Genomic DNA, 72,089 nt, shown 5'->3' with positions numbered 1-72,089 from the left:
TTGAACATAATTTACTTAGAATCATAATAGTATAACTTATAAAATGCCTTGCAGTTCAAAAAGCTATATAGGGATGAAATGTGCCAGCTGTTTAATGGTATACAGCAACTATATGTTATAGTTAAGGTCAGAAAATTAAAAAAAAGGTACTGGGTCAAATGGGTCCTACAATACACCTGTTGAATGCCACTGCAGCTAGTTTGGATTTACACTGATACAAATGAGAGGTTCATGAAGCCCACTGTGTGCAACAGAGATACAGATGGAATTTTAGGCAGGAAGAATGCAAGTACTCATGCTAGAAAGTGGCCAGGCCACACTGGCTATCAACACTACTTTTGGGGAAAAAATGCCATGGATCCTTTATGACCAAACGTGATCAGAAAGGACTTGTTTTATATCTCATGCAAAGAACGTTACCAGCTGCTTCGTGACACCACACCAAGACACTGCCTCCAAGGGAAGATTGCACCAAAGCCATTTAAGAATCTTATTGCACCTACCAGCTCCTTTGAAGCCTCCCATCCAAGTCCTGACCCATTCCAAACATACTTGACTTGTGAGGTCTGTCAGTATCTTGTACAAAGATATGGAAGGCTGAACACAGCAGATACTGAATGATTTTTCAGTGTAAGCTTACATAAAATCCAATTTTACTGTCCATTTGGCACATCAGAATTTAACTCAGGAAAGCAAAACATAGATATAAACATTCCAGACATCTAGTTGTGGATCGAAGCCTAAACCCTGTTCCTACAAATACTTATGCACACGGGTGACTTTACTCATGTAAACAGCCCCATAAAATTTAATGAGGTTACTTGTATCAGTAGAGTTAGTCATCATGTGCTTAAACATTTGCACGATCAAGGCTTAAAACCATAATTAAACAAAAGTAGGATCAAATGGGTCAGGCCAGCTATTCTGAATAAAATAACATAGGCCAAGAAAAATACTCAGCACACTAAAAAGTTAAGAGCCGTTGAAACAAAGAGCAAAACATGTTCAGAGCTGAACGGCCTTATACAGAATCCTTAACAAGAATTCAATCTTTATGCATTCAAAATTTGATATATATTAATGAGTCTTCTGCAATTTCCACAATTGGTTTTTGTGTAAAATTTGCCAAGCTTGTCTTCTTCTTCTTTAATTTAGAGTAAGGCTGTGTATTTTACATGTTAAAATTAGAAATTCCTCCTTTGTGGCCTTTTCAACTTAATTATACCTCACAATTGTTGCTGATTTTAGAATTATCACTGATTTAACCTCAAAAATGGCTCTTTTTTTCGTCTTTTTTATTACCAGCTAACTCCTTAGTGCCTGGCATAATAATGAAAATGATCATGAATTAGGCAAAAGAACAGCGGAGCAAACTCCACACATTCCAAGTCAGAGGAGTTAATCTCTTCACCTTCTGAAATGCCTTAAAGGGATTAGCATTCTACATAAAGTTTTCACAGAGTTCTACTTTAAGTTCTGGATTTCAGAGTTCTTATTCCCCTTTCTGTGGCATAAACTAATCAGATCTCTTTAGGCCTGATTCTTATACCTGTGCACTGGTATAAATCATTACATAAGGTGCAACACAGTGAATAATCAGACCCACAGAGTCTCTAGGCCAAGTTTAGTGGTAATGTAAATAATGGTATAGTATATACATTGGATGTAAATTGGCCAGAAACCTAGACGGGGTGTGCCACAGGGAGATGGAAGAAGGCAGTGAGATAGCAGGAAAAGCGCCCAATGGGAGAACATAATTTAAAGCATGCATCTCCCCTATTTTACCATCCACTGTCTGTTGGTTGTTTTTCCTGCTCAATCACTCCTTTCCACCTTCTCACTGTGTAAATTACAAGCAAGTTTCTTCAGGCACTGAATGCCAAATCAGTGCCAACAGATTTGAAAAAAAGAACACTACCCAAATAGTAGCTGTCTGTTGGTGGTTCCCTTCTCTGACATCACAGTATGGATTTCCCACCCTCCAGTGTGCATCAGACCTGTTCTGGAAGGACCACTGTAAGGTAGAGAATGTACAGAAATTCAACCTCAGCTCTCTGGGGCATTGAATCTGGATATTAGATTGCCCTCTCTTAGCCCAGTTTCAGTTCTACAGGAAGGTAAGACTAAGGGCTTGTCTACATGGCCCTACAGTGCGGACTACGGGAGTGTGAGCTGCAGTATGCAATAAAGTGTTGTCCTATAACCGCCCTGTGAAGACCAAGCTAGTATGAACTAAAAGGTACCTAGGTTATATTAACATAGTCCTGTTTCATTTGCACTAGCAGGATCTACATGAGGTAGTTATAGCACAACACTTTAGTACAATGTGCAATTCACATTCCTGTAGCCCACACTATGGGCTGGTGTAGACAATTCCTGAATTACTTCCACCCCCTCTATTATTCTTGGCCCCCACTTATTCCTTTGCAGTCCCATTCCCTCCCCAATACATTGGCAGCTGCACAGAAGTACTACTCTTACACCTAAAAGGTCAGCCAGCCTTCTCTTCTTTGCAACTGTAATGCAGATCTCTCCTTGTCTGCTCGCTCATCCCTGAAGACTCACAGCAATACCTTCATGATCCTCTTTGCCTCTGCTGTAAATGTTGAGGTTGGCCCGTCCCTCTGCCCTGCAGCACACCATGCAACCAGCGGACAACAGGACAGGGCACTACCTTCCTAGAGCCAAGTGTGAGATGTCCCTCTAAGATAGGATAAGTTTTTGAAGTTGATAGGAAATGATCCACTGGCAATGGTCCATATCAGCATGAATGACACTGCATTATGGGATATCTCAGAAACAGTAAATGACTTTAAGGATCTCAGAAGCATGCTGAAGAATAAGAACGTCCAAGCTATCTTCTTTGAGATCCTTCTTCTCCCATGATCAAAGGAAGGCAAAAGGCAGAAGATTCTGGAAGGGATCCACTGTCTAGGTAAGTAGTGCAGGGTGGAGGATGTTGGTTTGGTGGAAGATTCGTCCAGCTTCTATAAGGAGAGGAGTTTGTGCAGGCTGGATAGCCTCTACCTGAGAAGGGGGGACCAATCTTTTCAGGGACAGGCTGACTAGAGTTAGGAGGGGGTTAAACTACTTAGAAAAGAGGAGGGTAAAAAGAAGGAAGAGATGAGCACTCTGCTAGCATAAGATTGTGATGTTGGGAACAAAACTGATCAAGGAATGAGAGGACATGAAGAGAAGAAATCTTTAATTGTCTATATACCAATGCTAGGAGCCAGGGTAACAAACAAGAGGAATTGGTATTGCTCATTTATGAACACAAATTTGATCTAGTTGGTATTACTGAAACCTGGTGGGATGATTCACACTATTAGAATGTTAAAATCAATGGCTATAACGTATTTAGGAAGGATTGAGTGGGCAAAGGGGGAGGGGGAAGGTACACGATGTCAAAAATGGCATTACGTGTTTCTGAGTCACTGACAACTTGGAAGAAAATGATCTTGAATGCTTATGGATCAATTTCCTAACAGATAAAGCACAAAATGGGGTATTAGTTGCTGTCTGCTACAGACCGTCAGATCACACTGGGGAACAGGATGAGCAATTCCTTGAGCACCTATCTATAATGTGTATGGGAGAAAGCTGTGTGATCCTGAGGGACTTCAAATTGAGTGACATATGCTGGAGGTCTCAAGCTGCCAGTACTAAAACATCCTTGAAATCTCTAAGTACTAAAGACGACAATTTCCTAACTCAAAAAGGTGTTGCTGTCAACATGGGAGAATTGTATATTAGACCTTGTCTTCACAGATAAAGTAACTGATCACAGAATTAAAAATTAATGGTAAAACTGAAGTACAAGTGATCATGACATTGGTATTGGTCCATTACTAGATGGGAATGGTAGAATTATCAATAGTAATGCAGAAAAGGCAGAAATGTTCAATACATATTTCTGTTCTGTATCTGGGGAAAAACAGATGACATCTAAGACTAACAACACTCTTTCTATTCCCTAGTATCCCTGGAGGATGTTAAACAGAAGCTACTAAAGTTAGACATTTTTAAATCAACAGGTCCAGATAACTGGAGTTTTAAAACAAGAGTTTTAAAAGAGCTGTCTGATGAGTTCACTGGACCATTAATGTTGATTTTCAATATGTCCTGGTGCATGGGGAAGTTCCAAAAGACTGGAAGAAATCTAATTTTGTGCCAGTAGTTAAAAAGGGTAAATGGGATGACCTGAGTAATTCTAGGCCTGTCAGTGTGGCTCACATTGAACCCAGGCTGGATAATGGAGCAGCTGATACAGGGCTCAATTAATAAAGAATTAAAATAGGGTAATATTATTAATGTCAATCAACATGGGTTTATGGAAAATAGATCCTGTCAAACTACTTTGGTATCTTTATTCAATGAGATTACAAATATTCTTGAAAAAGGTAATAGTGCTGATGTGATTTAACTAGACTTCTGTAAGGCCTTTGACTAGAAACCACATAATATTTTGATGTAAAAAAGACCCAGAAAGATATAAGATTAACATAGTACACATTAAATGGATTAAAAGCTATCAAAGTGATAGGTCTCAAAATCTAATTGTAAATGGGGAATCATCATTAAACAGGTGTGTTTTAGTGGAGTCCTGTAGGAATTGGTTCTTGGTCCGATACAATTTAATGCTTTTATTAATCACTTGGAAGAAAAGACTAAATCATCACTGATAAAATTAGCTAATGGCACAAAAATGGGGGAGCGATAAATAATGAAGAGGACAGATCACTGATATGGAGCAATTTGGATCGCTTGGTAAACTGTGCACACACAAAAATATGAATTTTAATATGGCTAAATGAAAGGTGTAAATTTATAGAAACAAAGCATGTAGGCCATACTTACAGGATGGAGGACTCTATCCTGGGAAGCAGTGATTCTGAAAAAGATTTTGGGTTTGTGGTGGATGATCAGCTGAACATGAGCTCCCATCACAATGCTGTGGCCAAAAGGCCTAATGTGATTCTTGGATGTATAAACAAAGGAATCTTGAATAGGAATAAAGATGTTATTTCACCTCTGTATTTGGCACTGGTGCAACTGCTGCTGGAATACTGTGTCCACTTCAGGTATCCACAATTCAAGAAGGATGTTGATAAATTGGAGAGGGCTCAAAGAAGAGCCACAAGGAAGATTAAAGGATTAGAAAACATGTCTTATAGAGTTAGATTCAAGGAGCTCAATATATTTTACTTAACAAAGAAATGATTAAGGGATGACTTGACTATAGTCTATAAGTACCTTCATGGGAAAAAAATATTTAATAACTGGCCCTTCAATCTAGCAAAGAAAGGTATAACATAATCCAAAGGCTGGCAGTTGAAACTAGACAAATTCAGACTGGAAATAAGGTGTACATTTTTAGCGGTGAGAGTAATTAGCCATTGGAACAATTTACCAGGGGTTGCGGTGGATTCTCCATCACTGACAATTTTAAAATCAAGATTAGATGTTCTAAAAGATCTGCTCTAGGAATTATTCTGGGGAACGTTCTATGGTCTGTGTTATACAGGAGGTCAGACAAGACGATCACAATGGTCCCTTCTGGGCTTGGAATCTATGAAGTCCTTTCTGGTGTGATTTTTTTCATCATTACCCATGGTGACCACAGCTGCTTTCAAGTCCCAAGCACTAAATGAAAGGAAGGAGTGTGGTATAATGTGTGGTACTGATCTATAAATGTCACTAATGTAGATGTGTGGTTGCCTGATTGATTACACAGGTAGTAATCTTGACAGTAGAATTAAATTGAACTAGCTCAGGTCAATCTTTTTTTATTTGCAGACCCTACAACATTTTGAATGAAGGTGCAGACCCCTTTGGCAATCTTAGGCTAGGTCTATACTACCCGCCTGAATCGGCGGGTAGAAATCGACCTCTCGGGGATCGATTTATCGCGTCCCGTCGGGATGCGACAATCGATCCCCGAATCGGCGCTCTTACTCCACCAGCAGAGATGGTAGTAAGCGCCACCGACAGAAAGCCGCAGAAGTCGATTTTGCCGCCGTCCTCACAACGGGGTAAGTCGGCTGCGATACGTCGAATTCAGCTACGCTATTCACGTAGCTGAATTTGCGTATCTTAAATCGACTCCCCCCTGTAGTGTAGATGTACCCTTAGATGTAGTCTGCAGACCGTCAGGTGTCCATAGACCACAAGTTGAAAATCACTGAACTAGGTAGGCCAAATGTATCCATTGTGTCTGCCTGAGAGACAATCCAATTGACAGAGATCCCACTGAATGGCGGAAGTTGCAGCCAAGGTTATAGTCTGGAGGAAACAGGTCTGGTAAGTGAACCAAAGAGAGTCTCCAATTTGAATGACACCTAATGACCAGGTGCCAAAATTCTCCCAGCTTGATATTCTAGAGCTTAGAATTGTTACCCGAAATTGGGCCAGCTAGTAAGCTTAGGGAGGACTAATGACCCTCCAGAGTTTGGCAGAAAGCAGCACATTTATTATATTGATAGCTAAGCTCAAAAGAATGTGGGGGGAGTGTGTCACACTCACACTTGCATATTCACACTCCCAGGACAGGCACGGCACTGGAGATGTCAGGATCCTTCAAGGTAAGTGTCCCACAGCACAGCGATGGACGGTGCGATGAAGGTAAGTCTTCCCGAGGCACGATGGAATGCAACACAGCGAACCACTGGCCAGGCGGTCTGGGCGAAGGGCCTTCACAGGAGGTACAAGTTTGTGAGTGCACTGCTGAGCACATGGCCCCTTCCCCTTTTAAGGACCTGCTCCTCATGGCCTGTGACTAGAGATGACTTGGCCACGTCTGGTTGGTCACACTCCACCTCAGGCAGTGTCCATGCATTGGGTGTGTGAGTGCTGCCTAATCAGAGTGTCATGGCCTGTGACTAGGGATGACTTGGCTGCGTTTGGTTGGGCACACTCCACCTCAGCCAGTGTCCATGCAGTGTCCATGCATTGGGTGTGTGAGTGCTGCCTAATTAGAGTCCCAGATACCTTGTCTATCTGGGAGCTTTTCTGATCTTCCAGCTGTTTAAGCAGCCCATTCATCCCACAAGCATTCCAGGAGGGAGGGGTGGGGGAAAGCCACTTCACAGGTATTCAAAGAGGGAGAGGAGATGGGAGGGGGAGGGGGGTGAAGTGTAACAGACCTTTTGAGCATACAGGTTATACAGAGCATACAGATCACTGCTGCTCCTACAACAAGAATAGCTTCAAAATAAGAACTCAAATGGCCTTCCAGACTGCCAGCAACGCACACTGCGATATGCTGGCTTGCAAGCCAAATTTTTCATTGGAGTAACGGCAAGTAAATATGGCAAGTACTGTATCATGAGTAAAGATGGATTTGAACCAAAAACATGCAGTTGATTTGAGTCTATTAAATAAATTAATTAAATACAATAAAAAAGATACACTTAAGTATGCATTTGTCACAAGAACTCCCTTGACTTTCTTAAAGCTCTCAGACCTTGTCTTAAGTCTTAGCCAAAATATAGTCATAATAAAGCATCATGGAGAGAAGATGAGGCTGTTTCACCAAATTAAGGTTTATAAATAACTGCTATACCTACAGCTCAATACATTGCATCAAGGGGTTGGGTTTTCATTTGTCATTTGGGGGTGGGGGAGTGTGTAAACTGAAGTCTGAAATACAGACGCTCCCCGGGTTATGCAAACACAATTTACGGAAATCCGGACTTACGGAAAAAGTTCCGTTAGTTCCGGAAGCCTTTTTGGGTTTGTTTTTGCGCGTAATTGTTGGAGATACGTTCCCGACTTACACAAAATTCGACTTACACAAAGCATTCCAGAACGGAATTCTTGCATAAGTCGGGGAGCTTCTGGACACTATTCATTCACAGAACACATACAGCAGAAGCCGTGAAGTGCATGCTTCCCTGAGCTGACCCTGCTTCGTACACCACCTTAAGTAAGAACAGAATGAGGCCAGATGTATCCAATTACTACCCAGACCCGGGTCAGATTGCCTTGTTTTTGTGCTTTTCAAAAAGTAAGCTGCCACTTGAACTCATGCTGTAACTTTCTATAGATTTAAACACCACATGTAGCCAGCTCTCATCATAACATCGTGCACAAGAGAAATGGAGTACAAAAAAGAGAACCTAATTTGGGGGGAAGGCAGCATAGTCTAGTGCAGTGGTTCTCAAAGCTGGTCCACCGCTTGTTCAGGGAAAGCCCCTGGCAGGCCGGGCTGGTTTGTTTACCTGCCACGTCCGCAGGTTCGGCCGATCGCGGCTACCACTGGCCGCAGTTTGCCATCCCAGGCCAATGGGGGCTGCAGGGGGCTGCGGCCGAACCTGCGGACACCGCAAGTAAACAAACCAGCCCAGCCCTCCATGGGCTTTCTCTGAACAAGCGGTGGACCAGCTTTGAGAACCACTGGTCTAGTAGTTAGGGCATTAGAGTTGGACTCAAAAGACCTGGCATCTAGTCTCAGCTTTGCCATTGACCTGCTGTGTGATAAACCACATTGTGCTTCAGTTTCCTCATCCACCCTTTGTCTTCTGTCTTTTGACTGTAAGCAGGTCCGAGCAGTGCCTGTCTCTCACTGTGCTTATAGAATGCCTAGCACAAAAGGGTCCCCAGTCTTGCCTGAGGCCCTAAATGCATTTCTTTACCCAACACTATCTGTAACACAAGCCTTTCCCTGCTTGACTTGCACTTATCTGATTGCATACTAGTTTTTTTAAAAATCTATTTGGTTATAATCATATAACTCATTCAGCCATAGCTGATGGCTTCAGGGTCACTTGAGCTAAGTCCCCTTGTTATGAAAGAGGGGGTGGCTGGCAATGCATTCTCTATGAGGGGTCTGAGATTTGCACCCTACCTTAGTCCAGAATAGCCCAAATCTGACTTTCCAGGCATGCTGAAAAAGACAGCTGTTTGAGAGGGTCTCTGGAGAAGACAGGGGGTGTGCTTCTTGGATTATAAAAAGGGTGGCCAGTCCAGCTCCGGTGGAGTGGATTTTAATACTGCTGCTGTTCAATTTCATTTTATTTAGTGCATGATTAATTATGCTAGGGCACCGAAAGCTTTGGAGAGGCATCTTTATTGTTTTAAATTAAATAAATATGAAATATGTTGTGCACTCTAACCTAAGTGAGATTTGAACCCAGGTCACCTCAGGCAAAAGAGCAAATAGAACTGGATACTCTCATAAGAAACCAACCTTCCACACAAACTTCCTCATGGATAGACTTTACAAAAACTAGACAAGCCATTTACAAGACAAACTTTGCCTCTCTACAAAGGAAAAAGGACACTAAACTATCTAAACTGCTACATGCCACAAGCAGCCACAACAGTAGTTCCCTTAACCCACCCAGCAATATTGTTAATCTTTCCAGCTATACTCTTAGCCCAGCAGAAGAGTCTGTCCTATCTCGGGGCCTCTCCTTTTGTCCCTCCAGACCCATGAATATGATACAGTTCTGCGGTGACCTAGAATCCTACTTTCGACGTCTCCGACTCAAAGAATATTTCCAACATACCTCTGAACAGCATACTAACCCACAGAATCCTCCCTACCAGCACTACAAAAAAAAGGATTCTGCATGGACTCCTCCAGACGGTCGAAACAACAGACTGGATTTCTACATAGATTGCTTCCGTCGACGTGCAAAGGCTGAAATTGTGGAAAAGCAACATCACTTGCCACATAACCTCAGCCATGCTGAACACAACGCCATCTACAGCCTCAGAAACAACCCTGACATCATAATCAAAAAGGCTGACAAAGGAGGTGCTGTCGTCATCATGAATAAATTGGAATATGACCAGGAGGCTGCTAGACAGCTCTCTAACACCACATTCTACAGGCCATTATCCTCTGATCCCACTGAGGATTACCTAAAGAAACTACACCATCTGCTAAAAAAACTCCCTGACAAAGCACAGGAACAAATCCGTACAGACACATGCCTAGAACCCCGACCAGGGGTATTCTATTTGCTACCCAAGATCCATAAACCTGGATATCCTGGACGCCCCATCATCTCAGGCATTGGCACCCTAACATCAGGCTTGTCTGGTTATGTAGACTCTGTCCTAAGACCCTACGCTACCAGCACTCCCAGCTATCTTCGAGACACCACTGACTTCCTGAGGAAACTACAATCCATCGGAGATCTTCCAGAAAACACCATCCTGGCCACTATGGACGTAGAAGCCCTCTACACCAATATTCCACACAAAGATGGACTACAAGCTATCAGGAACAGTATCCCTGATAATGTCACAGCTAACCTGGTGGCTGAACTTTGTGATTTTGTCCTCACCCACAACTATTTCACATTTGGGGACAATATATACCTTCAAGTCAGCGGCACTGCTATGGGTACCCGCATGGCCCCACAATATGCCAACATTTTTATGGCTGACTTAGAACAACGCTTCCTTAGCTCTCGTCCCCTAACGCCCCTACTCTACTTGCGCTACATTGATGACATCTTCATCATCTGGACCCATGGAAAAGAAGCCCTTGAGGAATTTCACCATGATTTCAATAATTTCCATCCCACCATCAACCTCAGCCTAGATCAATCCACACAAGCGGTCCATTTCCTGGACACTACTGTGCTAATAAGCGATGGTCACATCAATACCACCCTATACCGGAAACCTACTGACCGCTACACTTACCTACATGCCTCCAGCTTCCATCCAGGACACACCACACGATCCATTGTCTACAGCCAAGCTCTAAGATATAACCGCATTTGCTCCAATCCCTCGGATAGAGACAAGCACCTACAAGATCTCTATCAAGCATTCTTAAAACTACAATACCCACCTGCTGAAGTGAAAAAACAGATTGACAGAGCCAGACGAGTACCCAGAAGTCACCTCCTACAAGACAGGCCCAACAAAGAAAATAACAGAACACCACTAGCTGTCACCTTCAGCCCCCAACTAAAACCTCTCCAGCGCATCATCAGAGATCTACAACCTATCCTGAAAGATGATCCTTTACTCTCACAGATCTTGGGAGACAGACCTGTCCTCGCTTACAGACAACCCCCCAACCTAAAGCAAATACTCACCAGCAACCACACATCACTGAACAAAACCACTAACCCAGGAACCTATCCTTGTAACAAACCCCGATGCCAACTCTGTCCACATATCTATTCAAGTGACATCATCATAGGACCTAATCACATCAGCCATACCATCAGGGGCTCGTTCACCTGCACATCTACCAATGTGATCTATGCCATCATGTGCCAGCAATGCCCCTCTGCCATGTACATTGGCCAAACCGGACAGTCTCTACGCAAAAGAATTAATGGACACAAATCTGACATCAGGAATCAAAATACTCAAAAACCAGTGGGAGAACACTTTAACCTGTCTGGTCATTCAGTGACAGACCTGCGGGTGGCTATATTACAACAGAAAAACTTCAAAAACAGACTCCAAAGAGAGACTGCAGAGCTAGAATTGATATGCAAACTAGACACAATCAACTCCGGTTTGAATAAGGACTGGGAATGGCTGAGCCATTACAAACGTTGACTATCTCCCCTTGTAAGTACTCTCACACTTCTTATCACACTGTCTGTACTCGGCTAGCTTGATTATCACTTCAAAAGTTTTTTTTTTTTTTTTTTTTTTTTTTTTCTCTTAATTAATTGGCCTCTCAGAGTTAGTAAGACAACTCCCACCTGTTTATGCTCTCTGTATGTGTGTATATATATCTCCTCATTATATGTTCCATTCTATATGCATCCGAAGAAGTGGGCTGTAGTCCACGAAAGCTTATGCTCTAATAAATTTGTTAGTCTCTAAGGTGCCACAAGTACTCCTATAAATATTTCAAAAGAGCCTAACCGATACCCTGCTTTCTTGTCATATTTATTTACAATCATTAAGGAAGAACAGAGGATGCAGGTTTTTTTCCGACTAACACATTCTTCTTTGTGGACATTCGGCAACAATTTTCTTTATGCTTTAGTTATTCAAGATCCCATGGTACTTTTCATAAAAGAAGGTGTTCCCCAAAAACAATTTTGGTCAAAATTTCCCTCTGTTGATTGTTGTGCTATGTGTTGTTTGTTGCTAGCCTTCACCCTAGACTAACTGTATTTCACTTGTGCTAATAGTATAGAGGGATTTTTTGGCATAAAAGGCATTATACAAATATAAATTATCTTGTTTCCCTCCTGCTGTTTCAAAAGGACATGAAAGGGAAAATCCTGTGTCATGATTACACTATGTTGACGTAAGGGGTGTGTAAACCAGCTTTACACTTGCAAAAATTGCCCATTGTTGAGCAAGTCAGGTCCGGTTTGGAACAAATCTGAAGTAGATGCCCAGATGCTCTGAGGAATTGCTTGGTGTTGGGGATGTGTGTCAGGGAGTTCATACAAATGAGCTGCTCCTTTCCCCTACATAGCTTTCCATTCATCTTGCCTCTTTAGAAGGGGTTGCTGCAGCAAACCCACTGAGCCTTCACAGGTGAAAAAGAGGGGGAGAGGAATGGAGTCTGTGAAGTGATAGTCCATCCCTCTATCACCTGACAGGTGGAATGTAAAGGTGACTCCTTTAAGGACCTTCACAATTGGCTTTCAGTCCCTGGTATATATCATACGTGTAACCCTTCTGCCCATCTAAGTTGGCAGCAACAAGGGCCGGGTTCTGTATCTAGGGGTTCCGTTTCAATAACGCAATGCAAAACCGGCTCGAGCCCCCACCCAGTGACCTGGGACAATTACCTACCACCCCCTGGGCGCCTCTAAGAGGCAATACTTCCCCTCTCGCAAGCACAGAGTCTGAGTGTAACAGAAAATGTTTAATAACATGAGGTAAACGACATCAGTGTTAAATTGGAAAAACACCACAAACAGGCTTCATGAGCAAAAAAACTCACCCCAGCAAATTGGGCTGTGTCCTTTCCCTTTGGTTCTTGACACCAGCAACCCAAGGATCACCAAAGTCCCCAAAGTCCAACAACCCCCCAAAGTCTCTTGGGTCCAGCAACCCAAGGATCACCAAAGTCCCCAAAGTCCAACAACCCCCCAAAGTCTCTGTCCCTGGTCAGTGCAGCCCCAGAGTTCAAGCGGGGGGGGGGAGGCACGCAGGGTGTTAAGGGGCACCTTACGTGATCCAAGGCCGACCGGCTGCCTCTCCGTGGGGTTCCGCCGCAGCCTTCTCCACGAGCCGCTCCCGCCGTCCACGAACTGCTCTGGCAGCTGCTCCGCTCTGCTCACCGACCTGTGAGCCACTCAGCTCTGCTCCACTTCAGCCGTTCCTTGGGCCGCTCCCACAAGGCTCTGCTCTGCTCTGCTCTGCTCGCTGCTTCTCCAGCCGCTCCGCCCTGCTCACCGACCTGTGAGTCGCTCAGCTCCGCTCCGCTCCGCTCTGCTCACTGCTTCTCCAGCCGCTCCGCCCTGCTCACCGACCTGGGAGTCGCTCAGCTCTGCTCCGCTCCGCTCCAACCGTCCCCATGAGGCTCCACTCTGCTAGCTGCTTCGCCAGCCGCTTAGCAATATAGCTTCAGGCTCCCCCACTAGTTAACACAGCCTCAGTGATCTCAGCTCTTTTGTGATTTCAGCTCATAGTAGGGGAGCCCCAGTGCTAGTGCACCATTGGCCCAAAGTGAATTCAGCTCAGCAGTCTGTAATTAGACTTCTAATGGAATCAAAGTTAGCTCTGACATTCAACAGTGGAGAGAGGAGGTAGTGCAATTGGTGTTTCAACCCCTCAGGGAGGGGGCCATACCATCAGGTACAAATACCTGTCCCCATCCTCTCTCTCTTCACTGGGTTTTGTAACCCATGCCCCTTGTCAAGCAAGTGCTACTTAGGTAATGGTGATGGACTCACTCAGTCCTTCTGTCATACAACAGGTTCACTGCCCTTGATTCACAGAATCAGGGTAACAAAACTTTATTCTTCCTGCCCCAATAACAAAGAAACTGGAGATCCCACACCAGCCAAAGTAACCACTTTGAGTTGCTGTTGTTTCATGCCAGGCGAGTGGGTGTGCCTATGCAAACAAGATCAGCCCCTGGAGTTCTTTTCCACACTCGCCATAATTCACCACCAGATGTCAGGGTAGAGCTCATCCTGACTCTGCTTACATCCTCCCCCCAGCCAAAAATTTGTCGTCCCGACAAATCACACTCCCTATTATAACAACTCACAGGTTCCCTCCAAAGGGCCTTAGATAGCCCACTTTAGCTTCCACAAGCCTGTGTGCTAAACATGTTGGTTCCTCACTAGTCACCCCAGGTGCATCATAAGTCAACCGTTTTACTGGCCTTATTACCCTGTCTCGTCTATTGAGAATCTCTGTTGTCGTGGTAGAGGGGACAGCCTCTTGAACGACAGATGGGGAGGTTTCCTTTGAGGGCCCCTCGGCTACTGGCATAGGCCCCTGCAGTTCTAGTTCTAACAATGGAGGGTCCAAGGTGCCCAGGACATCCTCCACCTGTATGTCTTCACTGTCCAATAACCTGTGTGTGTCATCACATGGGGGTCCCACCAGTGGCCCAGGGTTGTCAGGAATGGGCCTAAATACTTCTGCCATGGGGTTTAGGGCGGAAGAGGAGGAGCTCTCTTTTGATGCTGATCGAGACTGAAATCTTGTCTCCATCCCAGGATACACCATGGCTGTGTCTTCCTCCTCAGACTCACTCTCGCATGTGCTGTATAGGGGTAGGTTAGCTGCAGGGGGCTGGCTGTCCACGTTGGAGGGCAGCTTTGGTCCAGCACCTTCGTTCCGCCCGGTTGCCCTGTTGTGGCCCATCTCATACGGGGTGTCTACCAGTTCTCCCACAGGGAGCAAAAGGTTTCTATGCACTGTCTTTATCTGCCCTGGACCCTCTTCAGGTTTAATCTTGTAGACCGGCAGGTCTCCTAGCTTTTCCATCACCAAATAAGGTATTGCCTTCCACCTGTCAGCTATCTTGTGTTTGCCAGCAATACCCAAATTTCGCAGCAGGACTCTGTCCCCCGGCTGGAGCTCTTGTAAACGTACCCTAGCATCATATCGCTGTTTGTTGCGGTCTGCGTTCTTCCGAGCAGCAGATGTAGCTAAGTGATAAGCATCCCGCAGCTTTTCTCTTAGTCGGGATACATATTGCTGATGAGTTTCATAGCTATCTCCATCCTCTGATACACCAAAGCACAGGTCTATGGGTAATCTTGGTTCTCGTCCAAACATTAAGAAATATGGGGTGACTCCTGTAGCATCATTCTTTGTGGCATTGTAGGCGTGCACCAGAAATGCAACATGTTGGCTCCAGGTTGCCTTCTGCTCTGGCCGCAAAGTCCCCAACATATCTAATAGGGTTCGGTTGAACCTCTCTGGCTGAGGATCACCTTGTGGGTGATAAGGCGTTGTCCTAGACTTTTTAATTCCCGCTATCCTCAGCACCTCCTTCAGAAGATGACTCTCAAAGTCCCGCCCCTGATCCAAGTGTATCCGGGCTGGAAATCCATAAACTGAGAAATATTTCTCCCACAGTACTCGAGCAACAGTGGTGGCCCTCTGATCACGTGTGGGATATGCCTGCGCATATCGCGTATAATGGTCAGTCACTACTAGAATGTTCCCAATATTCCTCTTGTCTACTTCTAAAGACAAGAAATCAATACATACCAGCTCCAGAGGTTTGTTGCTGGTGATGTTCTTCAGATATGCAGCCCTCGTGGGCAGAGTTTTCCTTTGAACACATCGAGCGCAGGTCTCACATTTCCTGCGAACATCTTCAGCCATCCGAGGCCAATAGAACCTACTACGAATAAGTTCCAGGGTCCTCTCCATCCCTAAATGTCCAAAGTCATCATGCAGGGCCCTCATGGCCAGGGCTCTGTACTCTTTTGGCAGTACTAGCTGTGCTCGTTGCTTTTGTAAAGGGTCTGTGGTCACTCGGTGTAGCACTCCCTGAATCAGTTTTAGTTTGGTCCATTCTCTCAATAGTAGTTTACCCTCTGGGTTAGGTGGGACAACCACAGCTGGGCTTCGCCCCTCCCTTTTTGCAAGTTGTGTATCACGAATGTCAATATCTTGCAGCTGGGCTTCCTGCCAGTCAGCTGCATTGAGCATGGGCAAAGGAGATTGGTCCAACGCAATATAGTTCACTGAAGCAGAAGGCACGCATTCAGGGGGCAGGCCCAAAGCTTCTGCAGCACATCCATGAAGATTCTCCTGGGACTCTGGTTCCCGGCGACTCACACTGCAAATAGCCCTCACTCCATCTGTGGGTATCACAGCAACTCCTGGTGCCTGTGGACGCCTGGACAATGCATCTGCATCTACATTGCTTCTCCCTGATCGGTATTGAATGCTGAAGTCATAGCTAGCCAAAGCGGCCACCCATCTTTGCCCTGTAGCATCCAGCTTAGCACTTGTTAACACATAGGTCAGTGGGTTGTTGTCCGTCCACACCTGGAACTGAGCACCATACAAGTAATCTCGAAATTTCTCAGTGATGGCCCATTTCAAGGCCAAGAACTCCAGCTTGTGGGTGGGATAGCGAGTTTCACTATCAGACAGTCCTCGGCTGGCAAAGGCTACAGGTTTACGTCTTCCTTCCACTTCCTGGTACAGTACTGCTCCCAGACCCTCCAAACTGGCATCAGTATGCAGGATAAATGGCTTGCTTGGGTCAGCAAAGACTAGGACCGGAGCATGAGTTAGGCATGTAATGATTTCTCGAAAAGCCCTTTCACATCTCTCATCCCACCGTGGCCCAAATGGTTCGAAGGGGCCATAGTGTCTCTGCACAGGAGGCTTTGGGGACCTCCCCTTATTCTTGGTCTTAGATTTGTTCCTGCTGGACTGGTATCCCCTGGTAAGATCATTCAGAGGTTTTACAATCGTAGCATAGTTCTTCACAAATCTGCGGTAGTAGCCACTAAACCCAAGAAAGGTCTTGAGTTCTCTGTAGTTACTTGGACATGGCCATGTAGTGAGGGCTTCTATTTTATCAGGATCAGTACTCACACCCTCTTGGGACACGATGTGACCCACATACTTCACTGAGGTCCTGCAGAACTGGCATTTGTCAATTGAAAGCTTCAAACCATAATCCTCTAACCTATCAAGCACTTTAAGAAGTCTTTCTTCATGCTCCTCCAAGGTTCTTCCAAACACAATCAGGTCATCCAAATAAACTAGCACTTGCAGTAAATTCATGTCTCCTACAACTTTCTCCATAAGACGTTGAAATGTGGCAGGTGCTCCAGAAATCCCTTGGGGCATGCGTTCAAACTGATAAAACCCTAATGGGCAGATGAAGGCTGTCTTCTCCTTATCTGCTTCACCCAGAGGGATCTGGTAGTATCCACTCCGAAGATCCAACACAGAGAACCACTGGCTTCCCAGCAAACAGTCTAAGGCATCTTGGACGCGGGGCATTGTGTACTGGTCAACCACAGTACGGCGGTTTAGGGTGCGGTAGTCAATACACATCCGGATTTTCCCATTCTTTTTACGGACCACCACAATGGGTGAGGCGTATGGACTGCGGGACTCTGTAATGATGCCATTCGCAGCCAGCTCCTGAAGATGTTGTCGCACATCTTCCATCTCGGAGAGGGTAATCCTCCTAGATCTCTCCCTGAAAGGTCGAGAGTCATGTAGTCTGATGTTGTGCTCTACTCCTTTTGCACATCCCACATCCCACTCATGCAATGAGAACACCTTGGATCTTTCACAAAGTTTCCTCCTCAGGCGATCTTTCCACTCCTCGGACAATGGTGAATCTCCAAAGTCAAACTTTGCAGGGTCTATTGTCGGAACTTGAGTCTCACACTGGGGTTTTACAATTGATTCAGGCTCGAAGAGATCTGCTATCTTTTGTCCTTGCTTCACAACAACATCTCGACTTGTTTCATTAGCAATCAGTATAGTCACCTTTTCTTGGGCTTCAGCAGGTAGGGTTATGACTCCACTGGGGACCAGCACTCCTTCCGGGAGCTCTCCTTCAGCTGGCTGCTCTACCATTGCTAATGCCCCTTTACTGCCTTTCAGCCGAGTACTCATGACAAGCACTTCTTGCTCCGTCCTTGCAGGCACTACTAAGGGGGTTGTGCCCATGTACTTCAGTGCCCCAATCGGTAGCTCAGATGTCTCCTTTTTAGCACCCTCAATCTTCCTATAGGCTTCAGCACAAAGCATATGGATCATCAGGGTATTCAGGTACTGGTCCCCAGCCCGTCGTCTGCAGTAATCCGCGAGCACCTTGAAGAGACTGGAGTTGGTCCCTATCAGCACAGACACATCAGAGGTCCCTTTAGGGTCAGGGCATATTAATGCAGCTGTGTCCACCTCTTCTCTTACCCCAGCAACCTCCTCTGGGAATTCCAGGTGCACTATGACATACCCTTGGTAGGGGTATTCATCCATGCTGAGGCCACACAGACCAACGCCAGTCAGTGGCTGTATAGGCAGGTGCCTAAGCATTTGTTGGTAGAATGACTGAAATATAATAGTCACTTGAGATCCAGTGTCAAGCACGGCTTTACACTCCTCCCCTTCAATCTTCACCATGACCTCTGCTCGAGGCCCTATCAGTCCTGCGGGGATCCCAGCTGGACGGTCGTTTCTGGGGGAATCTTCAAATCCTGCAGGCCTGGGTGGTACCCGTCCCCGGACTCTCTGGCAGCTACCGGATCTCTCCCAACTGATCCTCAGCTTTCCATACACTAAGGAGGGGTTTTCTTCATTATGGCACTTGGCAGCACTGTGTCCATCCTGACCACATCGGTAGCAGAAGAATTGTCCTTTCCCCCTTCGCCCAGATGGGATGGTGGCTCTAAATGCTGTCTTCTCCATCGCCAGGGTCAGAGGCTCCTTATTCCCGGAAGTCTTAGCTCGGTCAATGGTGCTTTGCAGTTCAGCTATCCGTTCTGTCAGGACCTGCACTTGTTGGGCAAGTTCCTCTGTGGTGCTCACCATCAGTACACTGGCCGTTTGCAGTGGTGTTGTGCCGGCTGGCTCCAATGTTTGGGCTTCCCAAAACTCGCTGGCAGCCTGCCTTTCTTCCTCTTCTCTGATCTCCTTTATCAGCTGGGAATAACTTGGGGGATGTTCCCGTCGTTCTCTTAGCCGGAGATGGAGTAGAATCGGGTTCTGATACTGAGCTCCTCTTACAATTTGAGCCAGTCTGGTCCGATCCATCTGTTCAGCAGCCACTGCACCCCTCATGACAGCTCTCTGAAGCAGTCTCTCCAGCCTCTGTATATAGGCTGAAATCTTCTCACCAATTTGCTGTCGGGAATTAAGGAACTTACAGTAACTGTCTTCAGGGCCCTCTACACTCCCAAAGGTATGATCAAGGGCCTCCAGGCAGTCCTTCACACTGACCCCAGGGTCAACGAGCTTCAGGGTGCGAATCACATCTAATGCTGGGACACTAAGGCTCTCTATTAGACATCTTCGCTTTTCTGTATCAGGTACGGTCCACTCCTGCAGCATTTCAGTGGTATGCTCCAACCAGGGTTCGAACTCCTCTGCCCCAGCAAATAACCTTAACTCACGACAAGAGTTTGACCTAGCATGGGACAACACAACCTTTTCCAATATTTGCCCCAGTGCTTTTGCCCAATCATTAGCTGAAGCTGCGGCCCCTGAGTTAGAGGCTGCAGGGCCGGGGCCCAACAAACCCGACATATTAGCCATTATACAAACAGTAATTTCCTCAAAATATAAACACAATTGTTTCCCAGTGCAGTGGGACACTCAACAGGTGCTTGCGAGGGGTACTGACCCAGGGCATCCCGGACGAGCCCCCAAAAATGTAACCCTTCTGCCCATCTAAGTTGGCAGCAACAAGGGCCGGGTTCTGTATCTAGGGGTTCCGTTTCAATAACGCAATGCAAAACCGGCTCGAGCCCCCACCCACTGACCTGGGACAATTACCTACCACCCCCTGGGCGCCTCTAAGAGGCAATACTTCCCCTCTCGCAAGCACAGAGTCTGAGTGTAACAGAAAATGTTTAATAACATGAGGTAAATGACATCAGTGTTAAATTGGAAAAACACCACAAACAGGCTTCATGAGCAAAAAAACTCACCCCAGCAAATTGGGCTGTGTCCTTTCCCTTTGGTTCTTGACACCAGCAACCCAAGGATCACCAAAGTCCCCAAAGTCCAACAACCCCCCAAAGTCTCTTGGGTCCAGCAACCCAAGGATCACCAAAGTCCCCAAAGTCCAACAATCCCCCAAAGTCTCTGTCCCTGGTCAGTGCAGCCCCAGAGTTCAAGCGGGGGGGGGGGAGGCACGCAGGGTGTTAAGGGGCACCTTACGTGATCCAAGGCCGACCGGCTGCCTCTCCGTGGGGTTCCGCCGCAGCCTTCTCCACGAGCCGCTCCCGCCGTCCACGAACTGCTCTGGCAGCTGCTCCGCTCTGCTCACCGACCTGTGAGCCACTCAGCTCTGCTCCACTTCAGCCGTTCCTTGGGCCGCTCCCACAAGGCTCCGCTCTGCTCTGCTCTGCTCGCTGCTTCTCCAGCCGCTCCGCCCTGCTCACCGACCTGTGAGTCGCTCAGCTCCGCTCCGCTCACTGCTTCTCCAGCCGCTCCGCCCTGCTCACCGACCTGGGAGTCGCTCAGCTTTGCTCCGCTCCAACCGTCCCCATGAGGCTCCACTCTGCTAGCTGCTTCGCCAGCCGCTTAGCAATATAGCTTCAGGCTCCCCCACTAGTTAACACAGCCTCAGTGATCTCAGCTCTTTTGTGATTTCAGCTCATAGTAGGGGAGCCCCAGTGCTAGTGCACCATTGGCCCAAAGTGAATTCAGCTCAGCAGTCTGTAATTAGACTTCTAATGGAATCAAAGTTAGCTCTGACATTCAACAGTGGAGAGAGGAGGTAGTGCAATTGGTGTTTCAACCCCTCAGGCAGGGGGCCATACCATCAGGTACAAATACCTGTCCCCATCCTCTCTCTCTTCACTGGGTTTTGTAACCCACGCCCCTTGTCAAGCAAGTTCTACTTAGGTAATGGTGATGGACTCACTCAGTCCTTCTGTCATACAACAGGTTCACTGCCCTTGATTCACAGAATCAGGGTAACAAAACTTTATTCTTCCTGCCCCAATAACAAAGAAACTGGGGATCCCACACCAGCCAAAGTAACCACTTTGAGTTGCTGTTGTTTCATGCCAGGCGAGTGGGTGTGCCTATGCAAACAAGATCAGCCCCTGGAGTTCTTTTCCACACTCGCCATAATTCACCACCAGATGTCAGGGTAGAGCTCATCCTGACTCTGCTTACATCCGTATATGCCCCTCATTCCTGTAGTATGCAAACACCTCACAAACATTAAGGTATTTATTGTCACCACACCCGTGGGAGGTAAAGAACCACTATTATTCCCATTATTAAGGTAGAGAACTGAGGCACAGAGAGGCTAAGTGACTTGCTCACAGCAAGCCTGTGAAGGAGCAGGTAATTAAACCCAAGTCTTCTGAGTCACAAGCTGGTATCCTAAACATGGGACCATTCTTCCTGCATTGTGGAGTTAGGAAGGCATTGCTCATGCATGCTACCTCAGGGGCTGGGTGTTGCTGTTTTATACAGGCAGGCTCCCCCTCACAATCCCAGCAACACTTAGGCTGGGCCAATCAGCTGTGTCTGGGTTCTGTGCCAGTCAAGGCAAGGTCAGGATCTGCAAAGAGCAGCACCATAAATGACCAAGTGTTTGTGGGGGTGAGTATAGATAGAAGTGTGTTTTCTCTGATTTGAATTTGTGTCATTATAAGGCTCACAGTCTCTCTCAACAAGACTGATAGATAGAACATTGCACCTTGAGCCACCAGGGGTTTATTTTTTCTGGCATCTATTACTGGAAAAGAGTGCATGATGGGAAAATCAGTTTGGCCCCCAAGGAGCTAGTTAATCTTAACTTTCTGAAACCTCCTTATTTTTTTCTATGCCGATTAAGGTTGTCATGGTTCACTCAGAGAATTGGAGTGTGTGATTCAAACTGTTATACCATGTCATGATGTAATATAACATAGGGTAACTGCCAAGACCCCCCTGGGATGCTGCACTCTGGGACACAACACTGGGAATACATGAATAAAACCATGTTTTTTTTAAATAGGAAAAAGGGTAAAATTACAAATATGCAATATAAAATAGAAACAACTCAGTTTAAAAATTAGAGGGAGGCAGTAAGAATAGACAAGATGACAGAGGAGAGAGAGAGTTTTAGCAGTTCTAAATATTAAGTTTTTTAGATTGGTGTTTCTTGAACTCCTCTGGTACAGTGGCTCGTGTACCTGACTCTAAAAAGACAATGAAAGTCTCTTTTCTCACCTAGTCTGTTATCTCTGCACCTGCTGTACCTAGCATCCAGTTGCATTGTCTGTAACATGGGCATAATAAGGCCGATGATTACAGGTGGGGGTGCCTATTCCCTACACATTTGGTGGTTGAACCTTTAAAATCTGCTTTTCACAAACTAGCTGCAACTTATTTTATGATACGTGTGTGTGTGTGTGTGTGTGTATATATATTTATATATTTATACATTATACATATATACATACATTTTATGTTCAAAATCTCAGGTAGTTTATAAATGTTTAAATATACGGTGATGTAAGAGATTTCGATATTGAACTGTATGAAAATGAAAGCCATTGCTAAAACATAATAATCAAAAACTCTACTGCAGTCACAGTGGGCTGCTGGCAATAAAGCCACTTAAAAATAGGGCTGACTAAAAAGGGATTCATGTTGGGCATTTTATATCCTTGCTTCCTGGGGGTAAATTGGTCAGTAAAATTACTGGTTAGATAGATAGCATGTGTTTCCCACTGCCCATGTAGCCAAGCATGCCATGGGTAATTGGGTTCTGTCACATTATTACTTTTTAGCTCAAAAAACCATGTTGTCCTAATGGGAATAAATGAATGGCCACTACTGAGAATAACACTGCCATTCACTAAGAAAATTGCTCAAAATTGGACCAGCCTGAATCAACAAATTTGGGGCGACACTGAGTTTTGGTCAGACTAATTTCTCTGTGTGGTTTAATTTAAGCTTGTCACCTACAGTACATTGAAAACATTGTATCTGTAGTTCTTACACAAGAAATTCTGGAATGTGTTACATCTCAGTGAGAGATGTGTCAGTCTCTCAGTGTCCAATTCAAGATGCAGGGAACATTAGTACATAGGGAAGGAAGGTATTTATTATCAGAGATGGGCTGCTGTGAGTATGTCCCAGTGTGCTCACAAGCACCCTCCCCTTTGCCAAAATACAGAGTGTGTGTGATTGTATTATATATATATATATATATATATATAATCTGAGAGAGAGAGAGCTTTGTTGATACTACTGATATTACTTTGTAAAGAAGGGATCATGTCTTCAACCACCACAGATCAGAAAGACAATAATGATAGAAAAGTCAGAAATAGTTTTGGACTAGTTACATTCCTACTGTGTACAATTCCCTGCCAGGATGCAGGGATGATTTTCAGATTATTGTGGTTGCAAGCGTCAGCGATATTGTTTTGGTCACATAATCACATCCTGCCAGGAGAATGGGGCATCCAGAAGTTGATCGAAGGTCAGTGGGAGTATTAATGTCTTCCATTCAGGGGTTATCCTTATGCCACTGTTCAGAGACAGGTCTCAAACATGTGCCACATTTCTCTCTCTGACATCTGGCTTGTGTGACAGTCTGACTCTAATGCCGCTAATTTGTCTTGTATTTGCATATCTTCTCTTTGTGAAATGTGTAAACACTGGCTTCTAACAACACTGTGATATACAGAATGAGTAAGTGCTAAAATGTAATCTTCCATGAAGGAACGCAGGGGAATAGAGTCAAGATCATGTGGATGAAATAACACATTACAATGACAGTCTAACATCAAACAATCCACTGTGAATTAAATGAATTTCTATCAAATGAAACTTGTTTAAGGTAGGAGTCTAATCCAGCTCCAGTGCCAAGATGGTGGCTTTCTTCATCTAAAGGCTGATTGACACAAGAATGCAAACACTGTGATCTGTTAGCCACTGAGATCTGTTAGCCATATTTCCATTGAGGAAATATAGGTAGGTAATATTTGGATGACAGACTACTTTTAGTTATGAAATGTAATGGAAGACGGGAGAGATTCCAGAAAACTAAAAAAAGGGCAAATACATCACCCATCTATAAAAAGGGAAATAAGGACAACCCAGGGAATTACAAACCAGTCACCTTAACTTCTGTACCAGGAAAGATAATGGAGCAAATAATTAAGCAATCAATTTGCAAACATCTAGAAGATAATAAGGTGATAAGTAACAGTCAGCGTGGATTTGTCAAAAACAAATCGTGTCAAAGCAACCTGATAGCTTTCTTTCACAGGGTAACAAACCTTGTGGATGGTGGCGGGGGAGAGGTAGACATGGTATATCTTGACTTTAGTAAAGCTTTTGATACTGTCTCACATGACCTTCTCATAACAAACGAGGGAGATGCAAACTAAATGGAGCTACTATAAGGTGGGTGCAAAATTGGTTGGAAAACCATTCCCAAAGAGTAGTTATCAGTGGATCACAATCATGCTGGAAGGGCATAATGAGTGGGGTACCACAGGGATAAGTCCTGGGTCCGGTTCTGTCCAATATCTTCATCAATGATTTAAATAATGGCATAGAGAGTACACTTATAAAGTTTGCAGATGATATCAAGCTGGGAGGGGTTGCAAGTGCTGTGGAGGATAGGATTAAAATTCAAAATGATCTGAACAAACTGGAGAAATGGTCTGAAGTAAATAGGATGAAATTCAAGAAGGACAAATGCAAAGTACTCCACTTAGGATGGAACAATCAGTTGCACATATACAAAATGGGAAATGACTGCCCAGGAAGGAGTACTGTGGAATGGGATCTGGGGATCATAGTGGACCACAAGCTAAATATGAGTCAACAGTGTAACGCCCTTGCAAAAAATGCAAACATCGTTCTGGGATGTATTAGCAGGAGTGTTGTAAGCAAGACATGAGAAGTAATTCTTCCACTCTACTCTGCGCTGATGAGGCCTCAACTGGAGTATTGTGTCCAGTTCTGGGCGCCACATTTCAGGAAGGATGTGGACAAATTAGAGAGAATCCAGAGAAGAGCGACAAAAATGATTAAAGGTCTAGAAAACATGACTTATGAGGGAAGATTGAAAAAATTGGGTTTGTTTAGTCTGGAAAAGAGAAGACTGAGAGGGGACATGATAACAGTTTTCAAGTACGTAAAAGGTTGTTACAAAGAGGAGGGAGAAAAAATGTTTTTCTTAACCTCTAAGAATAGGACAGGAAGCAATAGGCTTAAATTGCAGCAAGGGAGGTTTAGGCTGGACATTAGGAAAAACTTCCTAACTGTCACGGTGGTTAAGCACTGGAATAAATTGCACTGGGGGAGGTTGTGGAATCTCCATCATGGGAGATTTTCTACTCTGAACCATGTAAAAATAAATTATATTGCAAAATGTGGGGGACAGATAGCTCAGTGGTTTGAGCATTGGCCTGCTAAACCCAGGGTTATGAGTTCAATCCTTGAGAGGGCCACTTAGGGATCTGGGGCAAAATCACTACTTGGTCCTGCTAGTGAAGGCAGGGGGCTGGACTCAATGACCTTTCAAGGTCCTTTCTAGTTCTAGGAGATAGGATATTTCCTTTAATTTAAAAAAAAAACATTTACTACCTAGAAAGCAATAGAACCTCTAAGTGTCTTTGTATAATATCACCATCTGGATAAGGATTACAGGTCGTTGGAAGAAAGATAGGATTTTCCATAACTGATCAAACCACTGGTCCATCAAGTGCTATTTCCTGCCTTTGGAGTGGCCAATAAAAGGTGTTTAAGAGGCATCAAGCATCACAAGAAGAGAAGCATCATCAAGCAATTTTTTTCAGCAGAAAACAGGGAGTTGGAAATATTCCAATTCTAGTTCTGGCTGTGACACAGATCCTTCTGTGGCCTTGAGCAAGTCACTTAAACTCTTTGGCTTAAATTTCCCCATTTGTAAAATAGGAATAGTACAATACATATCTCCTTTACAGAGGTGTGGTAAGAATTACAAAATTCTAGTTATCTGTGCAACCTGCCCAAGTTCTGTTCTCACTTACAACATAACTGCCCACTGTCCTTCATTTTAGCCCTCAAGTTTCTTAGACTCCACCCAGATTTGGTACCCCTATATTTTTATTGTTGATCGTTATTTACATTTTAAAAAATCATGAATCGGAGGTTAAAGAATGAGTTATTTCCAATGAAGTAAGGAGCCGCACTGCATGAATAATTTTTTGTGCCCTTTTGGGGCTCTCTCCCACATTGTGTACCACAGATGGGCCCCAGCAAGCTGAGGCATACCAATCCAAAGAACTGAATGGAGTAACTTTGGTTTTCTCCTAGTGTAAGTGAGAGTAGAATTTGGCTCAGTATTTCTAAAGGATTTGGAATATGAAGAATGCTACATAAGTACTGAATATTATTCAATGTAAAAATAGTACTTAGGTGCAGATTCAGCAAAACACTTAAACACATGTTTAAAGTTAGGCATCTGCTTAAATGCTTTGTTGAATTGGGTGCCTAATCAGCTGTGCAATGCTGAGTATGTATATAGGTGAAATATCCTTCCTGGCCCCCTGCTGGCAATCAGCTTAGCTCCTGAAGCATGAAATTTGAGTGGCCTTATGTTAGCTTGCCTACTGTAACTACAAATGTTATTATCGATCATAAACTTAGCAAGCCCTATTTTAAAAATCCAGCCACAGCATTTTGCCTGGCTTTTACAGACAGTCCTTTTCAGGAACCAACTACTTTTTATTTTCCTATCTTTTAATTTTATTTGGTCAAATTAGGAAAGAGGGTCACAGTCAGATATGAACAGGTGAGTTAGCGTCATTTCAACTACATTAGAACAAACATTAACTACAAACTGCCACTTCCTGATGTGTAGCAATAACAACATTAGAATCAATACAGCCTGTACTTCCCTGGAGTTTTCATGAAGGCTTTAAACCTTTTTACCAGTGGCGCAGACAACTTCAGCTCTTCAGTTACAGAATTTTCTAGCCTAATTAGAGATGCCACCTGGCCAGTTTTATACTGTCTCAACCCACAACTTGTGTTTGTTTTTCTTTTTTACATGAAAGGCCACTGAAACTCAGCAGAAACCAGTTAATATTTTTTAAATGTCTTCAACAAATGCAAGTAAAGATAATTGGCCAAACTCAGAAACAGACCATTCAGTCAACACATAGTACATCAGTGTAACTTTCATAATGACTGGAGGAGAAGAGGGCATAGCAGGGAAAGCAACTAGCAGGAGGACGTAAGAAGGTGAAAGGCAATGTGGCCTGCCTGGCTATCCACATCCACTCACACACACCCCTACACCTGATATGTTTATCATACACAATGAGTGCCTTTATTTTCGGTCCAGGTGTATTTTTATTTTAATTTAGCTTAAGGAAAACAACAAAGCAAGCAGGAATATAAAATCTCCATAACTGGGGAAGCAGAGTGCATCTCTCACTGTAAAAACTTGGCCCTCCTTCAGAATCCTGCCCCCTGGCAGACAAGTTCCCAGTGGGACCCTATCCACAAACTAGATATGCCATCTTCCAGTTTTTACCCTGCATCCATTCAGTTCACAATATCCATGGTCTTTCTAACATTTGTTTAAATAAAGCTAATTTGATCTAAAGCCTTCCCAAGTGGCTGACAGAAGTGGTAGTCAACTTCTTCAGACCTGGGTGCTGATGGCCTGGCCTAACGGACGCTAAGAATGGAAGAATAGGCAGTACAGGAGCTACATATGTAGGACCCTCACAGAGATCTTATATGACAGTTGCCATTTTGACCAGAAAATTAACTGGGGGCTACTGGAGCTAAAACAGGAGCGTCTACAGCATGAACGAAAGAGCCAAGATTCTCTATCTGGAACTGTATCAGACTCATGACCTCTGCCAATTGGGCTCCAAAGGGGACCAGTAGCACATACTTAACATGTACAACTTATGAGTCACTCAGCCATGTTCTATGGAGGCTCCCATGCACCAGTATAAATGAGTGGACAAGTATATGGCTAAGGTTCATTGATCCTAGCTAGAGGAGGCTAATAAGGGTTATGTTGGGGAAGTCCAACTTGATAGACCTAGCTAATAAGTAGGGTTGTCAATTAATCACAGTTAACTCATGCGATTAACTCAAAAAGTTAATCGTGATTAAAAAAATTAATCGTGATTAATAGCACTTATAACAATAGAATACCAATTGAAATGTATTAAATATTTTTGGATGTTTTTCTACATTTTCAATATTGATTTCAATTACAACACAGAATAAAAAATGCAGTGCTCACTTTATATTATTATTTTTGATTACAAATATATGCACTGTAAAAAATGATAAACAAAAGAAATAGTATTTTTCAATTCACCTCATACAAGTACTGACGTGCAATCTCTTTTTTTATTGTGAAAATGTAACTTACAAATGCAGATTTTTTTTTGGTTACATAACTGCACTCAAAAACAAAACAGTGTAAAACTTTAGCACCTACAAGTCTACTCAGTCCTACTTCTTATTCTGCCAATCGCTAAGACAAACAAGTTTGTTTACATTGACGGGAGATACTGCTGCCTGCTTCTTATTTACGTCACCTGAAAATGAGAACAGGTGTTCGCATGTCACTTTTGTAGCTGGCATTGCAAGGTATATACATGCCAGATATGTTAAACATTCATATGCCCTTTCCATGCTCCGGCCACCATTCCAGAGGACATGCTTCCATGCTGATGATGCTCGTTAGAAAAATAATGTGTCAATTAAATTTGTGACTGTACTCCTTGGGGGGAGAATTGTATGTCTCCTGCTCTGTTTTACCCACATTCTGCATATATTTCATGTTATAGCAGTCTTGGATAATGGCCCAGCACATGTTCATTTTAAGAACACCTTCAGAGCAGTTTTGACAAAATGCAAAGAAGGTACTAATGTCAGATTTCTAAAAATAGCTACAGCACACAACCCACGGTTTAAGAATCTGAAGTGCCGTCCAAAATCTGAGGGGGACAAGGTGTGAAGAATGCTTTTAGATGTCTTAAAAGAGCAACACTCTGATGCGGAAACTACAGAACCCAAACCACCAAAAAAGAAAAGAAAATGCTTGCAGCATCTGACTCAGATGATGAAAATGAACATGCATCAGTCCGCACTGCTTTCGATTATTATCAAGCAGAACCCGTCATCAGCATGGACACATGTCCCCTGGAATGGGTGGTTGACGCATGAAGGGACATGAATCTTTAGCACATCTGGCACGTAAATATCTTGCAACACCAGCTACAACAGTGCTATGCAAATGCCTGTTCTCACTTTCAGGCAACATTGTAAACAAGAAGAAGGCAGCATTATCTCCTGCAAATTGTAACCAACCTTGTTTGTCTGTGTAATTGGCTGACCAAAAAATAGGACTGAGTGGACTTATAGACTCTAAAGTTTTACATTGTTTTATTCTTGAATGCAGTTTTTTTGTACATAATTCTACATTTGTAAATTCAACTTTCATGATAAAGAGATTACACTACAGTACTTGTATGAGGTAAATTGAAAAATACAATGTTTTTGTGTTTTACAGCACAAATATTTGTAATAAAAATAAATATAAAGTGAGCACTCTACACTTTGTATTCTGTGTCGTAATTGAAATTAATATATTTGAAAATGTAGTAAACATCCCAAAATATTTTCAATAAATGGTATTATATTGTTGTTTAACAGCGCGATTAATCGCGTGATTAATCACGATTAATTTTTTTAATTGCCTGATTGTGATTAATTTTTTTAATTGCTTGACAGCCCTAGTAATAAGGATTCCTAGCACATCTGTCCAACTCCCATGACATGAAAGTTTTTGGCTTAAAAAAGTAATAAAAGAAGGAAAATGTTTTGTCCTGAAATTTATGTTTGTACCTTTGACTTGAAAAATGCCACAAGGCTCTTAGGGGAGTTCAGTAGCATCTGAACTCAGAGAAGTGGAACAACTTTCGTGTGTTTGTTTTTGAATTTGGACTCTCAGATGTAAGGCTTCCCAGAACAATTAAGGGCAGTGCATACTAGCCTTCCTAGTTGGATGCTATTTTTAGTCATATATAAATACCATTTAGGTCTGATATCTGTTTTCTAAGGAATGAGGAGGAGTGGGGGAAAAGATATTGGAACTTTTTCCACTTACCCAACTCAGAGCATAAGTGAAACAAAGGAACCATGAGGTTTGATGTAATTTTGATGGTGAGAGCTGGGCTAGAAAACTAAAATTTTGAGGGAAATGATGATGGAGAAGAAAGGGAAGAAATAAAAGATGAAGAAAAAAAGGGTGAGACACAGGATGTCCTAATAAGCCTCTTCCTTCTCTAACCCCCTCACACTGTTCTGCCCCCTTCCCTGACGCCTCCTGTCCCCATGCCCCAGACTAGACTGGCAGGGGGTCAGCTGGTGGTGGCATTTGCAGGCAGCAATCCCCTGGGACAGTAACTGGACTTTTGGTGTCCAGTCAGTACTTCTGACCGGACACCCTCAGGTCCCCTTTCAACTGGACTTTCTGGTCAAAAACCAGGCAGCTGGCAACCCTATTATAGGTCTGTGTAGAGAATCCTGGAATACTTCTGTCCATGCTATACCCCTTCTGTGAATAGACTATGGTCTCCAGTGTTCAGCTCCTTTTACAAACACCTTGTTCACTTTTTAAAAATAATTATATAAAGAGATCTTTTTTCCCTGCCTCTTTTGAGAAGGGATGTGCCTCTGACAGGAAAAAACAGCAGTGCAAGAGTGGCTCTTAAGTATACTAAAAAGAAGTAGCTAGTTGGTAACTGGATAGCAGCTTTTTTTCAATTTTTGCTAGAGATTGTGAACATTATTCAGAAATTCATGTATTTCAAAGTGTGAGGATACAATTATGTGCAAAGTGATATTGCATCTGCTTTATTTATTTATTTGCTCCCGATAAGACCAGATGAATTTGTGCTCCAAGGCTTTTATGTTAATGACATCTCCTATTCAGCTGCATTCAAAATCCTCTTTAGAATGGGAACTGAAGGAGAGCACAATCGACTTTAACACTATCTGGATGATTTCTTTTATGCAGGCATTAATAAGTGTAAGAAATTGCTTCACACTTTTAAACACTTAGGAGGAGAATCTGGGGGTTGGGGTATCCATTTACTGAAGAAAAAGAGAGGGGAAATGCACCACTCCTAGGTAGGAAATAGGATGTTAAAGCAATGAACACCAGATTGGCAAGACGTTAAAAACTGACTGTGTTTTATTTGTTAGTGGATAAGTTTTCAAGCAAAAAGAAGTAACACTCAGAAAGCTGCTGCTCTGTTTTGATGACCTGATTCTCCCATTGGCTTCACTGAGTTTGGATCAGGTCCTGAGTTGGCTCGTGCTATTTATTTGCTCTCTCACAGGTGAGTGGGGAGGCAAGGTCCACCTCCCTGATGCCAAACAATCACATATACAGATGGGAAGGAAGTATCATAGGCACATTGTGTCCCACTCTGTTTTGCCCCAAAGGAATTCCTTTAATTGGATATTGGGGCTGACAATGTTAATAATGCACAGTCTGACAGGAGGTGATAGAGGCCCATCTGTAGCTGGCAGGCTGGACTGATCAGATCAGGAAGGCTGCTGGTCTGATCACTGGCAGAGGTTCAAAGCTGGAATTAGATTTTGAGACAACGCTTCCATCCTTGTATACTAAGGCTGGGAGGTGAAATCGTCCTTTTATTTGGAATGGAACTACCCACCTAGGCTATGCTCAGAGGTTGATATTTGGATTTTGGTCACTTATTCATATCCAGTTATCAGGCTGGATGGATAGATCAATAGATACATAATCTCCAAAAGCTGAATATGCCAAGAAGTCGGTATTTTTTTTCAATTTAAATGCTTTATTGAACTATATATCACTCAGTGATGCAATAATAAAACAATCCATGAAAAACAAGATAGCAAGATACAGAATGAATGAAGAATTACATCCATAGCATACAAGGTCCTAATGGAACATTTTTGGGGCCAAGGGGAGAGGAGTAAGCATTGTATGAAATAATTAACTCACTACTTGTTAAAATACAAGGCATAATATTTTGTGCGCCCTGTGGGCTGAATAAAGTGTTGGCTCCCAACATTTTTGTGTAGTTAAGGTTTCCTGGCAAGAGACCTTACAGATTCCATGGAGCATGTCAGAACCATTCCATGATGTGAAGCATCAGGGAATACAGTCACAACAAGGTACTTGGGTGAGCCTCATTTGAGCGATACATCCAATTGATCACTGCACATCAGACCGTGAAACTCTAAGGCTCCAGAATGCAAGGCTTGCATAGAAGCAAGTTACATGTTACATGTAACGGAGTGGCAGATTGGAGCTACTTTAGGAGGCCATGTATCCAATTTCAATGTGTGGCCAGAAAATTTCTTCCATAAATGTGCACGGACCAGAACTGGGGCTATTTCTCAGGCAGCATTATTTGAAATGAACAATTGGAGTTCATGCTTCAGCAGTCTGTGTAAAAATGGCATTTTTAACAGTCTAATCATGAGACTTTCCTTACTCTTTATTTGCACATGTATATAAATGTATGTTTTCATCATCAATGATCAAATTCTCGAGCCAAGAGTTTTTATTTACAACACATACTGAAGCAATAATAGCCAGCAGAGGTGGGAGTGAGACAGGGTTATCACTCAAGACATGTTTTCACTTAGATTGGAATGAGGGACTGACAACTCTAAAACTTCCATCCATTCACCACCTGTCTTCAAACTGAAAGTAATTGACCGCTTCCTGTGTTGAAGCAAGGCTGGATAGTTACAAAGCAGCTAGCATGCTTTGGATATACATAAGTGGGGAACTGCACTTTAGGACCCACTCTTAGCTAATGGAAAAAGCAAATGTAATTTAAAAGCGAGTTGGGGAGCTTCCCAAAACATTCTGCTTTCAGAGTGGAAATTTGGGTGGAAAAAACAAACCTATTATTTATGCTTCCAATATACAATAAATAAGAAAAGGTCACAGCTAGAGACAGGGCTCTGGCAAAATAGGAACCAACCCAACCCTTTGGTCTGAACATGAATCCAATATTATTTGAAGAACAGAGGAAAAGTTTTTACAGCATTGGTTTTTAAGCATTGGTTTACAGATCTGGGTTTCTGATGAGTAACATTGTTTACCTTAAATGCAAATGCAGGAGATCGGCAGATTAATTTAATTCGGGGCTAGATTGTGCTTGGCCTTTACACAGGTGCACTGTGTAAAGTGAGTGAGCTGCAGAATGGCCAAGTGCAAGTCCCTGTGCTTGCAGCAGGAAAGGGAGATGCTCCCTCCATACCCTCCTATGATTACACAGCACTCCAAAGGGGGCAGGACAGAAAGAAGATTCTGCTGTGACTCGTGTCTGTCTTGCAGAGTTAAACCAGCACACATGGGGAGAAGTTTGCGGCACTCCATAAAGGGGTATAGAAGTGGCTGTGCTCCCCCTTTGGCCAGAGCTTCCTGGAGAAGAATGTCTCTCTACCTCTAGTCGGGCTGTACTTTAAAGACATCATAGAGCCTTAAAACTTCTCCCAGCCTTCACAGGGCCAAGAGCAGCATCAGAGAAGGAGAACTCCTGCGATAGTCTCAAAACAGACTGTTGCTTTTAATTAGAATGCGCCCGATGTTGCCCTGGCTAGACCTCTCCTGTCCTTCAGCACAGAAATGGTTCTGTTCTGCTTTTCAGGTACTTGCCCTTTTCCATTGAGCTGCAGAGGAAAGCTGACTAGATTCCAAACGTGTCAGCCCACCAGCACACAGCAGGCTGGATGGGAGGGGGCGGGAGACATCCTTAGAAAATTTGTGTAGCTACATCTCCAGCTGATTCTTTTAAATGCTTCCTTGTTTAGCAAGAAACTAAAAAAGAAAAATAATAATACTCCTCCGGAGCTGTTTGTAGGAGCACCCTGTTGGGCTTTTATTTTGTTTTTGTTTGTTTGTTTGCAAGTGGTCAACGATTTTGGGAATGAGCACCATGACCGAGAGAGCAAGACAAAGTTGAACAGCATTCTGCGCTAAAACACACTGGTTAAGGAAGTGAGCTCCCACTGTGCTGTATTGAATTTTGATTAGGTATTCTGAAGAAAAGTAACACTGGCGAGCTGAGATTATTTAACCCCTTTGGCTCTAGCACATCAAGAGATGTCGAGTGAACCGTGCTGTTTTCTTTCATTCCAGGGCAGGAAAAGACAACATGTCTACAGCAGCAATACCAGATATTTCTAAGCTGGTTTCATGAGGGCCTTGTCTACACTGAGGGAAATTTCCCCACTGAACAGGCTGAATGGTGGGCATTGTGCAGACAAGGCTCTGAAGGCAAGCTCCATTTTACCACCATTTTGAATAGAATTGGTTATCAGCTGTTTTAAATCACCGGTGTTAGAAGAGGTGAACATTATTTTTACTGCATTTTCCCAATGTAGCAAAGGGAAAACAAATGAGAAATGTCTGGTATTGCTACTACAGAGAGATTTGGTCAGGGCCAGATCCACAGTCGGTGTTAACTGGTGTAGCTCCACTGAAGTCAGTGGAGCCATGTTGATTTACACCAGCTGAGGATGTCTGTGTGCATATACAGACACAAATGCACACATATTTATACCTGGGCCAAGGATTTATAGCGGTTTTATTTTCTCATTTTTCTGAGTAGGTGCCATTAGCCCAGTACATAGACTATGCTGCCTACATTATATCTCAGAAGAAACTGCTGGAATGTTTTCCTTCACCATGCTTCATTTTACTTCCTATGTGCCTGTTCTACTCTTTTCACTGCATTCTCTTCCCTTTGCCCTTTCTCAGCACTCACTGGCACACAGAGAGCGTCTAGGGTTGCAAACCATGGATACCAATTCTGTTCTGCACAAATAGGTATGTTGAATGAATTTTCTTACCTTGGAGCTTACCTGGGGTACCAGCTACTCATTCATGAGTATTGGACTCGAAGTCCCAGGGCATTTGCAAGTATTGCCCTTGCAGTCTGGGAACAGGGAGCTGCCACTTCATTTATCTCTATCTCTTTTTGTTGTTGGTAGTGGTGATCTGCTCAATCTGCTGCTTCATTCTGTTCTCAGTTGCACTGTTTTGATGATTCCTGAGTTATCCCACACTCCATACGCTGCATTTTAGAGTAGGTAACAAGAACGGCAGAGGCATTAGATGATTAGTGGAGCAGATGAATGGTGCAGCATATCACATGGTGCCTGAGAACTTCCAAAAACAAGTCACCTGGGAGGAAACAGATTCATTTCTCCACTGCATATTTATTCTTTTACTTGGACCTTACAAGTAACAGTGATAGGGAGACGAAACAATATTGCCCGCTGATAGATTGTGCCCATTTAACAAAATACATGCTGCTCCTGTTTGCTTTAAAGAGATTAATTCCATTTAAAGGTGTACATTAGAAGCAGGGCCGGCTCCAGGCACCAGCTTAACAAGCAGGTACTTGGGGCGGCCAAGGGAGAGGGGCGGCACGTGTGGCAATTCGGGGGTGGCAGGTCCCTCACTCCCTCTAGGAGCGAAGGACCTGCCGCCAAACTGCCGCCGCCGATTGCAGCTTTTTTTTTGCTTGGGGCAGCAGAAATGCTGGAGCCAGCCCTGATTAGAAGTACATTTTATAACTTATTCTGAACATCCTTAATTGGCTTAACTGCCAGGTGTTGCAGAGTTGAGGTAGGGTCATTCTGTACCGGGTGCTGCATGACACTGCAGATTATCAGCTATCCAAAACAAACTAGGGTTGCTTAGCATCTCTTTCTTGGTATAGTTTTTTTAATCTAATAGAGTCTCTTGCTCTTTGCTATATTCACTCCTTCGAGTTGAAGGATCCCACTAACATAATCAATATCAGGGAATGATTTTAAGGGTGACACACCTAGTTACAAGCGCATTTAAAAAATCAGAACCACAAAATATAATTTATTTCCACCAGTTATTGCAGGACCATTGTAAGATAGACTACTGTAAAGCAATAGATTATTATTATATATTAAAACAATATTAGTATAATACTATCCTTACCTACCATGAGGTACATCAACATTTTTTTCAGTTTTGCCTGTTGCCTCATTAACAGGATATTTCCCCATACTCTTACTCTAATCTTAAAATAGTCAATAGTATTATAGTAATCTTATTATCTATTAAGTTCTATACTATAAAGTGCAGTGGTTGCCATTTAAAATCTTTACAATTGCTATTTGCCAGCATTTAATGTTACAATGATATGCCTTGTGGTGATTTGGTTAGTTCACTTAACCTGTGCCTTGGTTTCCCCATCCATTAAATGGGAATTAGAATACTACGACAGCTATAAAATGAGGATATAACCTATCCTCACAACATCCATGTAATGTTATTTTCTTCACAGTGAAGCATGTTAGTTTATGAAATAATCTCCCAAGGGATGTGTTGGGAGCTCTAGCACTCGAGATTTTTAAAATTAGACTGGACAAAACAGCAGAAAATGTAGTGGCCTTGAGGAGAATGGTCTGGATGATTTAATAGGTCTTTCTCCTTTTCTAAATTCTATGAACATCAAGTAATCTTTGTGTCACGATTTTCCTGTGTCAAGTTCAATACACTGAAAAGATAGAAGTAAAAAAACCAACAACTCTATGTTAAAGTTAAGCTGATGCGAGAGTTTATTTAGCCTTTTAATTTTCACTAGTGTGAGCATTGCCTATGATTACGTTGGAATTCTGTAGATAAATAAAAGATTTTAAGGCTTCAGCAGCAGCCACCATCTTGGAGTCGGAATATTTCTGTACTAAAGGACATTTTGTTGGCACATTGTGAGGAGTGGGAGGTCTGTGGGACAATTAAAGAGATAGCCCTGTAAATGGCAAGGGTAAGCGTAAAATGTTTCATGGAGTTTTGCAACATTAAGTCCTAGTTCACATTTATGTTGGTGAATAGCTATATGCAATGCATAATATGTAGATAGCTATATGCTTTGGGCTTATACATTGCTTTTCAGCTCAAAACTTTACCTGTCCTCCCTTGAGAGTAAATAAGAAATCTAGGGTAGAGATCATTTCTAGCAATGGATTCAAATCAATCCTCCCAGATGTGAATTTTGGAGTAGGGTTAGGGGGAGTTTGTAAATCTGAATCTGGATCCAGATCTGAATGTACAGAATGCAGCAGACCCCCAACAGCCTGATCCCAAAACCGCAGAACTTTGCAGAGTCCAAAATCAGGATCCAGGTTTGGCAGTTTAGGTGCTCTCTAATTATTTCACCCAGAACTAGGATGGAACATGGGAGATCTTTAACAGTGAACTGCTGTAAAGACACTACATAACTATTTAAACAGCAGAGCAAGGGGAGTGAGATTTTCCAAAGCACGCAGTGTTAGGATAACTAAACTTCCGCTTAGGTCAGGGGAAGTTTTAACCTTGACTTCATTGGGAACAGAATTAGGTCAGTACTGTGTTGAAAATCCAACTTTAAGATGGTTATTTTCTGGGGTGCTCTGTAGCTCCCAGTTATTTCAAGTGGAGCTGGGGCTGTTCAGCACCTCTGAAAATCATGCCCAAAATATAATACATGAAATATGTGGCCATACAAGCCATGTTCATATTACTGCACACCTCACGAGGTTTGGGAGACATAATCCCAGAAGATTGACTCAAATGACCAAGAAATCCAGTCATTATAGCCATGTAATCCACTTTACCAAAATACATTATCATTTAACTTTTAATATTTTTAGAAACCTTGAGTTAAAAGAACACAGCCCTTTTTATAATTTATTTTTCACAACTGCATATAGATCCACAAGCAAAAGCAGCTTCCAATCTTTTACACATAAAAGGCATTACACAAAGAAGAGAAACATTCAAATTGAACATTGAACTTCCCAAGTCATATATTGCACAAGTTAATCTCTTCCTAGTCTATTCAATTGTTGCCACTAATGTTAGAAACCAGCCTGAGCACTTTTCCGATGTAAGGAATGTGCCTGCAGAGCTCTGCTGCAATTTGTTGATGACACTAAGGCTGATAGAGTCACCTCTTGCATTAGTGCGTGTTAAATTGGATGAGTAGCTACAATTATTGATAATACCATTTCCTCATTTCAAGCGACAGTTTTTATGAAAAACAAGACAACGCAAACCTATAATTATTAGCACAGAGATGATTGAAAAGGGCAGATGCCTGCTCTACCTGGCATAATGCTGGAAGCTTCATAGCCAGGACAGGTAGTAGGAGATTAATGAACCTAGAGAATGTGAACCCCTTTTCTTATGCACAAGACAGAACATTATATTCTGGCTGAGTATGTGGACCTCCAGATTTCAATATTCCTTCCTAAGAGCCAGACAGAGATCCATCCTTGCACTAGGGTTACCATATTTCAGCAAGCAAAAAAGAGGACGGGAGGAGCCCCGCCCTAGCCCCGCCCCTGCCCCTCCCACTTCCCGCCCCCCCAGAACCCCCAACCCTCCCCCCGTTCCTTGTCCCCTGACTGCCCCCTCCTGGGACCCCTGCCCCTAACTGCCCCCCAGGACTCCACTCCCTATCTAAGCCTCCCTGCCTCTTGTCCCCTGACTGCCCCAACCCTTATCCACACCCCCACCCCCAGACAGACCCCTGGGACTCCCACGCCCCATCCAACCACTCCCCACCCCCTGACAGCCCCCCCCCAGAACTCCCAACCCATCTAAACCCCTCTGCTCCCTGTCCCCTGACTGCTCCAATCCCTCTCCGCACTCCTGCCCCCTGACAGCCCCCCCGAGAACTCCCAACCCATCTAAACCCCTCTGCTCCCTGTCCCCTGACTGCTCCGATCCCTCTCCCCACTCCTGCCCCCTGACAGCCCCCCCCCAGAACTCCCAGCTCCCCACCCCCCCGCTCCTTGTCCCCTGACTGCCCCCTCCTGGGACCCCTGCTCCTAACTGCCCTCCAGAACCCCACCCCCTACCTAAGACTCCCTGTTCCTTGTCCCCTAACTGCCCCCTCCTAAGACCCCCCCCAACTGCCCCCCAGGACCCTACCCCCTACCTGTACCCTGACTGCCCAAAACTTTCTCCACTCCCCCCCAAAAGCCCCCCCCCGTTTCTTGACTGCCCCCTCCAGAACCTCCCTGGCCCTCTTACCCTGCTGCTCAGAACAGGGTGTTGGGCTCTGTGCGAGCTGAGCCGGACACATGGCTGCGCTCCCCAGCACAACAAAACCCAGTCCCTGGCCCTGCACAGTGCTGCTGGACCGGGCTGCAGGGGAGAGCTGCCGGCTCAGAATGCAGGGCGGATCCGGCTCCTCTACAGCTGCTCCAGAGTCCAGCCCGGGACTTTCCTGCAGCCCTCCCAGCTGCTCGCTCTGCTCTGCCGGGGGAGGGGGGGAATCCCGGACATTTTGAGTGTTTTACAAATTCCCCCCCGGACGCTATTTTTAGAACAAAAAGGAGGACATGTCCGGGTAAATCCGGACGAATGGTAACCCTACCTTGCACGAGAGTGCACACAGGAGGGGCCTGAAGCCTCTTTTCCCCTTGTGCCAATCCCTATTGCAATCCCTGCAAGCCGCGACGGCTCATCTTTTCCTTCTCACTGCGAGCAAATAAAGCAGAGAACAGGTGGAACCAGGCCCCCTACCTCATGGTACTTTGTGTGGTCAGTACACCAGGGATCCCAATCTGTACCATCCTAATGAGCAGCCATGTTTCTCCACGGGCATTGCAGCTTTGCACTGTCCTCTACACAGGGCTTTGTGCAAATCCCCCAAGTGATAGCCCAGAAAGACCAGAAAGGCAAACTGTTGGAAATAAGGCTTAGTGGCTGTTCACAGCAGACTTTGTTTCATTTTAGCTTGTGACATTCAACAAAAGAGATAGTGTTTACATGTGCATTCAAAGTTCTATTTGCAAAGGGCTCAGTCACATATCCTGCTCCTTTTACTTTGCTCAATTGCTTAAGCATCTGGCCAGAAGTTGCAAGATTACTGTCCTATTTCTGTATTGCATTTACTGGTCTCCAGTTTCTTTCCCCTGAAACACATATGATAACCTCCTCTTCTCCCTCATTCACAATCAAACTGTGTTGATTAATTTATCAATTTATTTTTAAAGAACATCTCTCACTTTATGTTTTTACCTCCTCTCACCCTCAATGCAGAAACCACCCTAATCACTCTCCAAATCTCCCTTACCGTGGCCACAGGAGCGCTCCAGGTGGGAGTGCCTGTTCTTGCACATAAGAGAATACATCCAAAAATGCTATCTTTCCCCTAAGGAGCCATGCAAACAAAACCTTACTCATGTGAGCATTTGTGGGAAGAAAAAAAATTAAATTTAGAAGGATTAACATGCTCAACAGCCAAATCATTTTAGCATTTGACAGAAAGATCCCAGAATTTTTGTCACAATTTTCCCAGCTTTAGTTAAGTGTATATTAATGTAATCAGGTCTCAATCCTGCATGTAGCCATACCAACAAGGGACATGGATTCCCACTGATAGCATGTATTTTACCTACATACCTATTTAGGACCTGGTTGAAGTCAATCTGACTAACCACAGGTGCAGGAGGCTGTGCTAACACATCCTGATGCCAGGTTGAGGTTTTAGAATGGAAATCATTTTGAAACCTTAAATTACACTAGTCCCAACCAGCAACACCATCATTCATGAATGCTTGCTGAGCTAGCCAGTAAAATCATTTTCTGACTAGTACTTACTGCTGCCTTCGAATGAGCTTTTAAAAATCAAAATCTATCTTTTTTGTATTGAAGCAATAATTTATCTGAACTTTCCATCCTCTCAACAGAAAAAATTCTTTTACAAATCCAAAACTCAGCAGACCACGCAATCAAAAGTCCAATTGTTGAGGATTTTATTATTTGTAAAGAACAATCTTCCAAACAATTCAATTTCTCACCATTCCATAAAACTCAGCAGCAAGTAGAGTTGAACCAGTCTAAAAGTTGCCTTATCAAGTACATTCTTTCTCACAGACAAGAATATGAAGAGCGCCAGAATTGAAAAGCCATAATTTTTTTTTTGTTTAAAAACCAATGAACATATCATCTTTTATATACTTATTATTTATAGATATGTGCAATAAGCATAGCATGTTGGGTAGAATACAAAATATGCCAAAGAATACCTATTGCATAAGGAACACTATTTACAAAGTTCTATTGGCTGTATAGCCTTTTCAACTGTGTGGATGTAATCTGTCTCTAGTTTTCCACCCAGCGAAATGCCTGTGTACTTCAAGATGGCTTCAGTTTTGTGCTGTTGGTGGTAAGATGGCTGAAATAAGCTAGTAGCCCAGAAGACATGCCTCCATACTCAAATGATTGGTTCTTTCTTTGGTAGGATTTTGACGTCACATCCAGGGCATTAAAGCTCCTTAACCAAATAATTCCTTATTTGATCATTTAGCTTAACACATCTTTAATTACTTTTCTATAAACACTCCTTGTGAATACGCTGTAGAAGCTCAGGTGCAACTGAAGCGCACTATCTGGCTCTTGTGGCCTTAGTGGCAGCACCTAGTAACCACATGGCTCCGCTTCTATCTCTCTATTGTTATGATTTCCATTTCATAACAGCACTGAGGCACTTCACTATATTCATAAGGGATTATTATTGCACTTCTTGGGTGGTTATATTTACTCAGCCTTTGTCTTTGTGCCTCATGTCATAACACCAACCAGCATTTGTGGTATCCTCTGTGGGGACCGGTGTAAAGGGATCAAGCTGCATGTTGTCAAGGATACCACAGGGCCCACAAAAAGTGTAAGATCTCCTCCTCTTGTTCCATCACTTTTATGCTATTCTCTCTTGTATCCTTAATGAAGGGATTTATTGGTCATACTTGATATGCCTTCCCCTTCTGTCAAGGTTCCTTCCCCACTCTGAACTTTAGAGTACAGATGTGGGGGACCTGCATGAGAAGCTCTAAGCTCAATTAATAGCTTAGATCTGGTCTGGCTGCCACCACTCCCAAGCACTAATTCACTTCCCTGGGTAGCCTGGAGAGACTCTTCACCAATTCCCTGGTGAACACAGATCCAACCCCTTGGATCTTAAAACAAGGAGAAATTAACCATCCCCCCTCCTTTCTCCCACCAACTCCTGGTGGATCCAGATCCAACCCCCTTGGATCTAAAAACAAGGAAAAAATCAATCAGGTATAAAAAAAAGGTTTTTAATTAAAGAAAAGAAAGGTAAAAGAAAACCCTCTGGGAGAGATTAGCATACCAGCTACTCTCACAGACAACAGATTCCAAACACAGAGGATGCTCCCCTGGGCCAACCCTTAGTTACACACACAAAAAATACCCAAATACCCAATTTGACTATTCCTCTAATTGCACAAGACAGGTTACAAAGAAATAAACATAAACCTATTTATTTCCTTCACTAATACTCACTACTTAATAAGAGGCTTCTGGAGCTTTCCCACTCCGGTCCAAAGTGAAAACTCAACAGACAAAGGGAACTTCCCTCCTTCCCTTTGAACCATCTTGTCCTCCCATTGGTTCCTCTGGTCAGGTGTCAGCTAAGCTAGGTGAACTTCTTAACCCTTTACAGGTAAAAGAGGCATTAACCCTTAACTATCTGTTTATGACACCATCTATCCTGATGCCAGAGAACATCAACCTATATGTTGCAGGTCCCCCCAAAATAGCCACTTGTCTTTCTTGTGCTTAAAGCTGGCCTTAGAAATATACATATATGTACAATGCATACGTATCTACAGTATCTATACATATTAGTGTAGTGGGTACACACTATGTGTCTCCTTCAATATAGAGCAAATTATTTACAACAGAGGTTTTCATGCAAAGCTCCATTTTGGATGATGGTAAGAGATGAACTATTCCCAATTGCCATGACTACCATTACCCGAACTGTGGCAAAATCAGCAATTCCCTTTCATGAGCTGGGAGAAGGCAAGGGAGGGTGTGTGTCTTGAAAATCCTTTCCTGCTTTCAATATACATGCATTCACATCCCCCTCAAAGTGAAAGTCTGCTTAAATTTAGTACTCAAGTTTAGCCTGATTTATGGTCAAAGCAGTGTGAAATCATTGGGTAGGTCTACACTGCAATTAACCACCCATGACAGGTCCATGTCAGCTGACTCAGGCTCAGGCTGTGGGGCTATAAAACTGCAGTATAGATGCCCAGGCTTGGGCTGGAGCCTGGGCTCTGGGATGCCACGAGGGGGGAGGTGTTGGAGGATGGGCGCCAGACCAAGCCCAAATGTCTACACCCCAATTTACAGCCCCATAGCCCAAGCCCCGCGAGCCTGAGTCAGCTGCCATGGGTCAGACTTGAGTGTTTAAAAACAGTGTAGACCTACCCATTGAGTCTTGCACAAACTCTATTTCAAACAACTCAGGTTTGCTTGAAATTTGGTCCCTGTAGGCTAGAATTTCAACACACAGCCCATGTTTTCTGAAAGATTTGTGAACCTTGCTAAATCTGCAGGAATTATGGGGTTGAAATCAAACTCAAATCTGGTTCAGAGTCAGGTTTTCTTATGAAAGTGTCATACAAATTGCCATCATTCTCTTGTTTGTGTGGTTCCCCCCTGCCCACTAATCCCCAGGTCTGGTTCTTGTATTTTGCAAGTAACCCTCCCTCCCCCAACAAGTTTAGCTTTGGAGGCCCCTTAGCGAATTTCCATTCACTATGATCATACCTGTGAGAAAGAGTAATTGCATCACATTGCCAAGAACCACATGAGTAACCTAAAGTCTTATTCAACTGACCATGCATCAAGACAACCATCTTTCCAGCCAGGGCTTCTGGAGACATTATAGCCATAGATGAAATTTAAAGGTATATTTGTTTATAACTGTGATTTGCCTAAGCTTTGATAAAGTGATTACAAGCTCTTACCCATGACTGCTGCAGCCATCTGGGTTGATTTTCTCCTTTCACTCAACTTGACTCTCCCTAAGAGAGAGAATATCTGTCTTGCATTCTCTTATCTTTGACCTTACCCTAAGTAATCAGAGATGTTTCTCTGACAGCAGAAATAAGCATTAAATATTTTTCTTCTTTTGCAACATTTGAGGAGATATGTGGCTAGGCTGGGGTGATGCCCTTTTGACTAGTCACTCACTCAAATGGAAAATTCCCTGTTTATATCTTAGACTCATTCCTTTGTGGCTAAATTTGTCCCATTTTCCTTTTTTCTAACATGGCTTTGTCTTTGTACTGAGTGTCTATGAGCAGTGCATTCCTGTCATACCTCCAAAGGTTCCAAGACTCCAAACAGAATAAAAAATGATCATGTTGGCACCAAGAAATGCTTTGCATTCTGTGTCTTTCTTTCCCTTAACTTTTCTAACTTAATTCCATTGGTCAACATTGATGCATAGATATTCTAGTGATTAGGGCCTAAAATACAATAAAGACATACAGACAGGTGCTATCAAATGTGGTGACAAGAGTTCTTTCAAAAGTGTTAGAGTTCAGGATCAGCATATGTGCTTATCAGATGCTGTGCAAATATCTGAACCAGTGGGGTTTTCAAAACTGTTCTGAATCTCATACCGAAACTGGCTAACTTGTGAGATTTTTAGTACCTCCAGGAGAAGCTGAAAATAAGGAGAGAAAGAAGCTTTCTTGGAATATATTGGCACCCCGAAAAAGGCAAAAAGGCAGAAGCTAATGAAAAATAGTGCAAATATAAAAGCTCTTTAAACCTCAAAGACATTTGGTTTTTGTTCTGGGAGCAAGTGGTACTAATGTTGCCATGGGAGAGCTTTCCGGGTAATCACATCATTGCCAATTGCCAAAGTCTTAGGGCAAGGGAAATCACCAAACTGACAGTGGAAACCAGGTAACAGAAAGAAAGCAGAGAGGGTTTTCTTTATGCAAAGCCTGTTGAGGCGTTCCTCCTTACTATACAGAATTTCTGCAGGGGGTGGAGGAGAGGCAGTGGTGAGCGTATTTCTTTCGTTCTTCATTCTACTTAATTTTCCACAAATACCCAATATCGATATAAGATGCGAAGAGGTTGGCTTAACTACATGTGCAACTGTTTGTTGCTTGCCTGTATGGAAAACCCATCAAACCTCACCAGACACACTGCACTAATCTAACATTACTAAATACTATTGTAAGCACCACTCTTACTCTTCCCTTATTAAGGAGAAGGCAGAATGTTGACAGTTATCTGAAAAACTGAAAGAATATTATATTGGATATTTGACTATTTGCCCATGAAAAACATAGGTCTCTTTTGCTAGAGAACGTCCACCCAAATAAATACTCTCTTAGGAATCAATAGGTATATCTAATAAAATTGGACAAAATCACTAGGGGTGAAATCCATAACTGGTGCTGAGGGCCACCACTGGCCCCCTTGTAAGTGTAAAGCCTATAGGTGACCTGCTGAGCTGCCACACAGAGATGTCTGTGCATTCCCTCCATGCAATGGAAAGGATTTCCATATGTAGGTGGAAGCAGAAGATCAATATGAGGACAGCACAAAAATGGTCCTGGGTCAGGTTCCACAGTTACATATTAAGTGACCCCAATTCTGCCACACACACCCAGCAAGTTGGGGCTGCATCTGCTATGACAACCCATAGACTGGAGTAGCAGCTGCAAAGAAAGCTACACAGCACCCCTTCCCCTGAGTTGGGGGTGAAATTTATCTCCCGACATTTCACACTTATTCGGGCCATATGTGGGTGAAGTGAAGAGAATTTTACCTTAGATTTCTACTTCTGACATAACAATCAGAAGTGAATTGGTCAACCATGCAAGCATTTAAATAATCATACATAAGGCCCTACTTAACTTGCGATATTGTGAAAATTGTGGATTCTGCAATATTAGGCTTCCACTGCAATTTTGACAGCGGGAGTCCTCACTCTCAGCCCTGGGTGGTTGACAGTGGAAAATCACGGTAAAGTAATAATAGACTTTGTTACTGCAAATAATAGGGTCCATTAGTACTTTTCCACAATTTTCCATGACTTGTCCGCAACTCAGCTGCAATTTTTTGACAATCATCCTGCAATTCAAGCAGGGCCTTAGTCATGTGTTTTAAGTAAGCAGCCTCTTAGGATGAATTGGAGAAGTTTGTGGAGACTCTCTCCTTTACACTACTGGTTCAGACTATCTGTTGCAGAAGACAGATTCAACAAGAAAATCATGCATCACTTTGCAATATGAAGATTGCTTTTTGCATGCAGGAGGATTGGAAAAAAAATAATTTGCATTCATTTCTAAAATATCATAATATATTAGGCATCAGGAATGATCAGATTTTGTCACACCAGTTTAAAGAAAGTCTTCAAAGAATTGGCCAAAAAATTTAATATGAAGTTAAAAATGTATGAACTCAATGAACTTTCCAGTGAACAATCCACCATTTGGGCTAAGAGGCTCTGCCAGATTAATAGAAAAGGTTGTGTTGGCCCCTGTATTTTAGTTTGACATGAAAACACTTGGGCAGACTCAGCCAAGAGAGTGAATGAACAAGGGACACTATCCTCCTTTTTGTAAAGCTGTATGTGTAATGTAGCCTGTTTTATGTGGATTTAAATCTAATCTACAAGTGTACAGGACATATAAAAGAATAACTTGAACTAGAACACAGAAAACAATAGCAGTGCAATAATACACCTCAGCCAACTTCATTTTCTCAGGCCTTCGTTTCTGACAGAGTCCCTGAGGTGCTTTGCCGAATTCACTTTTGTTAGAAGTTGTTTCACTGGGTCAGGCTGCCGGAAAATGAAAATGATTATTCTCAGGTAGCATTCCCAGCATTGCTGGGTAAAAAGCACTGATGCATGTATAGCTGTGATTCACAAAGGGCCTGATCCTAAAGTTTTGGAACAGGCATAACTCCTTGTGAAGGTAGCACAGGATGAGTGAGTAAGGAAGGAGGCAGGACAAGATACAAAATAGTTCCACACAAGACCTCCAAAGCACTTAACCCAGCAGCCAGAGACAAAAGCCAGCAGGAGCAGTGGGATAGTAATTATGTCATCAGGCTGCCTTCTATCATTTTGTTTCTGAACATCCTCTCCCCTGCGCTGATTGTTTGCTCCAACCCCCTCTCACTGTTCCCTCACAGTCTCTTGAACTCAGCCTCACTGTACCTGCCCTCTAGGCTCCACTCTTCCCTCCCCTTCCTCTTCTCCTCAGCCTTCTCCCCTTTGCACCATCCCTCTAATGTTCAATCTCCCTTCTTTTGTCTTTCCATCTAGCTAATTTCCTCATAGCAACACCCCACCCCAAAATATATCAAACCTACATCCCCCAAAATTGTTGGGACTAACATGACCTTTGCAGATCATCACTGTTTGTATGTTACATTCCTATTCTCTACTTCATGCCTGTCTTGTTGATATGATTGTTAATCACAGACTCATAGAACTGTAGCACCTTGAGAGACCAAGCATTTGTACAGTGCCTATAACAATGGGCAAAGTTAGCTCCGAGGCACTAATATTATACAAATAAATAACATCACTTTGAGGTTCAATCCTGGAAATAAAACCAGCCAAGTTTTGTACAAGCCATTTTTGACCTCATGAAGGAATGAATAAAACCACAACAGCTATTTTATTTGTTAGGAGGCACACTTCCCCTTGTCTCTTTCTCTCATGGTACTGTAAATATCAAAAACAATTTAAAATACCACAGTTGAACTACTATAAATGGTCCACTTAAAATTCAAACCAATAAAAGCAAACAAGAGAGCCCAATACAAAATAAGGGGAAAAGGAATGAGAGAGAAAGATGATACATGTGAGGTTAATCTAAACACATATTTGGAAAAAGAATTTTTTCAGATGCTTTTCAAAACAGAAGTGAGATGACCTGAGACAGAGTTCAGCAGCAAGAGTAGATTCCACATCTACCAGCACAAGTTCATGAGGGTACTTTTCAACCTTCAGTATGATAGTAAGACAGCTAAATGACAGGTGGCATACAGTCACATATATCCAGCTATGACAAGGGTTAAAGAGGGAGCCTGGTATATAGCTAATGCCTACACCATACAGGTTTAAAAACCATCATGAGCAATTTATAGTAAATCTGACACTTCATAAACAGTGAATTTAAAAAATACAGGGCAGGCATAATATGGTCACATGATATTACATCAATGAACAAATGCTGCTGTGTAATGATCTTTCACATGTGGTGCCCCATCCATCTGCAACATCCTATGAGCATGTGAACGTAACTCTCTGACATCCTGAAGTGTCCATGCTCCAGTTTCCCTACCAACAACAGTCTTCCACAAGCTCATAGGTTGCTTCAACCTTCCAGTCAAAGCACAAGGCTTTCTCTTGTGGGATCCAAAAAACAAAAAAAAGTCTTATACAAAGTAAATCCTTCTGCACCACTTCTGCCAGTGTTCCAGCCAGGCTCTTACTCTTTCATTCCTTTTTCCCCCCAAGGATTTCTACTCTCCATCTCCAGGTGGAGCAGCTGAGGTGTAGGAGTGCCCAGTCCCTCTCTCTATCCCGAGTCCCACTCACATGCTGTCTAGGAGAGGCCATCCACTCTGGTCTCACTATTCCACTTCATGTCTCATCAGAGACCAAGACCCAGGTGAGTTTAATCTCTTTGGAGAATATTTGGTCTTTATATAAATGCACAGATTACAAAAGGAGTCTTGTGAAGCAATTGAGTTGTGCATGTAAGTGTTCTGATTGCTTCACAGTTACATTGTACTGTGACTTTGTAATGCATGTCTCATATTTCAGAGCACTGGCAAATGTTTTGATTGCTTTTTTGTTGCCATCTCAGTGGGGGGTTGATTGTTTTCTTTATCTATCCTATTTATTAATACTTTTAGTTCGCTCAAAGGCATCTACTGGAAGCATTAAAAAGTTAGGACAAGGGTATCCATCCACATATTAGTTGGTGAGTGAGAATTTTAACTTGAGCAGAAACATTTTTGAAATCGGTACAATTTCTAATCATCAGTTGGAATAAGAAACGGCAGGCAGCACAAGCTAATTATGTGCTCAGAATTGTCTGCAGTGAAGTTACAAACACTAATAAAGATGAAGCTACACCATAAAATTATATTACATAAAAATAAATAATGCTTTGGTGCCTTTAAGGGATGAAGAAGTAGATTTATTTAAAATAAACTTAAATGCCATTATCAGCTTTCAGCAAATCCTTGCAGCAGCACAACCAATCCGGAAATATGCATGGTAAACTAAGAACGCTTTATAAAGAGGAGGACTGGATGGCTCAGGAGATTTGTAATGGATTATAGACTGCTACCCTGCTAGGTCACAAATTTAAAGCCTATCCAGGCCAGAAATGACTAAAATTGGGAGAACTATCTACAGGGAACAATTTATACAGCAAATGTTGCCCCTTTTGCTTGTTTGTGAATTGCCCATGAATCATTATTCATAATTATGTATCAGAGGGGTAGCCATGTTAGTCTGAAACTGTAAAAAGCAACAGAGGGTCCTGTGGCACCTTTGAGACTAACAGAAGTATTGGGAGCATAAGCTTTCGTGGGTAAGATGCATCTGAAGAAGTGACAAGTATCAGAGGGGTAGCCGTGTTAGTCTGAATCTGTAAAAAGCAACAGAGGGTCCTGTGGCACCTTTGAGACTAACAGAAGTACTGGGAGCATAAGCTTGCATCTGAAGAAGTGAGGTTCTTACCCACGAAAGCTTATGCTCCCAGTACTTCTGTTAGTCTCAAAGGTGCCACAGGACCCTCTGTTGCTTTCTGAAGAAGTGAGGTTCTTACCCACGAAAGCTTATGCTCCCAATACTTCTGTTAGTCTCAAAGATGCCACAGGACCCTCTGTTGCTTTATTCATAATTATGCAACTAATGATTTATGCATTATTTCAGCCTATGGAATGCTTCTGAACTATTTGCTGTTCATAATTTGCTATTTGAATTCCCATAGGAAAGCATTACAGAATGTAATCATACATTTTCTATAGACTTTTCTGGAGCATCCTCTAGAATTAAATAGAAACGTGTATCTCTGTTATCAAAACACCCTCGGAAAACAATATGTTATGTTGGAAGTCATTCAAAGCTGCCCTTAAGAAACAATTTGATCCAAAGATAATCACAGACCTGGTTAAAGCCTATGGGTTTGCTGATCACCCTCTTGTCGGGCTAATTAGTAGGAGCGATCAAATCCCTCCGTATAGTGAGATAGCTGGAAACAAAAAAAGCTACTGGCCAATGCAATGAGCTGTATGTCAAGGCCTAAGCAAAAACTAACCAAGATAGATTAACAAGGGGGAGGGATAGCTCAGTGGTTTGAGCATTGGCCTGCTAAACCCAGGGTTGTGAGTTCAATCCTTGACGGGGCCATTTAGGGATTTGGGGCAAAATCAGTATTTGGTCCTGCTCGTGAAGGCAGGGGGCTGGACTCCATGACCTTGCAAGGTCCCTTCCAGTTCTAGGAGATAGGATATCTCCATTTAATAATAATAAATAAAAAAAGGGCTGCCTGATTGCAGGGGAAGGGGCTAGGAGTTTAGGTTCGCAGTCTGGGGTTAGAGACAAAAAATCCAGGAGAAAGTCAGCAGAAAGTGAGAGACGCCGTGGTGACCATGACTCCAAGCAGAAAGACAAAGCTTCTTGGGCACAGATATCACTGGAGAGGCAAGCCTGGGGATTTTTTGAGCAAGGAAAGTCCCTTCATGTAGTTAACAATAGAGGCTACTGACCAAGAACTAGGCTGCATGGCAAGTCAGAGCTAAGATGTGTGGACTGAAATATTTCCCTGGTTGCAAGTGCAAAGAAGACTAGGATATTTGTTTGTAACCTGTGAAGTTGGAGGCAGAAAGCCTGGGGAAGAAGTTGTCAAGAATTGTCCACCTGATCCTCACAGGAAGCAGAATGTTTCTTGGTGATAGAGTTCAGTGGAGAGAGAGACTTGGGGATGTCTCAGCAGAGAAACTGCCTGCTGCTGTTTGTTGCTACTGTGTTCAGGGAACAGGACTTGGCTCATTCATTGTAAAACGTACCAAAGAAATACCTGACTTGTATCATCAATTTCTCCTCTTAACAGAAACAACCCAGTAAGGCCCTGAATAGTGGCTAACCATTCTGGCCAACAGGGCCAACAGTATCATCTTCTGTTAAATTCTATAGGCTTGACGAATAATTTCTATTAAACTCTATTGGTTTTATCCCTATTACATTGAATTGGTCTTTTCCATAAGGGACTGATCATCTAACTCACATGGGGTGAACATATCCCTCTGTAAGGGTTATGCACTTCTTGAATCTCATCCAAGTCCTATACTGAAGGACTAAGGGGTTGAATCTCTGTATGGGGGCTGAGTTCCATCTACAGTTTAATTTCTACTCAATGACTGACTTCCAAATCTACAAATAGCTTTCAAGATGGCCATGAAAGCACTCATAATATGAATACTCGTGCAAAAGCACATTCACACAATTATTTGTGATACTCCGTCAATCCCTGGACATACTTATAACCATAATTCACTTATTTGCATGAATGTTAATGGAAAACCAAAGGGGTCACTGGTAACTTCAAAGAGAATTCACAGTTTTTAGCCAAACTAATGTCTGGAAGAAGAAGTTGTCAAGAATATTCCCCTGCTCCTCCTGCATATCATAAGAGGTGAATAAAAGGGGGCTGCCTGGAGAGGGATGGGTTCCGTCAGGTTAGAAATTTGCCAGAGACACACCATATGATGAGCAAGTCAACCATGTCCATACCAGATTGGTCACAGCCCCGGTTAATAATGACCGCGCCATACATCTCCCACCAGGGCGGACACGACAAGTATACTACTGGTGTAATCCCAACAAAGAGGATCCGTGGAAGGGATAACATCATCATAGCCACATGGAATGTAAGGACATTGAGACAAATAGGGAGGTTGAAAGAACTCATGTACGAAATGAAACAATACACCTGCACCTCCTAGGAATTTCTGATGTCAGATGGAAGAACTTTGGAGAGGCACTAACAGAAGAAGGGCATGTACTCTATTACAGTAGAGAGGACAACAGCATAGGATTTCTTGTGCATAAAGATATCAAGAATTCAGTATTAGGATGCCACCCAGTATCCAGCAGGCTTATTTCCATCTGCCTAAAGGCAGTACCATTTAATATCACAGTGGTACAAGTTTACGCCCCCACAACAGATTATGAGGATGAGCAAATTGAAGATTTTTACCATCAGCTCGAAAACACTATTGATAATGTACACAAGAAAGATATTGTGATTGTACAGGGAGATGGGAATGCTAAAGTGGGTACTGACACACAGGCAGATTGGTGAGATTATTGTGGCCCTTTCTGAAATGCAGTAACCAATGAGAGAGGATTGAGACTTTTGGAATTTGTCACCTATAACAATCTGGTTCTTGCAAACACATTAAGAGCACATAAAGCATCCAGACAATCAATGTGGCAAGTACCTGATGGTCTGCATCACAGCCAGATTGACTACATCATGGTGCAAACCCAATTTTGTTCTGGGATTAACAGAGCTAAAACAAGGAGCTTCTCCGGTGCGGATATTGAAAGTGATCATGACCTTGTGATTCTAAACTTTTGGCTGCGGCTAAGGAAAATCATCAGACCAAAGTTCACCAGAACCAAGTTTCACTTAGAAAGACTCCGAGACTGAAACATTGTAGAGTCATTCCAAGCAATGATGAGTGGAAAATTTGCCTTGCTGCTTGCTCTAGAGGAAGATGTAGAAACAATGACCAACAATTTCAATGCTGTAATGAATGAGACAGCAATGGACATCCTTGGGAAATACCATAAGATGACAAAACCATGAGTCACAAATGAAATACTACAAATGTGTGACATTAGAAGAGAACTCAGTAGAGACAAGAACAGCACGGAGGGAGCTGATGAATACAAAAAGATCAAGAAAGGAATGATGGAGGCCAAGGAGATATGGATTGAAAAGCAATGCTCTAAAATTGAAGAGTGTATCAATAATAAAAATAGCAAATGAGCCTTCCAGGTTGTAAAAGATCTGACAAAGGAAATATGGACCAAAGCTAATGCAATTCAAGACATAGTAGGGAACTGTCTTACAGAAGAAAGGGACATCATCAATAGGTGGACAAACTACTGCTCTAATCTATACAACCAATAGACAAATGGCGATCCTAGTGTCCTAGACAGCCCAGACTCAACAGAGGAGGATGACTTTCCAATACTGCGCAAAGAATAGAGACAGCGGTGAAATGACTCAAGAATAGAAAGGCTACAGGAATTGACAACATCCCAACCGAATTGATGACATTCAGAGGAGAAATAGTAATAGATGTACTCACCAAGATTTTCACCAAGATCTGCAACAATATCTGGCAGACCCGTGAGTGGCCCTCCATGTGGACTCAGACACTAAACGTCACTCTGCCAAAGAAAGGCAACCTGCAATTGTGTCAAAATTACCGGACCATAAGCTTAATTAGCCATCCCAGCAAAGTGATATTGAAAGTCATATTGAATAGATTGAAGCCACAAGCACAGAATATCATCGCTGAAGAACAGGCTGTTTTTTGTGCTGGAAGAAGTACCACAGAACAGATTTTCAACCATCATGTTCTATGTGAGAAATACTTACCACACCAGCAGGACATCTACCACCTCTTTTTGACTTCAAGAAGGCATTTGACAGAGTATGTTACAAAGCTCTCTGGGCAACCATGATGAAGTACAATGTTGGTCATAAGCTTATTCTTACCATTAAACAACCGTATGCCAAGGCCAGCAGTGCAGTTCTCATCAATGGCACAATAGGAGAGTGGTTTCGCACCACTGTTGGGAGTCCAGCAAGGCTGCCTTCTTTCACCCACACTGCTCAACATCTATTTGGAGCACATAATGACTGAGGCCTTAGAAGTTCACATATGCACAGTCAGCATTTGGGGGCAAACAATCTCAAATCTTCGGTTCGCTGATGACATTGATGGCCTGGCAGGCAGCAAAGATGAACTTGCCAATCTTGTGAAACGATTGGATGAAATCTCTGCAAAATATGGCATGGAAATCAGTGCAGAGAAAACCAAGCTGTGGCAAAGCTAAAGCCAATTTGGAGGAATAAGAACATCTCCCTGGAATCCAAAATGAAACTGCTGTATGCATTGGTCATCTTCATTTTTCTGTATATGTGCGAGACATGGACCCTTACGGCAGAACTTGAATGGAAAATACAGGTAGTAGAGATGAGATTCTTCCGTAAAATCCTGGGCATCTCCTACTTGGACCACGTCACTAATGAAGAGGTCCACAACATCATCACCCAATGCGCTGGGTCACATGAAGACCTCCTGATGACTGTGAAGAAGAGCAAGCTGAAGTGGTTTGGCCATGTAACAAGATCATCTGGCCTATCCAAGATCATCCTCCAAGGGACAGTACAGGGGAAGAGAAGAAGAGGTAGATAGAAGACAAGATGGACTGATAACATAAAAGAGTGGACAAGAATGAACTTTATGGAGATTCAAGCACTGACACACAATCGTCATAGAATCACAGAATCATAGAATATCAAGGTTGGAAGGGACCTCAGGAGGTCATCTAGTCCAACCCCCTGCTCAAAGCAAGACCAATTCAAACTAAATCATCCCAGCCAGGGCTTTGTCAAGCCGGGCCTTAAAAACCTCCAAGGAAGGAGATTCCACCACCTCCCTAGGTAAAGCATTCCAGTGCTTCACCACCCTCCTAGTGAAATAGTGTTTCCTAATATCCAACCTAGACCTCCCCCACTGCAACTTGAGACCATTGCTCCTTGTTCTGTCATCTGCCACCACTGAGAACAGCTGAGCTCCATCCTCTTTGGAACCCCCCCTCAGGTAGTTGAAAGCATCTATCATATCCCCCCTCATTCTTCTCTTCTGGAGACTAAACAATCCCAGTTCCCTGAGCCTCTCCTCATAAGTCATGTGCTCCAGCCCCCTAATCATTTTTGTTGCCCTCTGCTGGACTCTTTCCAATATTTCCACATCCTTCTTGTAGTGTGGGGCCCAAAACTGGACACAGTACTCCAGATGAGGCCTCACCAATGTCGCATAAAGGGAAATGATCACGTCCCTCGATCTGCTGGCCCTACTTATACAGCCCAAAATTCCATTAGCCTTCTTGGCAACAAGAGTACACTGTTGACTCATATCCAGCTTCTCGTCCACTGTAACCCCTAGATCCTTTTCTGCAGAACTGCTACCTAGCCATTCGGTCCCTAGTCTGTAGCAGTGCATAGGATTCTTCCGTCCTAAGTGCAGGACTCTGCACTTGTCCTTGTTGAACCTCCTCAGGTTTCTTTTGGCCCAATCCTCTAATTTGTCTAGGTCCCTCTGTATCTGATCCCTACCATTCAGCGTATCTACCACGCCTCCCAGTTTAGTATCATCTGCAAACTTGCTGAGAGTGCAGTCCACACCATCCTCCAGATCATTAATAAAGATATTAAACAAAACCGGCCCTTGGGGCACTCTGCTTGAAACCGGCTGCCAACTAGGCAGGGAGCCATTGATCACTACCCGTTGAGCCCAACAATCTAGCCAGCTTTCTATCCACCTTACAGTCCATTCATCCAGCCCATACTTCTTTAACTTGGCGGCAAGAATACTGTGGGAGACCATGTCAAAAGCTTTGCTAAAGTCAAGGAATAACACATCCACTGCTTTCCCCTCATCCATGGAGCCAGTTATCTCATCATAGAAGGCAATTAGGTTAGTCAGGCACGACTTCCCCTTGGTGAATCCATGCTGACTGTTTCTGATCACTTTCCTCTCCTCTAAGTGTTTCATAATTGATTCCTTGAGGACCTGCTCCATGATTTTTCCAGGGACTGAGGTGAGGCTGACTGGCCTGTAGTTCCCCGGATCCTCCTTCTTCCCTTTTTTAAAGATGGGCACTACATTAGCCTTTTTCCAGGCATCTGGGACCTCCCCCGATCGCCATGAGTTTTCAATGATGATGGCCAATGGCGCCGCAATCACCTCCGCCAACTCCTTTAGCACCTTCGGATGCAGCGCATCCGGCCCCATGGATTTGTGCTCATCCAGTTTTTCTAAATAGTCCCGAACCACTTCTTTCTCCACGGAGGGCTGGTCACCTCCTCCCCATACTGTGCTGCTCAGTCCAGCAGTCTGGGAGCTGACCTTGTTTGTGAAGACAGAGGTGAAAAAATCATTGAGTACATTAGCTTTTTCCACATCCTCTGTCACTAGGTTGCCTCCCTCATTCAGTAAGGGGCCCACACTTTCCTTGACTTTCTTCTTGTTGCTAACATATCTGAAGAAACCCTTCTTGTTACTCTTAACATCTCTTGCTAGCTGCAACTCCAAGTGTGATTTGGCCTTCCTGATTTCACTCTTGCATGTCTGAGCAATATTTTTATACTCCTCCCTGGTCATTTGTCCAATCTTCCACTTCTTGTAAGTTTCTTTTTGGCGTTTAAGGTCAGCAAGGATTTCACTGTTAAGCCAAGCTGGTCGCCTGCCATATTTACTATTCTTTCTACACGTTGGGATGGTTTGTTCCTGCAACTGCAATAAAGATTCTTTAAAATACAGCCAGCTCTCCTGGACCCCTTTTCCCTTCATGTTGTTCTCCCAGGGGATCCTGCCCATCTGTTCCCTGAGGGAGCCAAAGTCTGCTTTTCTGATGTCCAGGGTTCGTATTCTGCTGCTCTCCTTTCTTCCTTGTGTCAGGATCCTGAACTCGACCATCTCATGGTCACTGCCTCCCAGGTTCCCATCCACTTTTGCTTTCCCTACTAATTCTTCCCTGTTTGTGAGCAGCAGGTCAAGAAAAGCTCTGCCCCTAGTTGGTTCCTCCAGCATTTGCACCAGGAAATTGTCCCCTACACTTTCCAAAAACTTCTTGGATTTTCTGTGCACCGCTGTATTGCTCTCCCAGCAGATATCAGGGTGATTAAAATCTCCCATGAGAACCATGGCCTGCGATCTAGCAACTTCTGTTAGTTGCCGGAAGAACGCCTCATCCACCTCATCCCCCTGGTCTGGTGGTCTATAGCAGACTCCGACTACGACATCACCCTTGTTGCTCACACTTCTCAACTTTATCCAGAGACTCTCAGGTTTTTCTGCAGTTTCATACCGGAGCTCTGAGGAGTCATACTTCTCTCTTACATACAACGCAACTCCCCCACCTTTTCTGCCCTGCCTGTCCTTCCTGAACAGTTTATATCCATCCATGACAGTACTCCAGTCATGTGAGTTATCCCACCAAGTCTCTGTTATTCCAATCACATCATAGTTCCCTGACTGTGCCAGGACTTCCAGTTCTCCCTGCTTGTTTCCCAGGCTTCTTGCATTTGTGTATAGGCACTTAAGATAACTCATCGATTGTCCCTCTTTCTCAGTATGAGACAGGAGTCCTCCCCTCTTGTGCTCTCCTGCTCTTGCTTCCTCCCAGGATCCCATTTCCCCACTTACCTCAGGGCTTTGGTCTCCTTCCCCCAGTGAACCTAGTTTAAAGCCCTCCTCACTAGGTTAGCCAGCCTGCTTGCGAAGATGCTCTTCCCTCTATTCGTTAGGTGGAGCCCGTCTCTGCCTAGCACTCCTCCTTCTTGGAACACCATCCCATGGTCGACGAATCCAAAGCCTTCTCTCCGACACCACCTGCGTAGCCATTTGCTGACTTCCATGATTCGACGGTCTCTACCCAGGCCTTTTCCTTGCACAGGGAGGATGGACGAGAACACCACTTGCGCCTCAAACTCCTTTATCCTTCTTCCCAGAGCCACGTAGTCTGCAGTGATCCTCTCAAGGTCATTCTTGGCAGTATCATTGGTTCCCACGTGAAGAAGCAGGAAGGGGTAGCGATCCGAGGCCTTGAGGAGTCTCGGCAGTCTCTCCATCACATCGTGTATCCTAGCTCCTGGCAAGCAGCAGACCTCTCGGTTTTCCCGGTCAGGGTGGCAGATAGATGACTCAGTCCCCCTGAGGAGGGAGTCCCCGACCACCACCACCCTCCTCCTCCTCCTCTTGGAAGTGGTGGTTGTGGAACTCTCATCCTTAGGACAGTGCATCTTTTGCCTTCCAATCGGTGGAGTCTTCTTCTGCTCCCTTCCTTCAGATGTGTCATCTAGTCCACTCTCCGCATTAGTACCTGTAGAGAAAACATGGAAACGATTGCTCACCTGTATCTCCATTGCTGGTACATGGACGCTCCTCTTTCTCCTTCTGGAGGTCACATGCTGCCAAACTTCTTCACCATCCTTCTGTCCCTGCTGCGCCTGCTCTGAATCTTCAGAACATTGTGGCTGTAGAAGCATCTCCTGACGTCTGTCCAGGAAATCTTCATTTTCCCTTATGCAATGCAGAGTCGATACTCATTTCTGCAGACCTTGAACCTTCTCTTCCAATATGGATACAGCTTGCACTTTGTACAGACAAAGTCGCTTCTGTCCTGTGGAAGAAAGACAAACATGGCACAACCTGTGCAGGTTACAACAGCTGATCGCTCACCTTCCATATCACCGTCCTCTTAAGAGCTTCCTCAGCTGTTGCAGGAACTACTCGGAGAAACCCACAGATGTAAGCCTCAGTGCGTGGAGACAATTGATTGATTGCTCATCGGTGATGGTGCGCCAATGACCAATGTGGTTATGGAAGTGATGATGATTAATATTTAGAAAAAAATTCATATTTTCCTAGCTGTAATAGTGATGAAGGGTGATATCCCACAAATTTCAATTTGGCCAGGATTTTACCCCAAAGGACTAGTGGCTTGCCATTGGCCTATGTGAAATGAATTTGTTATCTCAGTCCAGTTCCCAGTGGATGGGTGACACAAATGGAAATGTGTGAAATACTCATAACAAAAGCCAGCCTGAAATTCAAGGTTTTCCACATTTCATTAGAAATTACAAATGGGCCTATTTTTTCCTGAAAATGTTTTATGTACATATTTTCTAAAAGCCTATTTTCTAGCAGCAATGGGAAGTTTTCAACTAGCAGTAAACCTTGTTTTTGAGCAAAGATGGACTTTGCATCAACACCATGCTGCAATTTCCCTTTAAGCAGTTTTTCATTGTGAAAAATAGCCATTTCACTGAAACAGTGAAGGAAATGGGATTTGGGAGTAGGGTGACCAGATGTCCCAATTTTATAGGGACAGTCCCGATTTTTGGGTCTTTTTCTTATATAGGCTCCTATTACTCCCCTCCCCCGTCCCGATTTTTCACACATGCTGTCTGGTCACCCTATTTGGAAGAAGAGGGGGAAATGAAAAAGCAAAATAAAAAACAAACGAAAAAAAGCTGCTGTTGAAGTCCATGAATCGCATACATTTTGCACAGGATTAGCGCATGTAACCACAGAGTATGAGAACTGTAACTATTTGGCACTTTTGCTGGCAGTTTTCAGAGTAGGTAGATCAAGGCATCATTGGATATATTTCAATTGACTTCAATGGGCTTTAGATCAGGTTCACTTCCGTGGAAAGTGGATTAGCATTTTATTTAAGAACATAAGAACATAAGAAAGGCCGTACCGGGTCAGACCAAAGGTCCATCTAGCCCAGTATCCTGTCTACCGACAGTGGCCACTGCCAGATGCCCCAGAGGGAGTGAACCTAACAGGCAATGATCAAGTGATCTCTCTTCTGCCATCCATCTCCACCCTCTGACAGACAGAGGCTACGGACACCATTCCTTACCCGTCCTGGCTAATAGCCATTAATGGACTTAACCACCATGAATTTATCCAGTTCTCTTTTAAACTCTGTTATAGTCCTAGCCTTCACAACCTTCTCAGGTAAGGAGTTCCACAAGTTGACTGTGCGCTGCGTGAAGAAGAACTTCCTTTTATTTGTTTTAAACCTGCTGCCTATTAATTTCATTTGGTGACCCCTAGTTCTTGTATTTTGGGAATAAGTAAATAACTTTTCCTTATCCATTTTCTCCACATCACTCATGATTTTATATACCTCTATCATATCCCCCCTAAGGCCTGGTCTACACTACGACTTTAATTCGGATTTATCAGCTTTAATTCGAATTAACCCTGTAACCGTCCACACAACGACGCCATTTAATTCGATGTAAAGGGCCCTTTAAATCGATTTCTGTACTCCACCCCAACGAGCGGAGTAGCGCCAAAATCGATTTTAGCAATTCGAATTAGGGTTAGTGTGGCCGCAATTCGATGGTATTGGCCTCCGGGAGCTATCCCACAGTGCATCATTGTGACCGCTCTGGACAGCAATCCGAACTCGGATGCACTGGCCAGGTAGACAGGAAAAGCCCCGCGAACATTTGAACTTCATTTCCTGTTTGCCCAGCATGGAGAGCACAGGTGACCACAGATACCTCATCAGCACAGGTAACCATGCAGGCTGATAATCGAAAAAGAGCACCAGCATGGACCGTGAGGGAGGTACTGGATCTGATCGCTGTATGGGGAGAGGATTCAGTGCTTGCAGAACTTCGTTCTAAAAGACGAAATGCAAAAACTTTTGAAAAAATTTCCAAGGGCATGATGGAGAGAGGCCACAATAGGGACTCTGAGCAGTGCCGCGTGAAGGTCAAGGAGCTCAGACAAGCCTATCAAAAAACAAAGGAGGCAAACGGTCGCTCCGGGTCAGAGCCGCGGACATGCCGCTACTACGCCGAGCTGCATGCAATTCTAGGGGGGGCTGCCACCACTACCCCACCTTTGTTCGTGGATTCTGGGTCGGGGATAGTCTCGACGCCTGAGGATTCTGCCGATGGGGTAGAGGAGGAGGAGGAGGAGGATGAGCTTGCAGAGAGCACACAGCACTCCATTCTCCCCAACAGCCAGGATCTTTTTCTCACCCTGACTGAAGTACCCTCCCAAGCCTCCCAAGCCAGTACCCAAGACTCTGACCCCATGGAAGGGACCTCAGGTGAGTTTACCTTTTAAAATATAAAACTTGTTTTAAAAGCAAACGGTTTTTAATGATTACTTTGCCTGACTTTGCATTCGCGGTCAGTTCAGCTACTGGAAAAGTCTGTAGCTACTGGAAAAGTCTGTTAACGTGTCTGGGGATGGAGCGGAAATCCTCCAGGGACATCTCCATGAAGCTCTCCTGGAGGTACTCCGAAAGCCTTGCCAGAAGGTTTCTGGGCAGTGCATCCTTATTCCCTCCTCCATGGTAGGACACTTGACCACGCCATGCTTGCAGCAAGTAATCTGGTATCATTGCCTGACAAAGCCTAGCAGCGTATGGTCCCGGTGTTTGCTGGCATTCAAGCAACATCCGTTCTTTATCTTGTTGTGTAATCCTCAGGAGAGTGATATCACTCCTGGTAACCTGGTTGAAATACGGGAACTTAATTAAGGGGACAGAGGTGGCCGTTCCTACTGGGCTGTTTGCCTGTGGCGGAAAATAAATCCTTCCCTGCAGTTAGCCAAGCGCAGATGGGAAATTGGCCCTGAAGTTTTCCGCGTTTGGCTAGCAGGGTTCTTCCCTGTTACCAGCCACGCGGTGGGGGGAGGGTACCGTGATCATCCCAGAGAATTCATGGCGAGGGGGGGGGTCGGCGGCGGGGGGGGGTAGTTTGGTGCCTGCAGGGATCTTCCCTGATACCAGCCATGCGGTGGGGGGAGGGGTACCGTGATCATCCCAGAGAATTCATGGCGGGGGGGGGGTTAGTGTGTTTTCTGGTGCTGCTGAATGTTAACAGAAAAACCGCAGCACTCTACTTGCCTGAAGGGGCCCAGACAAGCCCCCCCACACTGCCCCCCCCCCAACTGGCTGAGATTGGCCAGGCTTCTGCAGCACTCTACAGGCTATGCTTGGTATGTGGGAAAGGAGGGTGCAGAAGCTGTAAAACAATGGCTTACCATGGCCGCATGCAAGCCGAATTCTGTTGCCCAGACCTGTGATCTCTAGCAGCAAAGCCACAAGCACTCAGCATTAAGAGGCAAAATGCGACCTTGCACAGAAATCACATGTGCTATGTAATGTGAACAGTGTTGGTCACCGTGAAAGAGTATAAGCATTGTTCTGCAAAATGTAGCTTTTAAAACAATTCTCTCTTTTTTCCCCTCCCTACAGCAGCTGCAAATTCCTCAAGCCTCCCTCCTCCATCCCGAAGGTTATCACAGATAAGGCGTCGTAAGAAGAAGACGCGGGAGGACATGTTTTCTGAAATTATGCAATCCAGCAGGAGTGACAGAGCTCATCTGAATGAGTGGAAGGAAACAGTTTCAAAGTATAGGAAAGAAGTCAGTGAACGTGAGGAGAGGAGGGACCAACGTGAGGAGAGGAGGGACCAACGTGAGGAGAGGAGAGACGATCGAGATGAGAGATGGCGGCAGGAAGACCAGAGGATGAAGGATGCAACGCTGGGGCTGCTCTGGCGTCTGGTGGAGGTTCAGGAACGGCTGCTGGAAAACAGACTGCCGCTTCAGCCCCTGTTCCACCCTCCCCCCTCCCCATGTTCCGTATCCTCCTCACCCAGACGTGTAAGAACGCGGGGGGGGAGGCTCCGTACACCTTCCCATTCCACCCCAGTAGACAGCCCAAGCAAAAGGCTGTCATTTTTTTAACCTTTTCTTTGTGGCTTTTTCCTTCCCAGCAATCCTCCTCCCAAATACCACCCGGGTTCCCTCCCTCTTTTTCTAATCTATTAATAAAGAATAAATGATTTTTAAATGATAGTGACTTTATTTGGTTTGAAAGAAAGCTGGGGGAAGGGGCAGGGTGGGTTCCTTACAGAAAATCAGTCAGTAAAGGGGGAGGGTTTTCATGAAGGAGAAACAAACAGATATTTCACACGGTAGCCTGGCCAGCCATGAAACTGGTTTTCAAAGCTTCTCTGATGCACAGCGCTTCATGGTGTGATCTTCTAATCGCCCTGGTGTCTGGCTGCGCGTAATCAGCAGCCAGGCGATTTGCCTCAGCCTCCCACCCCGCCATAAAGGTCTCCCCCTTACTTTCACAGAGATTGTGGAGCACACAGCAAGCAGAAATAACAATGGGGAGATTTCTTTGGCTGAGGTCAGAGCGAGTCAATAATGAACGCCAGCGACCTTTTAAACGGCCAAATGCACATTCTACCACCATTCTGCACTTGCTTAGCCTGTAGTTAAACAGCTCCTGACTCCTGTCCAGGCTGCCTGTGTATGGCTTCATAAGCCATGGCATTAAGGGGTAGGCTGGGTCCCCAAGAATAACTATGGGCATTTCAACATCCCCAACGGTTATTTTCTGGTCCGGAAAGTAAGTCCCTTGCTGCAGCCCTTTAAACAGAGTAGTGTTCCTGAAGACGCGAGCGTCATGAACCCTTCCCGCCCAGCCCGCGTTGATGTTGGTGAAACGTCCCTTGTGATCCACAAGTGCTTGCAGCACCATTGAAAAGTACCCCTTGCGGTTTATGTACTCGGTGGCTTGGTGCTCCGGTGCCAAGATAGGGATATGGGTTCCGTCTATTGCCCCACCACAGTTAGGGAATCCCATTGCAGCAAAACCATCCACTATAGCCTGCACATTTCCCAGAGTCACTAACTTTCGTAGCAGCACCTGAGTGATTGCTTTGGCTACTTGCATCACAGCAGCCCCCACCGTAGATTTGCCCACTCCAAATTGATTCCCGACTGACCGGTAGCTGTCTGGCGTTGCAAGCTTCCACAGGGCTATCGCCACGCGCTTCTCAACTGTGAGGGCTGCTCTCATCTTGGTATTCTGGCGTTTCAGGGCAGGAGACAGCAAGTCACAAAGTTCCATGAAAGTGCCCTTACGCATGCGAAAGTTCCGCAGCCACTGGGAATCGTCCCAGACCTGCAACACTATGCGGTCCCACCAGTCTGTGCTTGTTTCCCTTGCCCAGAATCGGCGTTCCATGGATAGAATCTGCCCCATTAACAACATGATCTCCAAAGCACCGGGGCCTGTGGTTTCACTGAATTCTGTGTCCGTGTCCGTGTCCATGTCCTCATCATGCTTGTCGCTGCGCTGCCGCCGCCGCTGCCTCCTCGCCTCGTTTTTCTGGTCCTGGCTGAGCATAAACTCCACAAGAACGCGCGAGGTGTTTGCAATATTCATGAGTGCTGTCTTGACCTCAGCGGGCTCCATGCTTGCCGTGGTATGGAGTCTGCAGTGTTCACCCACCCAGGAAAAAAGGCGCGAAAATGGTTGTCTGCCGTCCATTGCTTTCATGCAGGGAGGGAGGGAGGGAGGGAGTGAGGCTGTACCCAGAACCACCTGCGACGATGTTTTTTGTCCCATCAGGCACTGGGATCTTAACCCACAATCCCAATGGGCGCAGGAGACTGCGGGAACTATGGGATAGCTATGGAATTGCTACCCACAGTGCAACGGTGCAGAAATCGACGCTAGCCCCGGTACTTGGACGCACACCACCGAATTACTGTGCTAGTGTGGCCGCACTCATTTCGACTTTATACAACCTGTTTCTCAAATCCGAATTATCTAAATTCGGATTAATCCCGTAGTGTAGACATACCCTTAGTCTCCTCTTTTCCAACCTGAAGAGTCCTAGCCTCTTTAATCTCTTCTCATATGGGACTCGTTCCAAACCCTTAATCATTTTAGTTGCCCTTTTCTGAACCTTTTCTAGTGCCAGTATATCTTTTTTGAGATGAGGAGACCACATCTGTACGCAGTATTCGAGATGAGGGCGTACCATCGATTTATATAAGGGCAATAATATATTCTCAATCTTATTCTCTATCCCCTTTTTAATGATTCCTAACATCCTGTTTGCTTTTTTGACCACCTCTGCGCGGACATTTTCAGAGAACTATCCACGATGACTCCAAGATCTTTTTCCTGACTTGTTGTAGCTAAATTACCCCCATCATGTTGTATGTATAGTTGGGGTTATTTTTTCCAATGTGCATTACTTTACATTTATCCACATTACATTTCATTTGCCATTTTGTTGCCCAATCACTTAGTTTTGTGAGATCTTTTTGAAGTTCTTCACAGTCTGCTTTGGTCTTAACTATCTTGAGCAGTTTAGTATCATCTGCAAACTTTGCCACCTTACTGTTTACCCCTTTCTCCAGATCATTTATGAATAAGTTGAATAGGATCGGTCCGAGGACTGACCCTTGGGGAACACCACTAGTTACCCTTCTCCATTCTGAGAATTTACCATTTATTCCTACCCTTTGTTCCCTCTCTTTTAACCAGTTCTCAATGCATGAAAGGACCTTCCCTTTTATCCCATGGCAGCTTAATTTACATAAGAGCCTTTGGTGAGAGACCTTGTCAAAGGCTTTCTGGAAATCTAAGTACACTATGTCCACTGGATCCCCCTTGTCCACATGTTTGTTGACCCCTTCAAAGAATTCTAATAGATTAGTAAGACACGATTTCCCTTTATAGAAACCATGTTGACTATTGCTCAACAGTTTATGTTTTTCTATCTGTCGGACAATTTTATTCTTAACTATTGTTTCAACTAATTTGCCCGGTACAGACGTTAGACTTACCGGTCTGTAATTGCCGGGATCACCTCTAGAGTCCTTTTTAAATATTGGCGTTACATTAGTTAACTTCCAGTCATTGGATACAGAAGCCGATTTAAAGGATAGGTTACAAACCTTAGTTAACAGTTCCGCAACTTCACATTTGAGTTCTTTCAGAACTCTTGGGTGAATGCCATCTGGTCCCGGTGACTTGTTAATGTTAAGTTTATCAATTAATTCCAAAACCTCCTCTCGTGACACTTCAATCCGTGACAGTTCCTCAGATTTGTCACCTACAAAAGCCAGCTCAGGTTTGGGAATCTCCCTAACATCCTCAGCCGTGAAGACTGAAGCAAAGAATCCATTTAGTTTCTCCGCAATGACTTTATCATCTTTAAGCGCTCCTTTTGTAACTCGATCATCAAGGGGCCCCACTGGTTGTTTAGCAGGCTTCCTGCTTCTGATGTACTTAAAAAACATTTTGTTATTACCTTTGGAGTTTTTGGCTAGCCGTTCTTCAAACTCCTCTTTGGCTTTTCTTATTACATTCTTGCACTTAATTTGGCAGCGTTTATGCTCCTTTCTATTTGTCTCACTAGGATTTGACTTCCACTTTTTAAAGGAAGTCAAATCTTAATTTTTCTAGAGGCAGCTCCTCGTCTCACACCTGAGGCATATTGGTGGGGCAGGGTGAGGAGGCTTTCACTGCCACTGCATGGGTTGTATTGGTTCCGTGGGTGAAATGAGATCATTTTTTTTTTAGGGATGGCAACATGGCACCTTTTTGAGCAACGTCTGCGGCTCTGCACTTAAAACTAAAGTTTCTATAACAATGAATATTAAAACACAGCACTCTAAAGTATATTTTAATATATCATACTCCAGCCTCAGTATCAAAAAAATTCTTTTGAGAGCTGATTATAAAAATCAAAAGAAAAGGAGAGCTTAAGGCTAGATTTAAGAAGGGAAAGTGACTTGCTGTCTTGAAAGGTGAAAGAAAACTCCAAATTAGAACTAGTCAAATAGTACAAAAAGTCATTCATTAATATAGTCACACAAAAATGGTGCCAAGTTCTCTCTGCTGTTATTCATGAAGGTCAAACTTTGATTTTAGGGAGGTTTCAGATTGGCGCCAGCTTATTTGTCATAATGTTTGTGAATCCTAAAAATTGCCAATATTTTAGCACAAATGATTCCCCTGTAAAACTGTACCAGAAATGCATTTGTTATTCACTATTCATCACTCACTATTTTCTTATGTTAAAAAGAAATTTCAGTCTTCTGAAAAGGAAACAAATGCTATCATATGACGACCAAGGTCACCAATCACACAACAGAAGAGATGAATAGCAACTAATTGTAGACATGGGTGAAATCCTGGTCCCACTGAAGTCAATGGCAAAAACCTCCACTGACTTCAGTGGGGCCAGGATTTCACACAGATTTTAAACCATTAATTCACAAGTAACCACAGACTAACATGTACTTGTTCAAGCTATTCAGCGAATACCTGTGAATAGGACATAAGAGTTACCATATTGGCTCAGACCAGTGGTGGCCCTAGTATGATATCCTGACTCTGAAAGTGCCCATCATCTGATGCTTCAGAGGAAGCGGCATAAATAAACCAATAGATAACATTCCCATCGGTGACATTTTGCTGCTAGTGGTTGGCATATGCCCTGAAGCAAGAATGTTAGGTGTGCTCACTGGGTGGAAGAAGGCAGTAAGCTGACACGTTATGGGTTTAATCAGGCCACAACTTAATTAGTCAAATTGTATCCAAGTTTCCTGTCAGGGGGCAGCCCAGCACAGTCACTCACACCCCGTGGATCCTTTGCCAATTCTTGGGGGTTCCCATTGCAGTGAGAGCCAATCATCACACTAGCAGGGTCTCCTGAGTGCCTCCAATTGCTCACTAGCATTGCTCCCCCTTTTGGGGGTTGAGGCAAGATGGGACCTTGACCCCCAACCAGCACCGCCGCCAACTGCGCTGGCAGGGAGGTCCCCCCAGGTTAGCGCCCTTGCCCCTGGTTTGCATTTGCACTGGGGGTTAGATGCCCGCATCTTGTAAAGAATGCCCTCAGGATGCCCACTATGTTACCTTTTTGGATCTGGAGCCTAAATCAGTGAGTTCCTGCACTGAGCACTGCCGCAAGGAGGCGCCAGCATCTGCTTGGCTGCCTCCCCCGCCACCCCGCACAGGCTACCTAGAAATTTGGCCAACCCAAGACCAAGATCATCCAGGAACAAATCAGCCCCTATATCAGAGAAACACATTCTTTCCTCTCGATAGAGCTCAGCTGCACTGTGGGCTGATAACCGAGCCCTCTCGGGACTCCAGCCATGTCAATATTTTCCAGTTGCCATTCCTCTAGACCCTATCCACCTTTTCCATGGGTGGACTGCAGTCTCCCAAACCTTGAAGGCTAGTAACTCCAATTATACTATGTCTATGCCAGGAAACATATCTGCCAGCAGTCCAATATCCCTGTTAGCCTTCCAAATCAGCTGGAGTGTGTTTGCAGGTCGCTCTCCCTTAGGTGACTAACAGCATGTCCTCAAGGGGCACCAGTCCATATAAAGAGGCATGAACTTGTCCCAGTACATGCCCCATCTGCTGTGCCAAGACAAAAGTTACATCCAATCCCAGGCCCAGCCACAAGCCCCTTGCTGAATTATATGCTCTCCTGTGAGATCAGTGCACAATGCTGTGCCTGCAAATCCATATCCCCAGCCATAGGCGTGCTCTGATATAGTCTATGTGTAGACATAGAGAAGGAAGCAGCCATAGGTAAAACCACGGGTGCTTACGGCCCACCACCTGCATCAGCCTCCCGTCAGGCAGCTACACATAGGACTTATAGGCCCTGGATCACCCATTCCCTATAGCCTGGACTTCTGATGTCCCCAGAGCCAACAGGGCAGCCGCTGTTGCAGCTTCTATACAGAACGAGTGGGAGCCTTACTCTTCCAGTGGCAAGCCCAAGAATGACAGCCCCTTTCTAACCACTCCCACAAACTGGAATTTGGTTAGTAACGAACAGTCCCCCGTGCAGGAACAGGGGGCCCTCACTGGGGTAGCCAGTGAGCTACAAATGCCTGCAGTGCCCATACATGACATAGGTCCTCCTCACCAGAGTGCTGCAGCGCAACAGCCTTGTTCGCCCTAGTTTGAACGGTTTTTGATCTGTAGACCTTGAGCTGTTGAGCACGTACTGTAGTTCAAGAGCCTGCTCTGAAGAGTCTCCATTCTGACCCAGACAGCTCCAAAGAAAGCCAACAGAAAGGCAGCCTTGAAGAATACAGCCTCACCCCCCAAACAGTAAATCCAAAGAAGAACCTCAACTAATTGAATAAGGACCTGCAAGGTCACTGGCTTCCTGACATTGCTCTGCATCCCAGCAACTTGGGCCCAAACCTCCAACATCCTGTGGATCCTGAATACCTGGTAGGGGTCTGAATGACCCACTGGTCTGCAGTAAAAGGCCACCCCAGATAACTGGTTAGTTATAGCAAGACCATGAACCACCAAATTTGGGGTTCTGGTGTAGACCAGGCCCTGGATAGACCCTCAACCCCCCCAGAAAACTCCTCAAGTGACATAGTTTTAGCTGAAACAGTGCACAGTGCATGTGCTCTCTTGGCCGCGGCTGCTGGCATCTGTTCTGGCACTTCCCTAACCTTCTCTGCTAGTGCTCTGAATTTGCTGACCTCCAATCAAAAGAAAATCAGCTAGGCTGCTCTTAAGCCCAGGCACATGCTTGGCTGTGAAATGAATATTGCACGCACCTTTCTGCTTGGTAGTGTTAATTGTTAACAACTCTAAAGAGAAGAGAGTTTTTGAGAGCCTTAGTCACATTAAGGATTCCATGCAGGTAGAGTCACTTGTTCCCCTCCCTCTGAAGAGCTGCTGTGTCCCAGGCTAGGAAGGGAATTCTCTTCCACAGGGCAGTGGGTGAGACATGAGATCGAATAAGCCCTGGTGTCCTGGCATTAAATCAGCAAGAGTGGAGTTAAGTGTATTCCTGTCAGGGAGGACAGAGGAGACAGAGATGCCTCTGTTCAGAGCACAATGTACACATTTCACAAAATGTGGACCATTTGGGGCAAGTAGGACTCCATCCCAGGGGTAGTTCAGCTCATCTTAGCCCCTGATCTGCCCTCCCCATGCCCACTTCAAGGCCCACAAGGAGAGACATGGAAGAAATTCCAAAGTTGAGCCATTTCTCCCCATTCAGGAATCTGGTATAGTTCATCCAGCGAGTGACTGGTGCACTCAGACAGCAGCCAGTCTATGGGTCCATGAAACACCCATCTGACTGGAAGTATTCTGCACTGGCACAGACTGATGTGCTTGAGCAGGAATGGTATGCAAGGACAGAGGTGGACTCACCGAGAGCCATTGAAGGCATAGTGTAATAATCCAGACATTGGCTGGGGAGAAGAGTTAAGCTCCCACCCACACCAATGCCTTGCCTTGATGCCCCAGTTAGGATATAGGACTCAGGGGAAGTACCTTCAGGTTCTGCCATTTAACAGACAAGACTGCAACCCTGCAAGGCTGAAGGCTGCATCATGCTTTGGGGGCATGGCTCAGTCTCATGAGCACTGAGGTATGGAGGTACGTGGGTGGCTGCCATATTTACCCATATCCCCAGCATGGCAGAGATTCCAGCATAAAGGTGGCGCCTTGGACTTACTCAACATGCAGAGTCACTTTAGCTCTAAAAGTGAGGGTTCACTGGTGGGGAATGTCTCTGTTGAGACATCACACCAGCCACAATAAGCTCACAACCAGATCAGTTCTGCACAGCCTCACATACGAACCCCTTCCTGCAGCTCATACCAGTATTTGTTCAATGTGTGATTATCACAGGGCTTTCCAGGCATTTGTCACTAGATGATCTATTAACATCCCAATTGTACTGGTTTCCCTGGGGAAGGGTGGGTCTCAGCAAGGTGTGGGAGTTGTAATTTGATTTCCAATCATAGATGGATTGTCCTCCCCCTTATATTGAACATGAGAATTTAAAAGGCTGCATTCTCATGGACTTAGGGCTTGTCTACACTTGAAACACTGCTGAGCTACACCACTGTAGCACATCAGTGTAGATACTACCTACGCCAATGGGAAGGGTTCTCCCATTAGTGTAGGTAATCCACCTCCCCAAAAGACAATAACTAGTTCAACGGAAGGATTCTTCAGTTGACCTTGCACTGATTACACCAGGGGTTAGGTTGGCTTAGTTGCTCAGGGGCATAGATTTTTAAAACTCCTTAGTGATGTAGCTGGGTCAATCTAATTATTTTAGTGTAGATTGGGCCAAAGTCTCCTGCAGTCCCGGATGAGGAGCAGAGATAAAGAGGAGACAGGCCCACTACTTTTTGGGGAGGTGGGGCGGGTAATGAGGAGGGGACTTCTTTCATAACCTCCGTCCTGTAAGTGTTGTAGGAACTGTTGGATTTATTGGCACTGACAGCTAAGTTCACTAGAATTCAATGGACAGTTGTAAGCACAGTATGGGTTAGGAGTAGAAATTTCCCATCTTCGGGGTGGGACAGACATGATACAGCCTCCTCAGTCTAAGGTGCTAACTACATTAAGGAAGTGTGCCCTAATGTAAATTACCTAAGTGTGCAAACCCCTAACTAAAGGGCATGATTCTGAAGCAGGGCTTTAACCCATTAAACTGCTGTAGGAAAGGACCCCAAGTCTATATTTGGAATGGAAAGGAGACACTCCTCGATAGGTGTCTGATTATATCAGTCTTTCTGACACATCTCAGAGAGACAAAGTCATCATTAACACACTACCTATTGCCAGTGGTTGGAGGTTTCCATTTTCACTTCCAAAAGTGCCAGTTTCTAAGCTGTGCATAGCTTTAGGCTCCAAGCATGGCTAGTGCTCCACAGGAGATTAGGGAGAGACCACAAGCATAGGGAAATGCTCAAATAGAAAGGGGCTCGTCACCAGGAACAAGAATCACACTGAGGAGTGTCAGACCTAGTCCCAGATCAGGGCGGTCAACCCAGCCACCACACTGCCCTGCTGGAGCTGTGATGGGCCCAGGGTAAGAACCAACTAGATTAACACAGCAAGGTAGAGTCAACAGCTAAATTCCACCCCAAAGGTAGGGGGCAGACTGGGCTCATTCCTGGAGGAACGTTTCGCTGGGGTGAAGGCAGCCAAGTGCACATACAACAGCTGCTGCTGCCACCGCCAATTCAAGTCCTGCAGAGGTATCAAGCAGCCCCTGGTGGGTATGGCCCACAGCCTGAGGTAGCCAGATTTCCCCACCAGGGTTCTGTCCCGATCTTGGAGTTCAGCCCTGTCCTCCCTAGGAATTCCTAACTCGCAACACCCTGAGCCCTGCCAGGGTCCTCAGGGGAGGGGAGGTATCTCTTGCTTTGGCCCAGGATCTGGCCCCAGAGCTCCACATGAGGCACCACATAAGCAAATTGCTTTGAGATAGTCATCCAGGCATGGTCCCGCCAGCTCACTCAGCGGTTGGCCCACCTGCAGCAACAGAAGGCAGAGCCCAGGGAGGCTGTCCCATCCAGACAGGCAGAAGAAGGAGGGTTGACGGCTAGAAACCAGCAAACAGGAAGTGTCTCTGAGCAAATGGCTCTTATG

This window comes from Malaclemys terrapin, chromosome 1, assembly GCF_027887155.1.
Source record: "Malaclemys terrapin pileata isolate rMalTer1 chromosome 1, rMalTer1.hap1, whole genome shotgun sequence".
NCBI classification, from domain to species: Eukaryota; Metazoa; Chordata; order Testudines; family Emydidae; genus Malaclemys; species Malaclemys terrapin.
This window is presented reverse-complemented; position numbering follows the sequence as displayed.